Source organism: Coregonus clupeaformis, unplaced genomic scaffold (genome assembly GCF_020615455.1).
Source record: "Coregonus clupeaformis isolate EN_2021a unplaced genomic scaffold, ASM2061545v1 scaf0263, whole genome shotgun sequence".
In the NCBI taxonomy this organism is placed as follows: Eukaryota; Metazoa; Chordata; class Actinopteri; order Salmoniformes; family Salmonidae; genus Coregonus; species Coregonus clupeaformis.
Window position 1 is genome coordinate 408,485 of NW_025533718.1, and position 72,089 is coordinate 480,573.

Sequence of the window (72,089 nt, forward strand, 5' to 3'; positions counted from 1 at the left end):
TCAGTCATTTAGCAGGCGCTCTTATCCAGAGCGACTTATAGTTAGTGAGTGCATACATTTTTCATACTGGCCCCCCGTGGGAATCGAACCCACAACCCTGGCGTTGCAAGCGCCATGCTCTACCAACTGAGCTACAGGAGGGCCTACATAAGACAGATGGTTACTTAAGGCAAAAACCAAAAGGAGGGTGGTTGGTCGGGGTGGATGGGTGAACGTGAACGTCTAGCAACCCAAAGGTTGCGAGTTCGAATATCATTCAGGACAATTTTAGCTAATTAGCAACTTTTCAACTACTTACTACTTTTTTGCTACTTTTCAACAACATGGCATGTTAGCTAACCCTTCCCCTAAACCTAACCTTAGCCCTTCACCTAACCCTAACCGTTTTAGCTAACCCTAACCATTTAACCTAACTCCTAGCCTAGCTAATGTTAGCGAGCTAGCTAACGTTAGCCAACTACCTTCAAATCAAATCAAATCAAATTTTATTGGCCACATGCGCCGAATACAACAGGTGCAGACATTACAGTGAAATGCTTACTTACAGCCCTTAACCAACAGTGCATTTATTTTAAATAAAAAAAGTAAAATAAAACAACACCAAAAAAGTGTTGAGAAAAAAAGAGCAGAAGTAAAATAAAATAACAGTAGGGAGGCTATATGTACAGGGGGGTACAGGTGCAGAGTCAATGTGCGGGGGCACTGGCTAGTTGAGGTAGTTGAAGTAACATATCATACGTTTTTGAAACTTGGTAACCTATTGTAAGTTTTGCAAATTCGTAACATATAATACAAATTGTAATTTGTAACATATCATACTAAATAGAGTACCTCGGTTTTACATAAAGAGTAATACGAAGTGCTCTGAGACCAGGTTGAACAAAGACAAGACAGTCTTTTCTTTCACCGGGGAAAGATGTGTACAGCTACAGCAGACATTAGTAACCAAGTAACGGATGTAAAAAAGACTGGTGTCATTTCGTGTGTATCGTTCTTATTGGTAGATAAATGTATTTCCTGCTCCGAGAAAGTGAGAGAAGAAACGCAGGAGAAATAGCTTGATTTCTGCGCAAGAAAAGTTTTACAGAACAAGTGTCCTTTGCTAACATACTGGTAGAAAGGTAAGAGTAATCATTTGTCATCAAAGGCAACAGTATAATGTTGTGTTTGTTGTTTTGCGTGTAGGTTTGAGGTGTTTTGGTGGTAAATGGTCGGGTGATTGACGCAGCTGCAGAGATTTGGTCGTCTGAAGCGCGGTGACCGTCTATAGACGATGTCACACGCATTGATAACGATGAGGGAAAGCACCTGATATAAAAAAGCCTGCTGTAGGCCTATCTGGAAACGGTTTTTGTACTTTTGAAAGACATCAGATACAGAAAACTTTCCCCATTCGGTTTGTGTTCTCTACACAGCGAGCCCTTTTTAAATGTAGCTCTAAATGATAACAACAAACGCTCTCCCCCACTTATTGAGTGTACACTCGTTTCTCTATTGAGGGCATATTGAGGTCAGGTTTAGGTAGTGATTTAGGTGGAGGAACAAGTAGGGCCTGAACCAGAGACCCTTTCAGCAGACCCCTGCCTTTCTCTAATGGCAAGTGATGGGTCGTTCGCGAACGAACGGCTCTTTTTCAACGGATCTTTTTGGTGAACGTAGGGAACCGAATTGCATCGGTGAAAGAGCCGTTCATTTGGCACACTGCTACTATTGCTTTTTGAACTCATAACAATGTGTTTCTGCAGATAAATTACCAAATGATTCTCTAAAGAGGGTGAATCCCTCATAACAACGTGTTTATGCAGATAAATTACCAAATGATTCTCTAAAGAGGGTGAATCCCTCAACGTGTTTCTGCAGATAAATTACAAAATGATTCTCTAAAGAGGGTGAATCCTTCATAACAATATGTTTCTGTAGATAAATTGCAAAAGTATTCTCTAAAGAGGGTGAATCGCTCAAAACAACGAATCCTCACTGCAGAAACAATAAATCGTGGGGAGAGCGCGTCAACCTTGTCCAAGCGGATATTTTCAGTACAGGCCATCTAATAATTCGGCCAGCTAAATATATATTTGATCCCGCATTTCACGATCTGACATAATGGTAGCCTACCTTTTGGGCTTTACATTGGATATTTAAATTTTTTTAATGGTTCTAGATAGATTATTAAGCCTTTTGAACGAAAAGCCGTTTGGGAGCCATCCCTATACGTTTAAACAGCACCCTAGATTGGTCCCATCCCTATGTAGGTGTTTAAACAGCACCCTAGATATATCCCATCCCTAAGTAGGTGCTTAAACAGAACCCTAGATATATCCCATCCCTAAGTAGGTGTTTAAACAGCACCCTAGATATATCCCATCCCTACGTAGGTGTTTAAACAGCACCCTAGATATATCCCATCCCTACGTAGGTGTTTAAACAGCACCCTAGATATATCCCATCCCTACGTAGGTGTTTAAACAGCACCCTAGATTTATCCCATCCCTACGTAGGTGTTTAAACAGCACCCTAGTAGGCCTAGAGGGCCGTGACATGTGCTTTAGCCTCACTGACATCAGCACTCTGGCCGTATCCTAAATGGCACCCTACTAAGGTTGTCACCGTACCAGTATCGTGACACTCAGAGGTATCGTGGTAAGGAAGCGAAACATGAAGCACACTGGAATTTCCTGAGGAAAACAGTCCTAATGTTGGAAACAAACAGCTGTATTTTGTCACCCAGAATCACGTTTCTGTTCCAAACAGCCGTATGTTGTCACCCAGATTCACGTTTCTGTCCCAAACAGCTGTATGTTGTCACCCAGAATCACGTTTCTGTCCCGAGCTATAGACTATATGCTCCATAGGTTCCGAAGGACCAGAGAGTTTAGTCTGCTTTGGGTTTTCCTTTTTGCCAAGGAGTATCGTAGTATCGCCATACTGGTATCGTGAAAACCCTACACACTATTCCCTATGGGGGCCGTGGTCAAAAGTAGTGCACTATACAGGAAATAGGGAGCCATATAGGACACAGACTCTGACCACCTCCTGAGTATAGACACAGATATATGAAACAGATTGACTTTTAAAGAGAAGATTCACCATCATTAAATATTCATTTATAGGACTATTTATTATTAGTCTGAATAATCATACATTATTGATGTTAAACGCTGGTCAGAAATCAGGTCGAGGGTAGAAGGGGTTGTCAAGAGTGCGTTCCAAATGGCACTCAATTCTCTATATAGTGCACTTTTGACCAGAGCCCTAAATGGCACCCTATTCCCTATATATTGCACCTTTGACCAGAGCCCTAAATGGCACCCTATTCCCTATATAGTGTACTTTTGACCAGAGCCCTAAATGGCACCCTATTCCCTATATAGTGCACTTTTGACCAGAGCCCTAAATGGCACCCTATTCCCTATATAGATTATTAAGACTACCTTTGGCCAAGGCCTGTAGGATCCTGTGTCTGGTCAAAAGTAGTGTACTATATAGGGGAATAGCAGGGTCCCATTTGGGACGCAGTTCGTCGCTGGAAGTAGCTCCTAGAGACACTGATCTAAGGTCGGTTTTATGTTCTGCCCTCCAATGGTTAATGTTGGGGGAGGGGAAGCTGATCCAAGATCTGTAGTTCAGGTTAGTGTTGGGGGAGGGGGAAATGATCCTAGATCTGTTGTTCAGGTTGGTGTTGGGGGAGGGGAAGCTGATCCTAAATCTGTAGTTAAGGTTGGTGTTGTGGGAGGGGAAGCTGATCCAAGATCTGTAGTTCAGGTTAGTATTGTGGGAGGGGAAAATGATCCTAGATCTGTTGTTCAGGTTGGTGTTGGGGGAGGGGAAGCTGATCCTATATCTGTTGTTCAGGTTGGTGTTGGGGGAGGGGAAGCTGATCCTAGATTTGTAGTTCAGGTTAGTATTGGGGGGAGGGGAAAATGATCCTAGATCTGTTGTTCAGGTTAGTATTGTGGGAGGGGAAAATGATCCTAGATCTGTTGTTCAGGTTGGTGTTGGGGGAGGGGAAGCTGATCCTAAATCTGTAGTTCAGGTTGGTGTTGGGGGAGGGGAAGCTGATCCTAGATCTGTAGTTAAGGTTGGTGTTGGGGGAGGGGAAGCTGATCCTAGATCTGTAAGTTTAGGTTAGTGTTGGGGGAGGGGGAAATGATCCTAGATCTGTATCTGAAGACAGCTGAAGATCATGGTGGAGAGGAGAGAGGTCAGTTGAAATATTGTTAACACTGAGTCAGTCTGTGGAAAAATGGCTGCATAGAAAGACATAATGTGTTATGAGTTGATAATAAATGATTATAAGGGAATATTATATCTTACTATGATAAGTATATATAATAACTAAGTTATAACCAGTAATAATGTATTCAAGTCTTTTCTGTCAGCAGTTGGTATCAAACTACAAGTTAATATTGTTGATCAACCCACTGTTGAGAAATGTTGGTCTGGCTTCCTCTTTTGAGTCAGCGTGTGTGTGTGTGTGTGTGTGTGTGTGTGTGTGTGTGTGTGTGTGTGTCTTCCGCCCCTTTGAAAGTCTTTTTTTGGCATCTTAATTTCATTTCCTCCTGAACTGTAGCTAGCAGAAACACCAGTCAGACCAGCTTCTCACTCTCTCACCAGCCTCACTGAACACTGAACAGGCCTACAAACAAGCTCACAGTCCTGGAGAATTATTGTTCTTGATCCAATCGGTGTATGTGTCTTAATATCTCCTACCTCACATCTCTCTATACCAGCCCCTGAGACTCCTTTAACCTCTTCATCACGAGGTTCCCCATATCCGGGGTACTCCTCCCGCAATCTCAAACAATGGCATAGTACGGTTTTTAAACATGTGTGAATACCTGAATGTTATACACTACTGGAACGAGAAGCGTCTCAACTGTGAATCTAGCTAAACTGTTGTTGCCCAAATTAAATAATATTCAGACTCCAAGCAAATATATAAGCATATAGCAAAACCAGTACTGTATTTTGAAACCGTGCATGCCTGTATATTCGTAGACAGATAACGTATTTTTCTCAACCTATCTACACAAACGATACACCATTCAAAAGCTGCTACCTCACAGATTCCAACAGTGATAGCCGTGTTCCTCTATGACCAACACTCACTAAACTATTAATCAAAGAACGTCAATAACAAACTTCCATTTTTTAAATCACAACAAACTGCGTCTTACCTTTGTTGTTTCTGTTACCAAAAGTAGTGTCTGATCGAATAAAACCACTTGAAAAGATACTCTAGGGTCTCTCTCTCATTCCGAGTCGATTTCAATGAGTTTCCATCGTTTTACATGGCCAACAATGTGTTTGAAGATGAAGTCAGTAGTTTGGTTCAATCACAACAGGCACTGTTTTGTCACCATCTTCTGGATATATGATGCAATCCCGGTGGTTTGTCATTGTTCTCATTTATTTCTACAGATCCATTTCTTTCGATAGAGGGGTCACGTCAAAATCGACCAACCGGTTGTTGAAATATCCAGGTGCGCACCTCATTGTCTCATATTAGTTGACTTGCTGCATTACGCACGGTTACGCAGAGTGCACCACAACACTAGAATTTCGGAGGTAAAACGCAACGTTTATTCAAATATGGCAGGCTCTAGTAACAAATATACAGTTACAGAGGCGTTATTAATTGTAACAGATGAAAGTTGGACTCTATGTATCCCCATTGACTCTGAATCAGACGATGAGGACCTGCTTGACCGGACGAACCAGACCCCAACGACGAGAACGAAGGTTATCGTGTCCAGGGCCCTACTCAAGCATCAGAACAGTATGTAATCCCATTGTTATTTATTACTTCTAATACTACTATTACTAATTTATTGTATGAATACAAAACATACATTCTAAAATATCTATTTGAGTAACTGAAGCTCAACGTAAGTTAGCGCTAGCTTAGTTAGCTTAGAGGCCCACGCGCAAATTGACTTACAATAGAACGCTATGTGTATTATTTCTTGTCACTGAATTATCACTTTAGTCAACATTCTCATAGTTCTAACTATTTATTTTATATATCTGACTGTTTTGAGTCAGATTTGTCAATGAATGAATACAAGTGTGTTTTAGTCATGATTTTCTTTTCTCTTTTGTCTTGTTTGTACAGTGAAGATGATTATAGGGGTATGAGCCACAGCCAGAGCATCTGCCTCCTCAGCCACAGCTTCCCCTTCCTCAGGCAGAGCCTCCTCTTCCTCAGCCTGGCCACTTGTCTAGACAACGCACTTCTGCTCCCCTCCCTCGGCCACGGTCTTCATCGGACACAGAGTCCCCTGTAAAGAGCCCTCAACCCAAAAGAAAAGGAAAAGTTTTCTCAAAGTCAGCGCATCCAAGTCAGCGTGGTGGAGGTAGGCCTGCCACTCCAAGAGTCGGGGAGGAAGAAGAGGAAGAAGAAGATAGGTGGCATAATAGAGAAGAGAAAAAAGGGTCTACATTTTGTGTGACAACCCACCCAAGGACACCATATCATTGTTTATAGTTTTGGGATGTGTGTAATTTTTGATTTTAAATGTGTTGTTTATAGTTTCTAATAAATCTGCTCAGTTTGGAGTCAAACTTTCCCATTGTATGGTTTATTTTAATGGGAACACGTATAGAGGTCTGGGAGAACATGGGAAACAACATCAAAACAGTTGTATTTTGATGGAATGTACACATATAGTGATATGTTAGTGAAATTAAATGCCTTTTGCTGTCTGGTACTTGATAAAAGTCAAATGGCACTGATGGTGCCCAAATCTACCCAAATGTCTCAATTTGGTAATCCGCCTAAACATACTTCAACTAAAACCCCTACAACTTTGGTTTACTTTACTTTATTGGCATCTAACTTCACACAAGTACTCATCAGATATTGGGCTATGGTCCCATAGTGTTTAGGGGCTGCAGCTGCATAAGTCCAATAAATTATTCCCTATAAAACCTGAAGTTACTTTCAGGCGCAATCAAAACCTCCCAATTTAGGCTTTGTTCTAGCTTCATGTACTCTGACACAGTAATACCCACATTCATTATTTCACTTCAAGATACATCTCACATGTGTTACCTTTCTTTTGCTACCAATATTATGTTGATAGCCCTTGTCGTTTTTGAGATATACTCTATTCAATTTGGGCATGCATTTTCGAGGCAGGCACTTTAGCCAGGTGCCTAGTGATGAAGAGGTTAAACTAGTATATGAACCCCTATCTGACCAGCCCTCTATACCAGCCCCTGAGACTCCTTAAACTAGTATATTAACCCCTATCTGACCATCCCTCTATACCAGCCCCTGAGACTCCTTAAACCTCTTAAGGATCTGACCCTTTTTTTCAATTTTCGCCTAAAATGACATACCCAAATCTAACTGCCTGTAGCTCAGGACATGAAGCAAGGATATGCATATTCTTGATATCATTTGAAAGGAAACACTTTGAAGTTTGTGGAAATGTGAAATTAATGTAGGAGAATATAACATATTAGATCTGGTAAAAGATAATACAAACAAAAAAACATGCGTTTTCTATTATTCCTTTTGTTGCATCATCTTTGAAATGCAAGAGAAAGGCCAGACAGTGATGTAGGATTTGAGATGTAATTTAGATGTTGTCCACCAGATGGCAGCAGTGCACGTGCAACGTTTTAGACTGATCCAGTGAAGAACTGCCAGGAGTTTTCCCAAATGTGCTGAATTGGTTTTCAAGTACATAACAATAGAGAACATAAAAATATGCTATGGTAATACAAAATGTAAGTTTGCACACTCCCAGGAATGTCATAAATGATGGATCATTAGCTTCCCTACAGAAAAGACAATAACCTTCACACATCTAGATGGCCGGGTGGGGTGGGTGTGGAGTCAGAGGTCAAACTGTAGAACCCAGTTCCTACATTTGTATATAAACATTGATTTTTCAAACAAAACTACACTACATTTTATCTCTGGGACCCTCAGGATGACAAATCAGAGCAAGATTACTGAATATAAGTACATTATTTACCTTCAGAGCTGAATGTAACAAACCAGTTGTCCAAACTTTTGACTGGTACTGTACATTAAGTGTACAAAACATCAGGAACACCTGCTCTTTCCATGACGTAGACTGACCAGGTGAAAGCTATGATCCCTTATTGATGTCACTTGTTAAATCCACTTTAATCAGTGTAGATGAAGGGGAGGAGACAGGTTAAAGAAGGGTTTTTGAGCCTTGAGACATGGATTGTGTATGTGTGCCATTCAGAGGGTGAATGGGCAAGACAAAAGATTGAAGTGCCTTTGAACGGGTTATGGTAGTAGGTGCCAGGCGCACCGGTTTGTGTGTCAAGAACTGCAACGCTGCTGGGTTTTTCACGCTCAACTTTTTCCAGTGTATATCAAGAATGGTCCACCATCCAAATGACATTCAGCCAATTTGACACAACTGTGGGATCCATTGGAGTCAACATGGGCCAGCATCCCTGTGTAATGCTTTCGACATCTTGTAGAGTCCATGCCCCAACGAATTAAGGCAGTTCTGAGGGCAAAAGGGACTCAATATTAGTTATTGTTCAAGTTTGTACACAGTGTATAATGGTGTGTATAGACAGTATGGACAGTATATGAATAGAAAAGGTGTGTGCAGCAGTAGTTATATAGGATGAGCCTTGACTAGAATACAGTATATACATATGAAGTAGGTGAAACAGTATGTAAACATTATTAAAGTAACCGGTGTTCAATGACTCTATGAACATAGGGCAGCAGTCTCTAAGGTGCAGGGTAGAGTATCGGGTGGTAGTCGGCTAGTGACAGTGGTAGCGGGGTGAACAGGCCAGGGCTCGGGCGGCTGAGGTCCTTGAAAACTGATTACCAATATAATTAGAACAGTAAACAAGTAATTTTGTTTCATAAAAAAAAATTACTGTTCTAATTATTTTGGTAACCAGTTTATAATAGCAACAAGGCACCTCTGGGAGCAGGGTGAACAGGCTGTGGCTGAGGTCCTTGATTATCTTCTTGGCCTTCCTGTGACACCGGGTGCTGTAGATGTCCTGGAGGGCAGGCAGTGTGTCCCCGATGATGCTTTGCGCTGACCGCACCACCCTCTGGAGAGTCCTGCGGTTGCGGATGGTGCAATTGCCGTACCAAGTGGTGATACAGGTGACAGGATGCTCTCAATGGTGCATCTGTAGAAGTTCGTGAGGGTCTTAGGCACCAAGCAGAATTTCTTCAGCCTCCTGAGGTTGAAGAGGCACTGTTGCGCTTTCTTCACCACGCTGTCGGTGTGGGGAGACGCAGAGGAACTTGAGGCTTTTGACCCTCTCCACTGCGGCCCTGTCGATGTGGATGGGGGCGTGCTCTCTCTGCTGTCTCCTGTAGTCCACGATCAGCTCCTTCATTTTGTTGACGTTAAGGGAGAGGTTATCGTCCTGGTACCACTCTGCCAGGGCCCTCAGCTTGGAGGGCACTATGGTGTTGAAGGCTGAGCTGTAGTCAATAAAAAGCATTCTTACCAGGGGTTGGAACCGAAATTATTTTCCAATTGTTCAGAACCATTATTTTTTTTGTTCCATTCCACTGTTCCGACCAGCAAAATAAAGTTCTGAACCGGTTGGAACCCCCAAAAAGTAACGGTTCCTTTTTAAACCTCAGAGAAAAAAAACAAAAAACATTTAGCTCGACATGAAATTACTTCACCAAAGGATAGAGCAGTTTGCTATGGAGCGGGAAAGCTATGTACATGCATTGGACAGAGAAGTGTAGTGTAGGATACAAGATGCGACTGAAATATTGCAGGAGAGCGCTGGGCGTGAAGCGCTGGGCATGGTTGTTGTTATCTGAATTAGGCCAACAAAATTAGACCTATGGAGGAACGGCTTCTATGAAGGAACTTTGAATGTCTTGGAACTTCATGGAGTTGGCTTAACTAACGTTGGACCAGCGCTAACCCTTAATCAGGACTCTGTTCCATTCCATTACCCATAATGCCGCCTTGAGTTTTCGAGAGCTAGACCAGAGCTAGCTAGCTAGCTAACAAGCTTGTGTGCACAGCGGCACCAGAATTAAAATAAAAACACGTCTTACCTTTTTTATAGTAAATAAATCCAATGTAAAACGTGAAAACTATAGTATCCTTAACTAGCATTGAAAAAGTTAATCCATTCTTCTCTAATTATAAATCTCTCATTAATTAATGAATCATGTAACGTCAGTAGCTACAGTAGACTATGCATCAGAGGGGGGCAGAGGGAGGTAGCCAACACACACACACTGGCAAAGATGTTCAGCTGACATGCAGGTAGACACTGGAATACGTTTCTGAGTGACAGAGGGCTTGTTATTAACCGGTTAATAACGTTTCTGTTCCGGAACAGTATAGATCACTTTTGTTCTCAGTTCTTGTTCTGTTCCTCGAAAAATCTAGTTCTTATAAGGTTTTCAGTTCTGTTCCCTGGACCTGTTCCAACCCCTGATTCTTACATAGGTATTTATCTTGTCCAGGTGGGATAGGGCAGTGTGAAATGCAAAGGAGATTGTGTCGTCTGTGGATCAGTTAGGGCGGTATGCGAATTGTACTGGGTCTAGGTTGCCAGATAAGGTGGAGGTGATCCTTGACTATTCTCTCAAACCACTTCATGATGACAAAAGTGAGTGCTACGCGGCGATAGTAATTCAGTTCTGTTACCTTCGCTTTCTTGGGTACAGGAACAATAGTGGAAATCTTGAAGCAAGTGGGGACAACAGACTGGGATAGGGAGAGGTTGAATATGTCCGTAAACCCATAGCTTGGGTAAACGTGTAGGCTGACAGTGTTGGTGGCATATCTCTCTGTGATTGAAAGGGTAAGGCTGAACGATTTTGGAAAATAATCTAATTGCGATTTTTTGCCCCCAATATTGCGATTGCGATTTAATATGCGATTTAATTTATTTATCCTTTTTCCCCTACAAAACATAATGAATGATTTAAATATGACCAACACAATAGTATATACATTTAGTGTGAAATGTTCTTTCCCATAGGCTGGGTCTATTTGTTAGAATTAAATTCAAACATGTATGACTTGAAATAAATGACATTTTTATTGAACTGCTCATTACAGAAACATCTGTGGCTTTGCCACTGTGCATTTAAATAATTTAAACAAAGGCATGAACTTTGTAAACACTGTGTGCAAAAGGTACAGTCTTAAGAAAAAAATAATTTTAAATTGTATGTATCTTACTGCTCCCAAGTCAGTAACATTTCACACAACTGAAACAAGGAATTTGCTTTGAAAATATTTTGTAAAATCAAAGTAAATAAAGTTATAAATAAAAAATGAGAAATGCACTTTTAATTTAGACAAACTATTTTTTATAAACGATTTGAATATTATAATATAAAATAGATGAGCCTCACTTATCTCAAGTACACAACAATAACACACCACACAGACTAAAGTTCACTACGAGTATGGCACTGCCAGCCATACTTATCCAACAGTTCTGTTCTCAGTGGCTCACAGGTTTTTTGCTAAGAAAACCAGAATATTGACTTTTTCTGGCTTCAAGGATGAGCGAGTGCAAGTCACAATATTCCCTCCTGTGCTAAAAAGACGCTCTGAGGGAGCGCTTGTAGCAGGTACACAAAGATACTTGCGTGCCATGGTGCACAACTGTGGGTAGCTGATCTTGTGCACCCTCCACCAAGCCAATGGATCATCTTCTCCATCAATGGTAGGAGTCATCAGGTAATTGTTTATCTCTGCCTCTGCGACATCTTCAAGATTTACAGGCAAAGAAGGAGAGGCTGAACTGGTCTTGAAAAAAACTGCCAAGAGACCTCTTCGTCTTTTCCCCCAAGGACTGTGCACTTTGAGGCATCTGAACAGTTTCAGTACGAGACCTCTTCTCCTATTAGATGAAAACAACAGCCATTAGTTTTCCAGTTAGATTTTACAGAAAATTTTTGTTTTTGTGAAATACATAATTATTTACCCAATGATATGTACGTTGTGCCAAGTCTACTATCTCTGTCTTCAGACGAGTCTTGATAGCAGGGATGTTGTCTGTACTGATGTACTGTATTTTGAACCTAGGGTCCAGGAAACAGGCAACATCCAAAAGCTCCTGGATGTTTGGGTCTCCATATTTGTTATTGAGGTATGCTAGGACTTTGGTTTTTATTGATTTAGTCAGGTCAGTGTCCTCAGCATCTTCAGCCAGGACTGATGTGGCAAAAAGGTGGAGAACTGGCTTGAGGTAGGAGATGCTTACATACTCCTCTCCAGAAAGAGCATCAGTAAACTCCAGTAGAGGATGCAGTGCCTTGTGAATCGACTCCAACACGTCAATATCCTGCCAGGTTGGGATAAGGGAGCGTGCATATCGATCTCCAGACAATACCTGAGAAATGGCTTTGGCCTGTTCAAGCACTCTGGCAATCATCATTTCTTTAGAACCCCATCTTGTTGGGCACTCCGTTATGAGGTTGTGCTCAGGGAGTTTGAGCTCTCTCTGTGCCTCCGTCAGGGCTGCTTTCTTCTTCCAACTGTGGGAAAAGTGCCCCACCAGCTTCCTGCACAGTGCTGTTGCCCTTGACACTCTGTCATCTTTGAGTGCATTTTCTAAAAGAAATAAAAAGTAGTGTATTACACACAATTTGAGTTTTGATACAAGGCTCTCACTATTACACACTCAAATTAGCTGTAATTCTGAAATACACACATCCACAACACATCCTCTCTCTCTCTCTCAATTCAAAGGGTCTTTATTTGCATGTCAATTCTCTCTCTCTTTCTCTCTCTCTCTCTCTCATAAACACTAAAAAAACATGTAAAAAACAAAAACAAGAAAAGAAAAAAAATGCAGGTGGGCATTCCACCACAGACAGACATATGATATAAGCAAGTAAAATGAATTTACATATTAGAAAAGGAGTGGAAGTATGAATTTATTTAATCCCATCCGATTTATATAATATCATTTATATATATTTGTATATTCAGCTTTACTAATCGACGCATCTCTCTCTCTCGCACTCGCGCACACACACACACACACACACACACACACACACACACACACACACACACACACACACACACACACACACACACACACACACACACACACACACACACACACACGATAACTTACCAATGGCAAGATGTAATCTGTGGCCAAAACATTGGAGCCTCGTCCATTCATTAAGCCGCGCAGCAAGCACCATATTCGACGCGTTGTCCGTCGTGATGCAGACGTGATTCTCCTCGTGGAGATCCCAGCTGACAAGCCCTTCTCTCAGGCCGGCTGCAATATTTTCCCCTGTGTGATCGTCTGGGAAGTAGGTAGTTTGTAGGCAGCGAGCTCGGAGGTTGAAATCTTCATCAATAAAATGGACTGTAAGACTCTGGTACGGCTCAGCTGTGCGGCTTGACCACATATCAGTAGTGCTAGCAAAAAACTCCACCGTTTTAAGTTCCGCGGCGACTTTCTCTTTGCACTTTTGTACAGCTCCGGTATGGCAGTCTGACTGAAGTATGTGCGGGAGGGTATACTGTAACGTTTATCAAGCGTATGTATTAATGCCATGAACCCAGGCTTGGTCACCGTGCTGAGAGGCATCATATCTTTGGCTATGAACTCGGTTATTGTCCGAGTGATTTCTCCGTGCCGTTTTGAATTACGTTCATACGGAGTGACACTTTCGAACATTTCTGTCAGTGATCCCTGTCTTGAGGTATTTGGCTTGTCTGCGCGCACTGATGCTCGGCATTTTGGTCATACAACTGTCATGCATTGATTTGTGGTATTTTTTAAGTGCTGAAACAGGTTTGTAGTGTTACCCCGTGAAGTAGCAATCGGAGCACGGCATGCTCTGCACAACACCTGACGCTGCTCAGCATCTTCTTTTTTAAAACCAAAATAGTTCCACACCACCGACGTGCTGTTCCTCTTCGATATTAAAGTATCAGCTGTGTCAGTTTCTGACTGTTCCGTCGAGCAAGAGGCCATTGCGCTGGACAGCATGAAAAGTCGCGTCACGTGACCACCTCAAATCGCGCACGTTGCGATTAGAAAATCGCGTTCAGTCAAATCGCGATATTATCGCGAATGCAATTAATCGTTCAGCCCTACTTTGAGGCCTCTCGTACAAGACAGTATACCGTAAAATAGAAAGTGTAATTTTCCTGAAGAATTGTGTGCTTTCTTCAGCTGTTCAGAAGTATGTCATTTCAGAGGTCAACAAACTGACATTATAAAGCAAACATTCCCAGAAGTTATTTTCCCACCATAATAGTAGAACTAGAATGTAAACAAAGAATAGCAATACTAGTATGTATCAAATAACAGTGTAATCTGATCCTATGGGCCGGGATTCAACCCTTATTTAAAGGGGATTTCTGATTGAGTGGGCATCTGCAGCGTTTACTGTGAATGTGACCACGAACACCTTTTAATAGCTGCATTGTAGACAGCATCGGATTGAATACAGGCCTAAAACTATGGTTAGTTAGTGTTGAGTGTTAGCATCGGTTTGAATACAGGCCTAAAACTATGGTTAGTTAGTGTTGAGTGTTAGCATCGGATTGAATACAGGCCTAAAACTATGGTTAGTTAGTGTTGAGTGTTAGCATCGGATTGAATACAGGCCTAAAACTATGGTTAGTTAGTGTTGAGTGTTAGCATTGGATTGAATACATGCCTAAAACTATGGTTAGTTAGTGTTGAGTGTTAGCATCGGATTGAATACAGGCCTATTTTTATAAATTTGTATTTCACCTTTATTTAACGAGGTAAGCCAGTTGAGAACAAGTTCTCATTTACAACTGCGACCTGGCCAAGATAAAGCAAAGCAGTGCGATAAAAACAACAACAAACACAAAGTTACATATGGAATAAACAAAACGTACAGTCAATAACACAATAGAAAATCTATATACAGTGTGTGCAAATGTAGTAAGTTATGGAGGTAAGGCAATAAATAGGCCATAGTGCAAAATAATTACAATTTAGTATTAACACTGGAGTGATAGATGTGCAGAAGATGATGTGCAAATAGAGATACTGGGGTGCAAATTAGCAAAATAAATAACAATGTAAATAACAATATGGGGATGAGGTAGTTGGGTGGTCTAAAACTATGATTAGTTAGTGTTGAGTGTTAGCAGCATTGATCTGATCTGATCCTAGATCTATTTTGGATTGATCCTAGATCTGTGGTTAGTGTTGTGTTAGAATTGATCCTAGATCTGTGGTTAGTGTTGTGTTAGGATTGATCCTAGATCTGTGGTTAGTGTTATGTTAGGATTGATCCTAGATCTGTGGTTAGTGTTGTGTTAGGATTGATCCTAGATCTGTGGTTAGTGCTGTGTTAGGATTGATCCTAGATCTGTGGTTAGTGTTGTGTTAGGATTGATCCTAGATATGTGGTTAATCTGATCCTAGAGCTGTGGTTAATCTGATCCTAGATCTGGCTGTGGTTAGTGATGTGTGTTAGGATTGATCCTAGATCAGTGGTGAATCTCACCCTAGATCAGTGGTGAATCTGATCCTCGATCAGTGGTTTGTTAGTGTTGAGTGTTAGCATTACTCTGGCCTGATCCCATGTGACTGAGACAGAAGTTCAGAGGGTCACAGAGTTTTCTGAACCTTAGATGACACAATGTGTTCTGGTCTAAAGTAGTGTGTTATATAGGGAATAGATCTCTGGTCCAAAGTAGTTTGTTATATAGGGAATAGATCTCTGGTCCAAAGTAGTGTGTTATATAGGGAATAGAACTCTGGTCCAAAGTAGTGTGCTATATAGGGAATATATCTCTAGTCCAAAGTAGTGTGTTATATAGGGAATAGATCTCTGGTCCAAAGTAGTGTGCTATATAGGGAATAGAGCTCTGGTCCAAAGTAGTGTACTATAAAGGCAATAGATCTCTGGTCTAAAGTAGTGCACTATATAGGGAATAGATCTCTGGTCCAAAGTAGTGTGCTATATAGGGAATAGAGCTCTGGTCCAAAGTAGTGTGTTATATAGGGAATAGAGCTCTGGTCCAAAGTAGTGTGCTATATAGGGAATAGATCTCTGGTCCAAAGTAGTGTGCTATATAGGGAATAGAGCTCTGGTCCAAAGTAGTGTGCTATATAGGGAATAGATCTCTGGTCCAAAGTAGTGTGCTATATAGGGAATAGATCTCTGGTCCGAAGCAGTGTGCTATAAAGGGAATAGATATCTGGTCCAAAGTAGTGTGTTATATAGGGAATAGAGCTCTGGTCCAAAGTAGTGTGCTATATAGGGAATAGAGCTCTGGTCCAAAGTAGTGTGCTATATAGGGAATAGAGCTCTGGTCCAAAGTAGTGTACTATAAAGGGAATAGATCTCTGGTCTAAAGTAGTGCACTATATAGGGAATAGATCTCTGGTCCGAAGTAGTGAGCTATATAGGGAATAGATCTCTGGTCCAAAGTAGTGTGTTATATAGGGAATAGAGCTCTGGTCCAAAGTAGTGTGTTATATAGGGAATAGAGCTCTGGTCCAAAGTAGTGTGCTATATAGGGAATAGATCTCTGGTCCAAAGTAGTGTGCTATATAGGGAATAGATCTCTGGTCCAAAGTAGTGTGCTATATAGGGAATAGATCTCTGGTCCAAAGTAGTGTGCTATATAGGGAATAGAGCTCTGGTCCAAAGTAGTGTGTTATATAGGGAATAGATCTCTGGTCCAAAGTAGTGTACTATAAAGGGAATAGATCTCTGGTCTAAAGTAGTGCACTATATAGGGAATAGATCTCTGGTCCGAAGTAGTGAGCTATATAGGGAATAGATCTCTGGTCCAAAGTAGTGTGCTATATAGGGAATAGAGCTCTGGTCCAAAGTAGTGTACTATAAAGGGAATAGATCTCTGGTCTAAAGTAGTGCACTATATAGGGAATAGATCTCTGGTCCGAAGTAGTGAGCTATATAGGGAATAGATCTCTGGTCCAAAGTAGTGTGCTATATAGGGAATAGATCTCTGGTCCAAAGTAGTGTGCTATATAGGGAATAGATCTCTGGTCCAAAGTAGTGTACTATAAAGGGAATAGATCTCTGGTCTAAAGTAGTGCACTATATAGGGAATAGATCTCTGGTCCGAAGTAGTGAGCTATATAGGGAATAGATCTCTGGTCCAAAGTAGTGTGTTATATAGGGAATAGAGCTCTGGTCCAAAGTAGTGTGTTATATAGGGAATAGAGCTCTGGTCCAAAGTAGTGTGCTATATAGGGAATAGATCTCTGGTCCAAAGTAGTGTGCTATATAGGGAATAGAGCTCTGGTCCAAAGTAGTGTGTTATATATGGAATAGAGCTCTGGTCCAAAGTAGTGTGCTATATAGGGAATAGATATCTGGTCCAAAGTAGTGTGCTATATAGGGAATAGATATCTGGTCCAAAGTAGTGCACTATATAGGGAATATATCTCTGGTCCAAAGTAGTGTGCTATATAGGGAATAGATCTCTGGTCCAAAGTAGTGTACTATAAAGGGAATAGATCTCTGATCCAAAGTAGTGTGCTATATAGGGAATAGAGCTCTGATCCAAAGTAGTGTGTTATATATAGGGAATAGATCTCTGGTCCAAAGTAGTGTGCTATATAGGGAATAGAGCTCTGGTCCAAAGTAGTGTGCTATATAGGGAATAGATCTCTGGTCCAAAGTAGTGTGTTATATAGGGAATAGATCTCTGGTCCAAAGTAGTGTGCTATATAGGGAATAGAGCTCTGGTCCAAAGTAGTGTGCTATATAGGGAATAGATCTCTGGTCCAAAGTAGTGTGTTATATAGGGAATAGATCTCTGGTCCAAAGTAGTGTGCTATATAGGGAATAGAGCTCTGGTCCAAAGTAGTGTGCTATATAGGGAATAGATCTCTGGTCCAAAGTAGTGTGCTATATAGGGAATAGAGCTCTGGTCCAAATTAGTGTGTTATATAGGGAATAGATCTCTGGTCCAAAGTAGTGTGTTATATAGGGAATAGATCTCTGGTCCAAAGTAGTGTGCTATATAGGGAATAGAGCTCTGGTCCAAATTAGTGTGTTATATAGGGAATAGATCTCTGGTCCAAAGTAGTGTGTTATATAGGGAATAGATCTCTGGTCCAAAGTAGTGTGCTATATAGGGAATAGAGCTCTGGTCCAAATTAGTGTGTTATATAGGGAATAGATCTCTGGTCCAAAGTAGTGTGTTATATAGGGAATAGAGCTCTGGTCCAAAGTAGTGTGCTATATAGGGAATAGATATCTGGTCCAAAGTAGTGTGCTATATAGGGAATAGATATCTGGTCCAAAGTAGTGCACTATATAGGGAATAGATATCTGGTCCAAAGTAGTGTGCTATATAGGGAATAGATCTCTGGTCCAAAGTAGTGTACTATAAAGGGAATATATCTCTGATCCAAAGTAGTGTGCTATATAGGGAATAGAGCTCTGGTCCAAAGTAGTGTGTTATATAGGGAATAGATCTCTGGTCCAAAGTAGTGTGCTATATAGGGAATAGATCTCTGGTCCAAAGTAGTGTGTTATATAGGGAATAGATCTCTGGTCCAAAGTAGTGTGCTATATAGGGAATAGAGCTCTGGTCCAAAGTAGTGTGTTATATAGGGAATAGATCTCTGGTCCAAAGTGGTGTGCTATATAGGGAATAGATATCTGGTCCAAAGTAGTGTGCTATATAGGGAATAGAGCTCTGGTCCAAAGTAGTGTGTTATATAGGGAATAGAGCTCTGGTCCAAAGTAGTGTGTTATATATGGAATAGAGCTCTGGTCTAAAGTAGTGCACTATATAGGGAATAGATATCTGGTCCAAAGTAGTGTGCTATATAGGGAATAGATCTCTGGTCTAAAGTGGTGTGCTATATAGGGAATAGAGCTCTGGTCCAAAGTAGTGTGCTATATAGGGAATAGATCTCTGGTCCAAAGTAGTGTGCTATATAGGGAATAAGGTGCCATTTGGGACGCATCCTCATCTCAGTGACCACCATTTGCCTCATGCAGCACGACACATCTCCTTCGCATAGAGTTGATCAGGCTGTTGATTGTGATATCAATCAAAACTGCACATTTTAGAGTAGCCTTTTATTGTCCCCAGCACAAGGTGCACCTATGTAATGATCATGCTGTTTAATCAGCTTCTTGATATGCCACACCTGTCAGGTGGATGAATTATCTTGGCAAAGGAAGAATGCTCACCAACAGGGATGTTAACAAATTTGTGCACAAAACTCATCTCAGTGACCACCATTTGCCTCATGCAGCACGACACATCTCCTTCGCATAGAGTTGATCAGGCTGTTGATTGTGGTCTGTGGAATGTTGTCCCACTGCTATTCAATGTCTGTGCGAAGTTTGCCCGGGTATTGGCGGGAACTGGAAAACGCTGTCGTACACGTCGATCCAGAGCATCCCAAACATGGTCAGTGGGTGACATGTCTGGTGAGTATGCAGGCCATGGAAGAACTGGTTTTTTTTCAGTTTCCAGGAATTGTGTACAGATCCGTGCAACATGGGGCTGTGCATTATCATGCTGAAACATTAGTTGATGGCGGTGGATGATTGGCACGACAATGGGTCTCAGGATCTCGTCACGGTATCAATGTGCATTCAAATTGCCATCGATAAAATGCAATTGTGTTCATTGTCCGTAGCTTATGCCTGCCTAACCCATTTCCCCACCACCACCATGGAGCACTCTGTTCACAACGTTGAGATCAGCAAACCGCTCACCCACACGATACCATACACGTGGTCTGCGGTTGTGAGGCTGGTTGGATGTACTGCCAAATTCTCTAAAATGCCATTAGAGGTGGCTTATGGTAGAGAAATGAACATTAAATTCTCTGGCAACAGCTCAGGTGGACATTCCTAAAGTCAGCATGCAAATTGCACGCTCCCTCAAAACTTGAGACATCTGTGGCATTGTGTTGTGTGACAAAACTGCACATTTTAGAGTGGCCTTTTATTGTCCCCAGCGCAAGGTGCACCTGTGTAATGATCATGCTGTTTAATCAGCTTCTTGATATGCCACACCTGTCAGGTGGATGGATTATCTTGGCAAAGGAAAAATGATCACCAACAGGGATGTTAACAAATTTGTGCACAAAACTTCAGAAAATAAGCTTTTTGTGCGTATGGAACATTTCTGGGATATTTTATTTCAGCTCATGAAACATGGGACCAACAGTTACCATGTTGCGTTTATATTTAGGTTTAGTGTAGTTCTGTGAGAGATACAGGCACGCTTCTCTCTCTCACCACAGACACGGCCACGCGTTGGTCTATATACAGTAGGCTATAATGTTACACAAACCACAGGCTAAACCCGGGCCGGCCCAACATGAAGCAATTCTTAGAATATCAGGCACGTTTTCACATTACGTTTTTTACTTGGGCAGGAGAATTAGAGGAGGCAACTTGAATGAACTCTGCAGGCTTTTATTACAATTTTTACATTATAAACAGTGAAAATGATTTTTCATGCCAAGAGAGTAATCGTATCCTGGCAAATGGGTTCTGGAATGAACAGTCCAAAACTGAGAGGTGCCGGGTCCTGTTCCGGCATGATCCAGCTCAAAATAATCACTGTCTGGTCCTCGTTTAAGTCCCGTAGATCACTTCATTACTCCCTTCTTGTTTCCAAAGCTGTACAACACAAGCTTCCAACATACCTCACTTCATTGTTGAAGTATAAAAACATGAGTTACCAAACCCGTTCACAGGGTTGGTTAACTCTTCAGGTCCCTCTGGTCTCCACCAATTTATGTAAATCCTCCTTTAGTTTTAGTGCCCCCATTGTTGGAATAAACAATTCCTTGATTTCCCTGGTGCTGTCAGGGCAGTTTAGGACTCTGGTGTTGAATAAATTCATTGAGGATTGTAGTTGTTTCCATTTATTGTAATGGTTTATTTGTTGTAATTGAACAATTGTAATTGTACTATTGTAATTGTACCTTGTAGTTTTTATATTCTTGTTCTATTTGGAATGTTCATTTTCTTGATTGTGAAAATGTTTGTACTCAGGGCACCATTGTGAATGAGACCCTGGTTGAGCTCCCTGAATAAAGACAAGTTAAATAAAGACTAACACACATCAGGATATGAGATTGGTTTCTCTGTGTAGACTAAAGTATTACTCCCAGCAAGGAGGGACGGTCTCAGACAGCATTCATATCTCAGGTAGGTGTGTGTGTGTGTGTGTGTGTGTGTGTGTGTGTGTGTGTGTGTGTGTGTGTGTGTGCGCATGCCTGTCAGAGGAAATGGCCACTGTTATACTGTGATGACAATAGAAAACAGTAAACTAAAACAGAATGAATGGAAAGCTGCTGTATTAATCTTGTCTGGTTTCAACTATGACAACAACAACAAGTTATAGGGGAGAGAGAGAGAGCAGTGACACAGTGTGTGTGCGTACCTGTGTGTCTTCCACCCTTTTGAAAGTCTTTTTTTGGCATCTTCATTTCATTTCCTCCTAAACTGCAGCTAGCAGAAGAAGCAGTCAGACCAGCTTCTCACTGTCTCATCAGCCTCACTGAACTCTGAGTAGGTCTACAAATAGACTCTGTCTCTGTGAACTCTGAACTCTGAATTGGTCTACAAACAGACTCTATCTCTCTGAACTCTGAATAGGTCTACAAACAGACTCTGTCTCTCTGAACTCTGAACTCTGAATAGGTCTACAAACAGATACTGTCTCTGAAATGGAGCTTGACTTTGAGGAGACACAGAAGAAGAGAGATGGAGTTTGACTTCGAGAAGACACTGAAGAAGAGAGATGGAGCTTGACTTTCAGGAGACACAGAAGAAGAGAGCTGGAGCTTGACTTTGAGGACACACTGAAGAAGAGAGATGGAGCTTGACTTTGAGGAGACACTGAAGAAGAGAGATGGAGCTTGACTTTGAGGAGACACTGAAGAAGAGAGATGGAGCTTGACTTTGAGGAGACACTGAAGAAGAGAGATGGAGCTTGACTTTGAGGAGACACTGAAGAAGAGAGATGGAGCTTGACTTTAAGGACACACTGAAGAAGTGAGATGGAGCTTGACTGAGGACACACTGAAGAAGAGAGATGGAGCTTGATTTTGAGGAGACACTGAAGAAGAGAGATGGAGCTTGACTTTCAGGAGACACTGAAGAAGAGAGATGGAGCTTGACTTTGAGGACACACTGAAGAAGCGAGATGGAGCTTGACTTTGAGGAGACACTGAAGAAGAGAGATGGAGCTTGACTTTGAGGAGACACTGAAGAAGAGAGATGGAGGGAGAGAGAGAGAAAGGTGGAGAAACATTGTCAAAAAAAGGCTCTGTGGGAAGCAGGGAGGAGGATAGAGGACCACATTGAAAGGATGGAGGGAGTGAAAGACAGGAGTGTGTCAGGAAAATTAAATAGGTGACAGATGAAAGGACGATAGAGAGAAAGAGGGTAATGACTGAGAGAGAGATGGAGAAGAGATAGAGAGAGAGGGTAATGACTGAGAGAGAGATGGAGAAGAGAGAAAGAGGGTAATTACTGTGAGAGAGATGCAGAAGAGATAGAGAGAGGGTAATGACTGTGAGAGAGATGGAGAAGAGATAGAGAGAGAGGGTAATGACTGTGAGATAGTTGGAGAAGATATATAGAGAGGGTAATGACTGTGAGAGAGTTGGAGAAGAGATAGAGGGTAATGACTGTGAGAGATGGAGAAGAGATAGGGAAAGAGGGTAATGACTGTGAGAGAGATGGAGAAGAGATAGAGAGAGAGGGTAATGACTGAGAGAGATGGAGAAGAGATAGAGAAAGAGGGTAATGACTGTGAGAGAGATGGAGAAGAGATAAAGAGGGTAATGACTGTGAGAGAGATGGATAAGAGATAGAGAGAGGGTAATGTGTTCAACAAATTTACCAACTTTTTAGTTTTGTCCTCACTCATCTTTTTTCGTTAAACTTTTTCACCCCGGACGTTTTATCCCGAGACAGAAGAGTCATTTTCCTGTGCGTTTTAGCTGCCAACTTTACTTTATTTTCCTTTTTTCCATCGCAACTTTTTTCCCTTATTCAACTTTTTCACTCCGGACGCTTTATCTGGACATGGTTCGTCAACATCTTCAACAGCCGAAGCTAAGTAGTAACATTAACATGATGTCTTCTAATTGCAGTCGCTGTACTCATAATATACAGGAGAACGATCGCCTTACGGCGAGAATAAGCTGTGCTACAAGCCCAGCTTCAGACGCAATCGTTAGGCAAGGGTAATTTCAGTGTAGGAAAGGAAGAAACAGCGTCTGTGCCACCAGTAAGTACAGACAGTAACGTTAGTATAAATCCCCCGCACAGTCCCCGCGGCCGGACAACTTTCTCATTGCTTCTGGAGGGAAATACTGTTGGAATGCTCAACCGGTGTCGCTCATTCAGCCGACAGAAACCTTCAACCGGTTTTCCCCATTATGTAGCGAGTCGGAGTCTGAGTCTGAGTCTTCTCTTGTCTCTACTCCTCCCGTTACGGGGTCTGAGACGCCGAAGGCTCCCACCATTAGCTCTGACAAATTGAAAACCCTAGTCATTGGCGACTCCATTACCCGCAGTATTAGACTTAAAACGAATCACCCAGCGATCATACACTGTTTACCAGGGGGCAGGGCTACCGACGTTAAGGCTAATCTAAAGATGGTGCTGGCTAAAGCTAAAACTGGCGAGTGTAGAGAGTATAGAGATATTGTTATCCACGTCGGCACCAACGATGTTAGGATGAAACAGTCAGAGGTCACCAAGTGCAACATAGCTTCAGCGTGTAAATCGGCTAGAAAGATGTGTCGGCATTGAGTAATTGTCTCTGGCCCCCCTCCCAGTTAGGGGAAGTGACGAGCTCTACAGCAGAGTCTCAGCACTCAATCGCTGGTTGAAAACTGTTTTCTGCCCCTCCCAAAAGATAACATTTGTGGATAATTGGCCCTCTTTCTGGGACTCACCCACAAACAGGACCAAGCCTGACCTGCTGAGGAGTGACGGACTCCATCCTAGCTGGAGGGGTGCTCTCCTCTTATCTACCAACATAGATAGGGCTCTAACTCCTCTAGCCCCACAGTGAAATAGGGTGCAGGCCAGGCAGCAGGCTGTTAGCCAACCTGCCAGCTTAGTGGAGTCTGCCAATAGCATAGTCAGTGTAGTCAGCTCAGCCATACCCATTGAGACTGTGTCTGTGCCTCGACCTAGGTTGGGCAAAACTAAACATGGCGGTGTTCACCCTAGCAATCTTATTAGGATAAAGACCTCCTCCATTCCTGCCATTATTGAAAGAGATCGTGATACCTCACATCTCAAAATAGGGTTACTTAATGTTAGATCCCTCACTTCAAAGGCAGTCATAGTCAATGAACTAATCACTGATCATAATCTTGATGTGATTGGCCTGACTGAAACATGGCTTAAGCCTGATGAATTTGCTGTGTTAAATGAGGCCTCACCTCCTGGTTACACTAGTGACCATATTCCCGTGCATCCCGCAAAGGCGGAGGTGTTGCTAACATTTACGATAGCAAATTTCAATTTACAAAAAAAAAATGGCGTTTTCATCTTTTGAGCTTCTAGTCATGAAATCTATGCAGCCTACTCAATCACTTTTTATAGCTACTGTTTACAGGCCTCCTGGGCCATATACAGCGTTCCTCTCTGAGTTTCCTGAATTCCTATCAGACCTTGTAGTCATAGCAGATCATATTCTAATTTTTGGTGATTTTAATATTCACATGGAGAAGTCCACAGACCCACTCCAAAAGTCTTTCAGAGCCATCATCGACTCAGTGGGTTTTGTCCAACATGTCTCTGGACCTACTCACTGCCACAGTCATACTCTGGACCTAGTTTTGTCCCATGGAATAAATGTTGTAGATCTTAATGTTTTTCCACAAAATCCTGGACTATCGGACCACCATTTTATTACGTTTGCAATCGCAACAAATAATCTGCTCAGACCCCCAACCAAGGAGCATCAAAAGTCGTGCTATAAATTCTCAGACAACACAAAAATTCCTTGATGCCCTTCCAGACTCCTTCTGCCTACCCAAGGACGTCAGAGGACAAAAATCAGTTAACCACTTAACTGAGGAACTCAATTTAACCTTGCGCAATACCCTAGATGCAGTTGCACCCTAAAAACGAAAAACATTTGTCATAAGAAACTAGCTCCCTGGTATACAGAAAATACCCGAGCTTTGAAGCAAGCTTCCAGGAAATTGGAACGGAAATGGCGCCACACCAAACTGGAAGTCTTCCGACTAGCTTGGAAAGACAGTACCGTGCAGTACCGAAGAGCCCTCACTGCTGCTCGATCATCCTACTTTTCCAACTTAATCGAGGAAAATAAGAATAATCCAAAATTTCTTTTTGATACTGTTGCAAAGCTAACTAAAAAGCAGCATTCCCCAAGAGAGGATGGCTTTCACTTCAGCAGTAATAAATTCATGAACTTCTTTGAGGAAAAGATCATGACCATTAGAAAGCAAATTACGGACTCCTCTTTGAATCTGCGTATTCCTCCAGGGCTTAGCTGTCCTGGATCTGCACAGCTCTGCGAGGGCCTGGGATCGGGAGAGACACTTAAGTGTTTTAGTACTATATCTCCTGACACAATGATGAAAATAATCATGGCCTCTAAACCTTCAAGCTGCATACTGGATCCTATTCCTACTAAACTGCTGAAGGAGCTGCTTCCTGTGCTTGGCCCTCCTATGTTGAACATAATAAACAGCTCTCTATCCACCGGATGTGTACCAAACTCACTAAAAGTGGCAGTGATAAAGCCTCTCTTGAAAAAGCCAAACCTTGACCCGGAAAATATAAAAAACTATCGGCCTATATCGAATCTTCCATTCCTCTCAAAAATTTTTGAAAAAGCTGTTGCGCAGCAACTCACTGCCTTTCTGAAGACAAACAATGTATACGAAATGCTTCAGTCTGGTTTTAGACCCCATCATAGCACTGAGACTGCACTTGTGAAGGTGGGAAATGACCTTTTAATGGCGTCAGACCGAGGCTCTGCATCTGTCCTCGTGCTACTAGACCTTAGTGCTGCCTTTGACACCATCGATCACCACATTCTTTTGGAGAGACTGGAAACCCAAATTGGTCTACACGGACAAGTTCTGGCCTGGTTTAGATCTTACCTGTCGGAAAGATATCAGTTTGTCTCTGTAAATGGTCTGTCCTCCGACAAATCAACTGTACATTTCGGTGTTCCTCAAGGTTCCGTTTTAGGACCACTATTGTTTTCACTATATATTTTACCTCTTGGGGATGTTATTCGAAAACATAATGTTAACTTTCACTGCTATGCGGATGACACACAGCTGTACATTTCAATGAAACATGGTGAAGCCCCAAAATTGCCCTCGCTAGAAGCCTGTGTTTCAGACATAAGGAAGTGGATGGCTGAAAACTTTTTACTTTTAAACTCGGACAAAACAGAGATGCTTGTTCTAGGTCCCAAGAAACAAAGAGATCTTCTGTTAAATCTGACAATTCATCTTGATGGTTGTAAAGTCGTCTCAAATAAAACTGTGAAGGACCTCGGCGTTACTCTTGACCCTGATCTCTCTTTTGACGAACATATCAAGACTGTTTCAAGGACAGCTTTTTTCCATCTACGTAACATTGCAAAAATTAGAAATTTTCTGTCCAAAAATGATGCAGAAAAAATTAATCCATGCATTTGTTACTTCTAGGTTAGACTACTGCAATGCTCTATTTTCCGGCTACCCGGATAAAGCACTAAATAAACTTCAGTTAGTGCTAAATACGGCTGCTAGAATCCTGACTAGAACCAAGAAATTTGATCATATTACTCCAGTGCTAGCTTCCCTACACTGGCTTCCTGTTAAGGCAAGGGCTGATTTCAAGGTTTTACTGTTAACCTATAAAGCGTTACATGGGCTTGCTCCTACCTATCTTTCCGAGTTGGTCCTGCCGTACATACCAATACGTACGCTACGGTCGCAAGACGCAGGCCTCCCTAATTGTCCCTAGAATTTCTAAGCAAACAGCGGGAGGCAGGGCTTTCTCCTATAGATCTCCCATTTTTATGGAACAGTCTGCCTACCCATGTGAGAGACGCAGACTCGGTCTCAACCTTTAAGTCTTTACTGAAGACTTATCTCTTCAGTAGGTCATATGATTGAGTGTAGTCTGGCCCAGGAGTGTGAAGGTGAACGGAAAGGCTCTGGAGTAACGAACAGCCCTTGCTGTCTCTGCCGGGCCGTTCCCCTCTCCACTGGGGTTCTCTGCCTCTAACCCTGTTGCAGGGGCTGAGTCACTGGCTTGCTGGTGCTCTTTCATGCCGTCCCTGGGAGGGGTGCGTCACTTGAGTGGGTTGAGTTACTGACGTGATCTTCCTGTCTGGGTTGGCGCCCCCCCTTGGTTTGTGCTGTGGTGGAGACCTCTGTGGGCTATACTCGGCCTTGTCTCAGGATTGTAAGTTGGTGGTTGAGGATATCCCTCTAGTGGTGCGGGGCTGTGCTTTGGCAGAGTGGGTGGGGTTATATCCTTCCTGTTTGGCCCTGTCCGGGGTTTCTTCGGATGGGGCCACAGTGTCTCCCGGACCGCTCCTGTCTCAGCCTCCAGTATTTATGCTGCAGTAGTTTATGTGTCGGGGGGCTGGGGGTTAGTTGGTTATACCTGGAGTACTTCTCCTGTCTTATCTAGTGTCCTGTGTGAATTTAAGTATGCTCTCTCTAATTCTCTCGTTCTCTCTTTCTCTCTGAGAACCGGAGCCCTAGGACCATACGTCAGGACTACCGGGCATGATGACACCTTGCTGTCCCCAGTCCGCCTGGCCTTGCTGCTATTCCAGTTTCAACTGTTCTGCCTGCGGCTACGAAACCCCTACCTGTCCCAGACCTGCTGTTTTCAACTCTTAATGATCGGCTATGAAAAGCCAACTGAGAGACCTGAGCCCTAGGACCATACGTCGGGACTACCGGCCGTGGTGACTCCTTGCTGTCCCCAGTCCGCCTGGCCTTGCTGCTATTCCAGTTTCAACTGTTCTGCCTGCGGTTATGGAACCCCTACCTGTCCCAGACCTGCTGTTTTCAACTCTTAATGATCGGCTATGAAAAGCCAACTGAGATTTATTCCTGATTATTATTTGACCATGCTTGTCACTTATGAACATTTTTGAACATCTTGGCATGGTTCTGTTATAATCTTCACCCGGCACAGCCAGAAGAGGACTGGCCACCCCTCATAGCCTGGTTCCTCTCTAGGTTTCTTCCTAGGTTTTCGCCTTTCTAGGGAGTTTTTCCTAGCCACCGTGCTTTTACACCTGCATTACTAGCTGTTTGGGGTTTTAGGCTGGGTTTCTGTACAGCACTTCGAGATATTAGCTGATGTAAGAAGGGCTATATAAAATAAAATTGATTGATTGATTAATGACTGTGAGAGAGATGCAGAAGAGATGGAGAAAGAGGGTAATGACTGTGAGAGAGATGGATAAGAGATAGAGAGAGGGTAATGACTCTGAGAGATATGCAGAAGAGATATAGAGAGAGTGTAATGACTGTGAGGGAGATGGAGAAGAGATAGAGAAAGAGGGTAATGGCTGTGAGAGAGATGGAGAAGAGATAAAGAGGGTAATGACTGTGAGAGAGATGCAGAAGAGATAGAGAGAGGGTAATGACTGTGAGAGAGATGCAGAAGAGATAGAGAGAGAGGGTAATGCCTGTGAGATAGTTGGAGAAGATATATAGAGAGGGTAATGACTGTGAGATAGTTGGAGAAGATATATAGAGAGGGTAATGACTGTGAGAGAGTTGGAGAAGAGATAGAGGGTAATGACTGTGAGAGAGATGGAGAAGAGATAGGGAAAGAGGGTAATGACTGTGAGAGAGATGGAGAAGAGATAGAGAGAGGGTAATGACTGTGAGAGAGATGCAGAAGAGATAGAGAGAGGGTAATGACTGTGAGAGAGATGCAGAAGAGATAGAGAGAGGGTAATGACTGTGAGGGAGATGGAGAAGAGATAGAGAGAGAGGGTAATGACTGTGAGATAGTTGGAGGAGATATATAGAGAGGGTAATGACTGTGAGATAGTTGGAGAAGAGATAGAGGGTAATGACTGTGAGAGAGATGGAGAAGAGATAGGGAAAGAGGGTAATGACAGTGAGAGAGATGGAGAAGAAATAGAGAGAGAGGGTAATGACTGAGAGAGATGGAGAAGAGATAGAGAAAGAGGGTAATGACTGTGAGAGAGATGGAGAAGAGATAAAGAGGGTAATGACTGTGAGAGAGATGCAGAAGAGATAGAGAGAGGATAATGACTGTGAGAGAGATGCAGAAGAGATAGAGAGAGGGTAATGACTGTGAGAGAGATGGAGAAGAGATAGAGAGAGAGGGTAATGACTGTGAGATAGTTGGAGAAGATATATAGAGAGGGTAATGACTGTGAGATAGTTGGAGAAGAGATAGAGGGTAATGACTGTGAGAGAGATGGAGAAGAGATAGGGAAAGAGGGTAATGACTGTGAGAGAGATGGAGAAGAAATAGAGAGAGAGGGTAATGACTGAGAGAGATGGAGAAGAGATAGAGAAAGAGGGTAATGACTGTGAGAGAGATGGAGAAGAGATAAAGAGGGTAATGACTGTGAGAGAGATGCAGAAGAGATAGAGAGAGGTAATGACTGTGAGAGAGATGCAGAAGAGATAGAGAGAGGGTAATGACTGTGAGATAGTTGGAGAAGATATAGAGAGAGGGTAATGACTGTGAGAGAGATGCAGAAGAGATAGAGAGAGGGTAATGACTGTGAGAGAGATGGAGAAGAGATAGAGAGAGGGTAATGACTGTGAGAGAGATGGAGAAGAGATAGAGAGAAAGAAGAATGAATAAAGGTAGAGTGAGAGGGAGAACAGACATGGATTAAAAAGAGTAAAAGATGTATGAACAGATATCTGTTGAGATAGAGGGAGGAGATAGAGAGGGAGGGAGGGAGGGAGAGTGGATGGAGAGGGAGAGTGGATGGAGAGGGAGGAGATAGAGAGGGAGGGAGGTAGGGAGAGTGGATGGAGAGGGAGAGTGGATGGAGAGGGAGGGAGGGAGAGTGGATGGAGAGGGATAGTGGATGGAGAGGGAGGGAGGGAGAGGGAGGAGAGGAAGAGTGGATGGAGAGAGGAAGAGTGGAGGGGGAGGAGAGAGGATGGGAGGGAGAGTGGATGGTGAGGGAGAGTGGATGGAGAGGGAGGGAGGAGAGTGGATGAAGAGAGAGGGAGGAGAGGAAGAGTGGATGGAGAGAGGAAGAGTGGAGGGGGAGGAGGGAGGGAGGGAGAGTGGATGGTGAGGGAGAGTGGATGGAGAGGGAGGGAGGAGAGTGGATGAAGAGAGAGGGAGGAGAGGGAGAGTGGATGGAGGATGGGAGGGAGGGAGAGTGGATGGAGAGGGAGAGTGGATGGGGAGGGAGGGAGAGTGGATGGTGAGGGAGAGTGGATGGAGAGGGAGGGAGGATGGGAGGGAGGGAGGGAGGGAGAGTGGATGGGGAGGGAGAGTGGATGGAGAGGGAGGGAGGATGGGAGGGAGGGAGAGGGAGGAGAGGAAGAGTGGATGGAGAGAGGAAGAGTGGAGGGGGAGGAGAGAGGATGGGAGGGAGGGAGGGAGAGTGGATGGTGAGGGAGAGTGGAGGGAGAGGGAGGATATATAGAGAGGGTAATGACTGTGAGATAGTTGGAGAAGAGATAGAGGGTAATGACTGTGAGAGAGATGGAGAAGAGATAGGGAAAGAGGGTAATGACTGTGAGAGAGATGGAGAAGAAATAGAGAGAGAGGGTAATGACTGAGAGAGATGGAGAAGAGATAGAGAAAGAGGGTAATGACTGTGAGAGAGATGGAGAAGAGATAAAGAGGGTAATGACTGTGAGAGAGATGCAGAAGAGATAGAGAGAGGGTAATGACTGTGAGAGAGATGCAGAAGAGATAGAGAGAGGGTAATGACTGTGAGATAGTTGGAGAAGATATAGAGAGAGGGTAATGACTGTGAGAGAGATGGAGAAGAGATAAAAAGAGGGTAATGACTGTGAGAGAGTTGGAGAAGAGATGGAGGGTAATGACTGTGAGAGAGATGGAGAAGAGATAGGGAAAGAGGGTAATGACTGTGAGAGAGATGGAGAAGAGATAGAGAGAAAGAAATAATGAATATAGGTAGAGTGAGAGGGAGAACAGACATGGATGAAAAAGAGATAAAAAGAGTAAAAGATGTATGAACAGAAATATCTGTTGAGATAGAGGGAGGAGATAGAGAGGGAGGGAGGTAGGGAGAGTGGATGGAGAGGGAGAGTGGATGGAGAGGGAGGGAGGGAGGGAGGGAGAGTGGATGGAGAGGGATAGTGGATGGAGAGGGAGGGAGGGAGAGGGAGGGAGGGAGGGAGAGTGGATGGAGAGGGATAGTGGATGGAGAGGGAGGGAGGGAGAGTGGATGGAGAGGGAGGGAGGGAGAGGGAGGAGAGGAAGAGTGGATGGAGAGAGGAAGAGTGGAGGGGGAGGAGAGAGGATGGGAGGGAGAGTGGATGGTGAGGGAGAGTGGATGGAGAGGGAGGGAGGAGAGTGGATGAAGAGAGAGGGAGGAGAGGAAGAGTGGAGGGGGAGGAGAGAGGGAGGGAGGGAGAGTGGATGGTGAGGGAGAGTGGATGGAGAGGGAGGGAGGATGGGAGTGAGGGAGGGAGGGAGGGAGAGTGGATGGAGAGGGAGGGAGGATGGGAGGGAGGGAGAGGGAGGAGAGGAAGAGTGGATGGAGAGAGGAAGAGTGGAGGGGGAGGAGGGAGGGAGGGAGAGTGGAGGGAGAGGGAGGGAGGAGAGTGGATGAAGAGAGAGGGAGGAGAGGAAGAGTGGATGGAGAGAGGAAGAGTGGAGGGGGAGGAGAGGAAGAGTGGATGAGAGAGGAAGAGTGGATGGAGAGAGGGAGAGTGGATGGAGAGGGGGAGAGGGGGAGAGGATGGAGGGAGGGAGAGTGGTGTACCGTGGATGCAAAAAAAGAGAGCGTGAGAGAGAGTGAGTGGGAGAAAGGGAGTGAGGGAGGGAAAGCAAGGGAGGGAGGGAAAGGGGGAAAGATGAGCTCATTGCAGTCTCTGGGCTGGTGACTGAAGGAGGGCGGGAGGGAGGAGGGGGGGAGGGTAGGGGAGGAGAGGAGAGGAGAGGAGAGGTTTAGCTACTTCTGTCTGAGAATCGATAGCTATCGTCTGCATACCGGAATGGCATCTCCAGCACACAATACTGCAGACAGGGATAGCATCTCTCTTAGCATCTCTGTTAGCATCTCTAACTAAATACAAATAGGAATGAACATTTCTACTTAAGCTAACTGAGTAGGATTTTCAAAATGAGCCGTTAGCATTTCTAATATAATTGAATAGAGGACTTAGCATTTAGCTAATGACATCATCAGTCTTTCTGTGCTACCTTGCTAGCTTACACATGTTGTAGGGAGCCGGCACAGACGCTTCTCTCTCTCTCCCAATCTCTCTCTCTCTCTCTCTCTCTTTCTTTCTCTCTCCTCGCTCTGTCTCGCTCACTCTCTCACACACGCTCCATCCCTCTCTCATCCCCACCCACACCCAAGGATTCTCCCTCTCCTCTATCTCTCTCTCTCTCTCTGTCGATCTCCGTCTTTTTAGGAGAAGAAGGGATGCTTGTTTGATTCCTCTTATTGAACAGACTCTTTTTGATGCTGTAGACTTCAAACCCTTTGTGTGCTGGTTACTTTGCCCTACCTGTGGAGGATCCTGGTAGTCAGCCAGCCTCTGGAGCGTGTGTAGCCCCAGCCGCAGCCACCATGCTGGGCTTGGATGTGTGTGAGTTTGGGGGTCAGGTTCTGGAGCTTCTCTGGCTAACCATGTGCTACCAAGGTGACTGCCTTTTTATGTTGTTTTACCTCTGTGTGTGTGTGTGTGTGTGTGTGTGTGTGTGTGTGTGTGTGTGTGTGTGTGTGTGTGTGTGTGTGTGTGTGTGTGTGTGTGTGTGTGTGTGTTATCGGTCTCTAGGTGGGTGGAGATGGTTTTATGTTTGATATGATAAGACAAGCCAAAGGTGGTCCATATTGTATTGATCATGCATCCTTTGTAGTGTGTGTGTGTGTGTGTGTGGCGGCAGTTGTTGTAATTACATGTCTCAGGTCTTGTTGAATCAGGGCTTTTCGGTTCACACACTCCTGGTTGTCTGCCAATTGGGCGTATGTGTGTGTGTGTGTGTCTGTTAGCTGAATGATGTCACCACATTTACCATACCATTCTCCCCCCCCTGTCAAAGTGATGGATGAGAGTGTGTGCGTTCGTTCCTATGTTTACGTAGATGCCTGCGTTCGTTCCTATGTTTACGTAGATGCCTGCGTTCGTTCCTATGTTTATGTAGATGTCTGCGTTCGTTCCTATGTTTATGTAGATGTCTGCGTTCGTTCCTATGTTTATGTAGATGCCTGCGTTCATTCCTATGTTTACGTAGATGCCTGCGTTCGTTCCTATGTTTACGTAGATGCCTGCGTTCGTTCCTATGTTTACGTAGATGCCTGCGTTCGTTCCTATGTTTACGTAGATGCCTGCGTTCGTTCCTATGTTTACGTAGATGCCAGCGTTCGTTCCTATGTTTATGTAGATGTCTGCGTTCGTTCCTATGTTTATGTAGATGTCTGCGTTCGTTCCTATGTTTATGTAGATGCCTGCGTTCGTTCCTATGTTTACGTAGATGCCTGCGTTCGTTCCTATGTTTACGTAGATGTCTGCGTTCGTTCCTATGTTTATGTAGATTCCTGCGTTCGTTCCTATGTTTATGTAGATGCCTGCGTTCGTTCCTATGTTTATGTAGATGCCTGCGTTCGTTCCTATGTTTATGTAGATTCCTGCGTTCGTTCCTATGTTTATGTAGATGCCTACGTTCGTTCCTATGTTTATGTAGATGCCTGCGTTCGTTCCTATGTTTATGTAGATTCCTGCGTTCGTTCCTATGTTTATGTAGATGCCTGCGTTCATTCCTATGTTTATGTAGATGTCTGCGTTCATTCCTATGTTTATGTAGATGCCTGCGTTCGTTCCTATGTTTACGTAGATGCGTGCGTTCGTTCCTATGTTTATGTAGATTCCTGCGTTAGTTCCTATGTTTATGTAGATGCCTGCGTTCGTTCCTATGTTTATGTAGATGCCTGCGTTCGTTCCTATGTTTATGTAGATGCCTGCGTTCGTTCCTATGTTTATGTAGATGCCTGCGTTCGTTCCTATGTTTATGTAGATTCCTGCGTTCGTTCCTATGTTTATGTAGATGCCTGCGTTCGTTCCTATGTTTATGTATTCGTTCCTATGTTTACGTAGATGCCTGCGTTCGTTCCTATGTTTATGTAGATGCCTGCGTTCGTTCCTATGTTTATGTAGATGCCTGCGTTCGTTCCTATGTTTATGTAGATGCCTGCGTTCGTTCCTATGTTTATGTATTCGTTCCTATGTTTACGTAGATGCCTGCGTTCGTTCCTATGTTTACGTAGATGCCTGCGTTCGTTCCTATGTTTACGTAGATGCCTGTGTTCGTTCCTATGTTTACGTAGATGTCTGCGTTCGTTCCTATGTTTACGTAGATGCCTGCGTTCGTTCCTATGTTTATGTAGATTCCTGCGTTCGTTCCTATGTTTACGTAGATGCCTGCGTTCGTTCCTATGTTTATGTAGATGCCTGCGTTCATTCCTATGTATATGTATTCGTTCCTATGTTTACGTAGATGCCTGCGTTTGTTCCTATGTTTACGTAGATGCCTGCGTTCGTTTGTATGTTTACGTAGATGCCTGCGTTCGTTTGTATTTTTACGTAGATGCCTGCGTTCGTTCGTATGTTTATGTAGATGCGTGCGTTCGTTCGTGTGTGTGTGTGTCCTCCGCCCCGTTGCCTTCTGAGTGTATCCAGTAAAATCCCAGTAAAATGCACTGGCCCATGTAACAATCTCATAAAGGGACATGAGAGAGAGAGACTAACATCCTCCCTACGACAAACAGTATTCCAACCAACCTACTACTGTGTCAGTGTGTGTTTGTGTGTGCCTGCCAGTGTGTGTGTCTGAGGAGACTCCTAGGAATAAAGGGACCCCCTCCACCATCTCCTTATCTCTGTTTTAGGCCATCGTTGTAAATAAGAATTTGTTCTTAATTGACCCTTCGCTAAGCCCCGCCCCAGAACCAATTGCAACACTCCAATGGAGAGCAACTGCCGTCGAGTCCGACACTTCAGACAAGCTCATCGCATGAAAGGCAGTGAGGGCTGTGGCAAAACGATGAGTTTTCTTTTAAAAAATAATTAGTTTAAATGGCTAAATAGTTGAACAGTGCACCAGGGGTACTGTGATTCCTGAAATGCAGTCTGTTGATGGAGTATATTTTGTTACATTGTTGCTCAGCTGGTTAGCTAGATCACCTAATATAACTTGTTTTCTCGAAATGTACACATAACAAAAAAAATTACGCAACATTTAAAGTGTTGGTCCCATGTTTCATGAGCTGAAATAAAAGATGCCAGAAATGTTCCGTACGCACAAAAAGCTTACGACAGCGTGTTCCAGTTCCCGCCAATATCCAGCAACTTCACACAGCCATTGAAGAGGAGTGGGACAACATGCCACAGGCCACAATCAACAGCCGGATCAACTCTATGCAAAGCAGATGTGTTGCGCTGCATGAGGCAAATGGTGGTCACTCCAGATACTGACTGGTTTTCTGATCCACGGCCCTACTTCTTATTAAGGTACACTACATGGCCAAAAGTATGTGGACACCTGTTCGTCGAACATCTCATTCCAAAATCATGGCCTTTAATATGGAGTTGGTCCCCCTATTGCTGCTATAACAGCCTCCACTCTTCTGGGAAGGCTTTCCACTAGATGTTGCAACATTGCTGCGGGGACTTGCTTCCATTCAGCCACAAGAGCATTAGTGAGGTTGGGCACTGATGTTGTGCGATTAGGCCTGGCTCGCAGTCAGCGTTCCAATTCATCCCAAAGGTTTTCGATGGGGTTGAGGTCTGGGCTCTGTGCAGGCCAGTCAAGTTCTTCCACACCGATCTCGACAAACCATTTCTGTATGGACCTCGCTTTGTGCACGCGAGTATTGTAATGCTGAAACAGGAAAGTGCCTTCTCCAAACTGTTGCCACAAAGTTAGAAACAGAGAATCGTCTAGAATGTCATTGTATGCTATAGCGTTAAGATTTCCCTTCACTGGAACTAAGGGGCCTAGCCCGAACCATGAAAAACAGCCCCAGACCATTATTCCTCCTCCACCAAACTTTACAGTTGGCACTATGTATTCGGGCAGGTAGCGTTCTCCTGGCATCCGCCAAACCCAGATTAGTCCGTCGGACTGCCAGATGGTGAAGCGTGATTCATCACTCCAGAGAACACATTTCCACTACTCCAGAGTCCAATGGCAGCGAGCTTTACACCACTCCAGCCAACGCTTGGCATTGCGCATGGTGATCTTAGGCTTCTGTGCGGCTGCTCGGCCATGGAAACCCATTTCATGAAGCTGCCGACGAACAGTTATTGTGCTGATGTTGCTTCCAGAGGAAGTTTGGAACTCTGTAGTGAGTGTTGCAACAGAGGACAGACGCGCTTCAGCACTCGGCGGTCCCGTTCTGTGAGCTTGTGTGGCCTACCACTTTGCGGCTGAGCCGTTGTTGCTCCTAGACGTTTCCACTTCACAATAACAGCACTTAGTTGACCGGGGCAGTTCTAGCTGGGCAGAAATTTGACTAACTGACTTGTTGGAAAGGTGCCATCCAATGACGGTGCCATGTTGAAAGTCACTGAGCTTTTCAGTACGGGCCATTCGACTGCCAATGTTTGTCTATGGAGATTGCATGGCTGTGGGCTCGATTTTATACACCTGTCAGCAATGGGTGTGGCTAATTTGAAAGGGTGTCCACATACTTTTGGTCATGTATTGTATCTGTGACCAGATGCATATCTGGATTCGCAGTCATGTGAAATCCATAAATTAGGGCCTAATGAATTTATTTCAATTGACTGATTTCCTTTTATGAACTGTAACTCAGTAAAATCTTAGAAATTGTTGCATATTGCGTTTTATATTTTTGTTCAGTATATGTTAGCTAGCTAAGTTAGCAATGGTATCAATACAACTCCCATCAGGATACGATTTGAGAGCGCTAGTTAGCTCCAAAAGTGGTTATAGCTTTGACTGCATGCTGACAGTGACTTCAGAGCCATTCAGTGGCTAGCCATATTACAAACATCATTTTACCAGGTTTTACCTCGAAGCAGTCCACCACAACATACCCAATAGTCTTCTGATTAGCAAGAGGTTGTCTGTGTTTAATTTCATTGTGTATGAGAAACATTGTTTGAGATCATTGGGAGGGGATTTCGCCAGTGGTTGAATGAGGAATTGGTTGTCCGAGGTCTAAACAGCGAAGGGCAAATACTAACTTTAAGCAAGTTGTCAGAGCACCTTACCGATCACTGCACCTGTACACAGCCCATCTGAAATTAGCCCGCCCAACTACCTCATCCCTATATTGTTATTTATTTTGCTCATTTGTACCCCAGTATCTCTATTTGCACATCATCTCTTGCACATCTATCATTCCAGTGTTAATACTAATTGTAATTATTTTGCACTATAGCCTATTTATTGCCTTACCTCCATAACTTGCTACATTTGCACACACTGTATATATACTTATTTCTGTTGTATTTTTGACTTTGTTTTGTTTTACCCCATATGTAACTCTGTGTTGTTGTTTTTATCGCACTGCTTTGCTTTATCTTGGCCAGGTCGCAGTTGTAAATGAGAACTTGTTCTCAACTGGCTTACCTGGTTAAATAAAGGTGAAATAAAAAATAAATAAAAATTGACTTGCCTGGTTAAATACAGGTTGAAAAATAAATAATCCCCAGCTGCAGGCTGTTGGTTTTTCTGTAATTCAGTAGAGAGCCATTATTTCCCAGTCCTGACTCAAATGTTTATGTTTATGCAAAGCTCCATTGACGTCAATACTTTATTCACACCATTGTGTGAATTTTGTGAGGATGTGCCCCAAGTCTGTGGTATCCAGTGTGCATCTGACAAAACTACTGTACCCCTGCTGACCATACATGGTATTACCCCATCTGACAAAACTACTGTACCCCCACTGACCATATATGGTATTACCCCATCTGACAAAACTACTGTACCCCTGCTGACCATATATGGTATTACCCCATCTGACAAAACTACTGTACCCCTGCTGACCATATATGGTATTACCCCATCTGACAAAATGACTGTACCCCCGCTGACCATATATGGTATTACCCCATCTGACAAAACTACTGTACCCCTGCTGACCATATATGGTATTACCCCATCTGACAAAACTACTGTACCCCTGCCGACCATACATGGTATTACCCCATCTGACAAAACTACTGTTCCCCTGCTGACCATATATGGTATTACCCCATCTGACAAAACTACTGTACCCCTGCTGACCATACATGGTATTACCCCATCTGACAAAACTACTGTACCCCTGCTGACCATACATGGTATTACCCCATCTGACAAAACTACTGTACCCCTGCTGACCATACATGGTATTACCCCATCTGACAAAACTACTGTACCCCTGCTGACCATACATGGTATTACCCCATCTGACAAAACTACTGTACCCCTGCTGACCATACATGGTATTACCCCATCTGACAAAACTACTGTACCCCTGCTGACCATACATGGTATTACCCCATCTGACAAAACTACTGTACCCCCGCTGACCATATATGGTATTACCCCATCTGACAAAACTACTGTACCCCGGCTGACCATATATGGTATTACCCCATCTGACAAAACTACTGTACCCCCGCTGACCATATATGGTATTACCCCATCTGACAAAACTACTGTACCCCTGCTGACCATATATGGTATTACCCCATCTGACAAAACTACTGTACCCCTGCTGACCATATATGGTATTACCCCATCTGACAAAACTACTGTACCCCTGCTGACCATATATGGTATTACCCCATCTGACAAAACTACTGTACCCCCGCTGACCATACATGGTATTACCCCATCTGACAAAACTACTGTACCCCTGCTGACCATATATGGTATTACCCCATCTGACAAAACTACTGTACCCCTGCTGACCATACATGGTATTACCCCATCTGACAAAACTACTGTACCCCTGCTGACCATACATGGTATTACCCCAAAGTGTTCTCAGTTGGACTCAGTTACAGTATAGTGACTCAGTTGGATTCACTCGGTTGGACTCAGTCGGTTGGACTCAGTCAGTTGGACTCAGTCGGTTGGACTCAGTTTAGGTCAGTTAATATAATAACATAATAATGTATGCTATTTAGCAGACGCTTTTATCCAAAGCGACTTACAGTGATGCGTGCATACATTTCTCATATGGGTGGCCTCAGCAGAAATCGAACCCACAATATATATATATACTTTTATCCATTTTATTGAATTTTAAAACATACAATCTACCTGAAGTGAAGCCGCTCAACATTTACATTACATTCAGTCATCTAGCAGACACTCCCATCCAGCGCGACCCACAGAAGCAACCAGGGTCAAGTGCCCCGCCCAAGGGCACATCGACAGATCTCCCACCAAGTCGAATCGGGGACCCGAACCAGCGACCTCTCGGCCACCGGCCCAAGCTCTCAACTGCCAGGCCACCAACCATCCAAGGTCCCCCCACAGTTCCCCCATGAGAGCTGCCCCTCAACCCACAATCTTTAGTGTTGAAAGCTCCATGCTCTACAAACTGAGCCACACAGGACCACTGTTGGAGTCAGTTGTGGTCAGTTGGACTCGGTTAGTTGGACTCGGTTAGAGTCAGTTGGACTCAGTTGTAGTCAGTTGGACTCAGTTGTAGTCAGTTGGACTCAGATGTAGTCAGTAGGACTCAGTTGTAGTCAGTTGGACTCGGTCAGTTGTAGTCAGTTGTAGTCGGTTGTAGTCAGTAGGACTCGGTTGTAGTCAGTTGGTCTCAGTTGAGTCAGTTAGTTGTAGTCAGTAGGTTGTTTTAGTATTGTCACACTGTTGACCCTCTTATACTTCCTCATATTGTGTTGTGCCATGAGGCTTGAGCCATTATGTTTATTGGACAGGATAGAGATACAGAAATAGGAAATAGATCAGAGTTTGACCGCTCCAGCACCCCAGGCTGTTTTTGTAAAGGAGTGGGCCATTTAACCACTTTCACTTATACTGTCTTTCACTTATTCTGTGTACTGACTGAGTTAGTGGATACTTCCTCAAGTGAAACCGTTGAAATCAGATACCAAGTGATTCATAGAGTTAATAGAGTTCCAATGTGTTTATTTAAATTATTTATCTTCATGGTATGGACATTATCAGTATAGTGATGTCACGTTATAAGGACACTTTATTCATTATTTTATTTAAGGGGTTGCCATGGAGACGGAGAGAGAGCAGCTTATTCGGCACTGGTCGTCAAGGAGACGCTGTAAATAACAGACACTCAGGAGAGAACACACACACACCTATCTATCGTCCACGGGGGAGTTGACCCCGTCTAGACAGGTGGAAGGCATTGTCATCCTGTAGTGTGTGTGTGTCCGTGTGCGTGCACGTGTGTGTTTTGCAGAGCTGCTCTGTTCTAGATAATGAACCATACAAACAACTCTACATCCCATCACAAGCTGTTAAACAGCTAACCCGTTACAGTGCTCTGTTCACTGTAAGTAACCTGTAGCAACAACGGGGTGATTAAGCTGTTAAACAGCTAACCCGTTACAGTACTCTGTTCACTGTAAGTAACCTGTAGCAACAACAGGGTGATCAAATGAAGATCCTACACCTGTAACCTGTAGCAACAACGGGGTGATTAAGCTGTTAAACAGCTAACCCGTTACAGTGCTCTGTTCACTGTAAGTAACCTGTAGCAACAACATTGACACACTACTCGACCACTCAACCACTTATCGGTTTTCGGGTCACGGAGGAGAGAGGTCAGAGGAGAGAGGGTGGAGAACAAACTTTTGCACAAATGAGAAAAGGCCAGAGGGGGACAGAGAGAGACAGAGAGAGAGGGACAGAGAGAGAGGGACAGAGAGGGACAGACAGAGAGGGACAGACAGAGAGGGACAGACAGAGAGGGACAGACAGAGAGAGACAGAGAGAGACAGAGAGAGAGAGACAGAGAGAGACAGAGAGAGAGAGACAGAGAGAGACAGAGAGAGAGGGACAGAGAGAGACAGACAGAGAGGGACAGAGAGAGAGGGACAGAGAGGGACAGACAGAGAGAGAGGGACAGAGAGAGAGGGACAGAGAGAGAGGGACAGAGAGAGAGGGACAGAGAGAGGGACAGAGAGAGAGGGACAGAGAAAGAGGGACAGAGAGAGACAGACAGAGAGGGACAGAGAGAGATGGACAGAGAGAGAGAGAGACGGACAGAGAGAAAAAGAGTGAGAGAAAGAGAGTGTGAAAGTGACCGATATGCACGGCCCCTGATTGCGTTGTTACCCTGTGTTCCCATGCAGGTTTGATGGCGGATATGGAGGACAAGCCTGTGGGAGAGGAGGAGGACGAGACAGACCTGAACTACACTCCTCCGGCCCAGAAGACCCTGCAGGAGATACAGGAACTAGACAAGGATGATGAGAGTCTCAGGAAATACAAACAGACTCTACTAGGAGCTGGACCAGTTGTGGGAGGTCAGTGTGTGTTACTGTGTGTGTGTGTGTCTGTGTGTGCTTCCTAGCAATTGACATGGAATCGCTTCTCTTGCAAGACCACAGTAATACTAGTACTGCACCCTGCATCAAAGACCACAGTAATACTAGTACTGCACCCTGCATCAAAGACCACAGTAATACTAGTACTGGACCCTGCATCACATCAAAGACCACAGTAATATTAGTACTGGACCCTGCATCAAAGACCACATTCATACTAGTACTGGACCCTGCATCAAAGACCACAGTAATACTAGTACTGGACCCTGCATCAAAGACCACAGTAATACTAGTACTGGACCCTGCATCAAAGACCACAGTAATACTAGTACTGGACCCTGCATCAAAGACCACAGTAATACTAGTACTGGACCCTGCATCAAAGACCACAGTAATACTAGAACTGGACCCTGCATCAAAGACCACAGTAATACTAGTACTGCACCCTGCATCATGTCATCTAGTCATCTTGTGTGTATCATTTACCACTATCTAATAGAGTTGATTCACCCTGGTATCTAGTGTTATTGCTGCTTTAATAATAGCTCTCACTCAATATTATGACCAGAACCCCCCCCTTCTGAACCATCTCTCTGTGTGTGTTTTTCAGACCCGACCATTCCTAATCTCCAGGTCACCAGACTGACCCTGATGTGTGACCAAGCACCTGGTCCTATCACCATGGACCTCTCAGGTAAATACCACTCCTTTATCCCTGGTCCTATCACCATGGAGGTCTCAGGTAAATACCACTCCTTTATCCCTGGTCCTATCACCATGGACCTCTCAGGTAAATACCACTCCTTTATCCCTGGTCCTATCACCATGGACCTCTCAGGTAAATACCACTCCTTTATTTCTCTCTTTATCTCTATCTATCATTTTCTCTATCATATCTCTCCACCATCTCTCCATCCCTCCACCCCTCCAGTGTAGTGAGAGGTGGCTCCAATATGAATGAATTCAGTGCAGTGGGGTGTGGCTCCAATATGAATGCATTCAGTGCAGTGGGGTGTGGCTCCAATATGAATGAATTCAGTGTAGTGTGATGTGGCTCCAATATGAATGAATTCAGTGTAGTGGGATGTGGCTCCAATATGAATGAATTCAGTGTAGTGGGATATGGCTCCAATATGAATGAATTCAGTGTAGTGGGATGTGGCTCCAATATGAATGAATTCAGTGTAGTGGGATGTGGCTCCAATATGAATGAATTCAGTGTAGTGGGCTGTGGCTCCAATATGAATGAATTCAGTGTAGTGGTCCTCTGTAGCTCAACTGGTAGAGCACGGCGCTTGAAACGCCAAGGTAGTGGGTTCGAGCCCTGGGACCACCCATACACAAAAATGAATGCATGCATGACTGTAAGTCGCTTTGGATAAAAGCGTCTGCTAAATGGCATATTATTATATTATTATTATTAGTGGGCTGTGGCTCCAATATGAATGAATTCAGTGTAGTGGGATGTGGCTGCAATATGAATGAATTCAGTGTAGTGGGCTGTGGCTCCAATATGAATGAATTCAGTGTAGTGGGATGTGGCTGCAATATAAATGAATTCAGTGTAGTGGGATGTGGCTCCAATATGAATGAATTCAGTGTAGTGGGGTGTGGCTCCAATATGAATGAATTCAGTGTAATGGGATGTGGCGGCAATATGAATGAATTCAGTGTAGTGTGATGTGGCTCCAATATGAATGAATTCAGTGTAGTGGGATGTGGCTCCAATATTAATATATTCAGTGTAGTGGGATGTGGCTCCAATATGAATTAATTCAGTGTAGTGGGGTGTGGCTCCAATATGAATGAATTCAGTATAGTGGGATGTGACTCCAATATGAATGAATTCAGTGTAGTGGGAGGTGGCTCCAATATGAATGAATTCAGTGTAATGGGATGTGGCTCCAATATGAATGAATTCAGTGTAGTGGGATGTGGCTCCAATATGAATGAATTCAGTGTAGTGGGATGTGGCTCCAATATGAAGGAATTCAGTGTAGTGGGATGTGGTTCCAATTTGAAGGAATTCAGTGTAGTGGGATGTGGCTGCAAAATGAATTAATTCAGTGCAGTGGGGTGTGGCTCCAATATGAATGAATTCAGTGTAGTGGGAGGTGGCTCCAATATTAATTAATTCAGTGTAGTGGGATGTGGCTCCAATATGAATGAATTCAGTGCAGTGGGGTGTGGCTCCAATATGAATGAATTCAGTGCAGTGGGGTGTGGCTCCAATATGAATGAATTCAGTGTAGTGGGATGTGGCTGCAATATGAATGAATTCAGTGTAGTGGGATGTGGCTCCAATATGAATGAATTCAGTGTAGTGGGATGTGGCTCCAATATTAATATATTCAGTGTAGTGGGATGTGGCTCCAATATGAATGAATTCAGTGTAGTGGGGTGTGGCTCCAATATGAATGAATTCAGTATAGTGGGATGTGGCTCCAATATGAATGAATTCAGTGTAGTGGGAGGTGGCTCCAATATGAATGAATTCAGTGTAGTGGGATGTGGCTCCAATATGAATGAATTCAGTGTAGTGGGATGTGGCTCCAATATGAATGAATTCAGTGTAGTGGGATGTGGCTCCAATATGAATGAATTCAGTGTAGTGGGATGTGGCTCCAATATGAAGGAATTCAGTGTAGTGGGATGTGGTTCCAATTTGAAGGAATTCAGTGTAGTGGGATGTGGCTGCAAAATGAATGAATTCAGTGCAGTGGGGTGTGGCTCCAATATGAATGAATTCAGTGTAGTGGGAGGTGACTCCAATATTAAATAATTCAGTGTAGTGGGATGTGGCTCCAATATGAATGAATTCAGTGCAGTGGGGTGTGGCTCCAATATGAATGAATTCAGTGCAGTTGGGTGTGGCTCCAATATGAATGAATTCAGTGTAGTGGGATGTGGCTCCAATATGAATGAATTCAGTGTAGTGGGATGTGGCTCCAATATGAATGAATTCAGTGTAGTGGGATGTGGCTCCAATATGAATGAATTCAGTGTAGTGGGATGTGGCTCCAATATGAATGAATTCAGTGTAGTGGGATGTGGCTCCAATATGAATGAATTCAGTGTAGTGGGATGTAGCTCCAATATGAATGAATTCAGTGCAGTGGGGTGTGGCTCCAATATGAATGCATTTAGTGTAGTGGGATGTGGCTCCAATATGAATGAATTCAGTGTAGTGGGAGGTGGCTCCAATATGAATGAATTCAGTGTAGTGGGACGTGGCTCCAATATGAATGAATTCAGTGTAGTGGGATGTGGCTCCAATGTGAATGAATTCAGTGTAGTGGGAGGTGGCTCCAATATGAATGAATTCAGTGTAGTGGGATGTGGCTCCAATATGAATGAAAGTGTAGTGGGATGTGGCTCCAGTATGAATGAATTCAGTGTAGTGGGATGTGGCTCCAATATGAAGGAATTCAGTGTAGTGGGATGTGGCTGCAAAATGAATGAATTCAGTGCAGTGGGGTGTGGCTCCACTATGAATGAATTCAGTGTAGTGGGATGTGGCTCCAATATTCATATATTCAGTGTAGTGGGATGTGGCTCCAATATGAATGAATTCAGTGTAGTGGGATGTGGCTCCAATATGAATGAATTCAGTGCAGTGGGATGTGGCTGCAAAATGAATGAATTCAGTGCAGTGGGGTGTGGCTCCAATATGAATGAATTCAGTGTAGTGGGATGTGGCTCCAATATGAATGAATTCAGTGTAGTGGGCTGTGGCTCCAATATGAATGAATGCAGTGTAGTGGGATGTGGCTGCAATATGAATGAATTCAGTGTAGTGGGATGTGGCTCCAATATGAATGAATTCAGTGTAGTGGGATGTGGCTCCAATATGAATGAATTCAGTGCAGTGGGGTGTGGCTCCAATATGAATGAATTCAATGTAGTGGGATTTGGCTCCAATATGAAGGAATTCAGTGTAGTGGGATGTGGCTGCAAAATGAATGAATTCAGTGCAGTGGGGTGTGGCTCCAATATGAATGAATTCAGTGTAGTGGGATGTGGCTCCAATATGAATGAATTCAGTGTAGTGGGATGTGGCTCCAATATGAATGAATTCAATGTAGTGGGATTTGGCTCCAATATGAAGGAATTCAGTGTAGTGGGATGTGGCTGCAAAATGAATGAATTCAGTGCAGTGGGGTGTGGCTCCAATATGAATGAATTCAGTGTAGTGGGATGTGGCTCCAATATTAATATATTCAGTGTAGTGGGATGTGGCTCCAATATGAATGAATTCAGTGTAGTGGGATGTGGCTCCAATATGAATGAATTCAGTGTAGTGGGATGTGGCTCCAATATGAATGAATTCAGTGTAGTGGGATGTGGTTCCAATATGAAGGAATTCAGTGTAGTGGGATGTGGCTCCAATATGAATAAATTCAGTGTAGTGGGAGGTGGCTCCAATATGAATGAATTCAGTGTAGTGGGATGTGGCTCCAATATGAATTAATTCAGTGTAGTGGGAGGTGGCTCCAATATGAATGAATTCAGTTTAGTGGGATGTGGCTCCAATTTGAATGAATTCAGTGTAGTGGGATGTGGCTCCAATATGAAGGAATTCAGTGTAGTGGGATGTGGCTCCAATATGAAGGAATTCAGTGTAGTGGGATGTGGCTGCAAAATGAATGAATTCAGTGCAGTGGGGTGTGGCTCCAATATGAATGAATTCAGTGTAGTGGGATGTGGCTCCAATATTAATATATTCAGTGTAGTGGGATGTGGCTCCAATATGAATGAATTCAGTGTAGTGGGATGTGGCTCCAATATGAATGAATTCAGTGCAGTGGGGTTTGGCTCCAATATGAATTAATTCAGTGTAGTGGGGTGTGGCTCCAATATTAATATATTCAGTGTAGTGGGATGTGGCTGCAAAATGAATGAATTCAGTGCAGTGGGGTGTGGCTCCAATATGAATGAATTCAGTGTAGTGGGATGTGGCTCCAATATTAATATATTCAGTGTAGTGGGATGTGGCTCCAATATGAATGAATTCAGTGTAGTGGGATGTGGCTCCAATATGAATGAATTCAGTGCAGTGGAGTGTGGCTCCAATATGAATGAATTCAGTGTAGTGGGATGTGGCTCCAATATGAATGAATTCAGTGTAGTGGGCTGTGGCTCCAATATGAATGAATTCAGTGTAGTGGGATGTGGCTGCAATATGAATGAATTCAGTGTAGTGGGATGTGGCTCCAATATTAATGAATTCAGTGTAGTGGGATGTGGCTCCAATATGAATGAATTCAGTGCAGTGGGGTGTGGCTCCAATATGAATGCATTCAGTGCAGTGGGGTGTGGCTCCAATATGAATGAATTCAGTGTAGTGGGATGTGGCTCCAATATTAATATATTCAGTGTAGTGGGATGTGGCTCCAATATGAATGAATTCAGTGTAGTGGGATGTGGCTGCAAAATGAACGAATTCAGTGCAGTGGGGTGTGGCTCCAATATGAATGAATTCAGTGTAGTGGGATGTGGCTCCAATATTAATATATTCAGTGTAGTGGGATGTGGCTCCAATATGAATGAATTCAGTGTAGTGGGATGTGGCTCCAATATGAATGAATTCAGTGCAGTGGGGTGTGGCTCCAATATGAATGAATTCAGTGTAGTGGGATGTGGCTCCAATATGAATGAATTCAGTGTAGTGGGCTGTGGCTCCAATATGAATGAATTCAGTGTAGTGGGATGTGGCTGCAATATGAATGAATTCAGTGTAGTGGGATGTGGCTCCAATATTAATGAATTCAGTGTAGTGGGATGTGGCTCTAATATGAATGAATTCAGTGCAGTGGGGTGTGGCTCCAATATGAATGCATTCAGTGCAGTGGGGTGTGGCTCCAATATGAATGAATTCAGTGTAGTGGGAGGTGGCTCCAATATGAATGAATTCAGTGTAGTGGGATGTGGCTCCAATATGAATGAATTCAGTGTAGTGGGAGGTGGCTCCAATATGAATGAATTCAGTGTAGTGGGATGTGGCTCCAATATGAATTAATTCAATATAGTGGGATTTGGCTCCAATATGAAGGAATTCAGTTTAGTGGGATGTGGCTGCAAAATGAATGAATTCAGTGCAGTGGGGTGTGGCTCCAATATGAATGAATTCAGTGTAGTGGGATGTGGCTCCAGTATGAATGAATTCAATGTAGTGGGATGTGGCTCCAATATGAATGAATTCAGTGTAGTGGGATGTGGCTCCAATATGAAGGAATTCAGTGTAGTGGGATGTGGCTGCAAAATGAATGAATTCAGTGCAGTGCGGTGTGGCTCTAATATGAATGAATTCAGTGTAGTGGGATGTGACTCCAATATTAATATATTCAGTGTAGTGGGATGTGGCTCCAATATGAATGAATTCAGTGTAGTGGGATGTGGCTCCAATATGAATGAATTCAGTGCAGTGGGGTGTGACTCCAATATGAATTATTTCAGTGTAGTGGGATGTGGCTCCAATATGAATGAATTCAATGTAGTGGGATGTGGCTCCAATATTAATATATTCAGTGTAGTGGGATGTGGCTCCAATATTAATTAATTCAGTGTAGTGGGGTGTGGCTCCAATATGAATGAATTCAGTGTAGTGGGATGTGGCTCCAATATTAATATATTCAGTGTAGTGGGATGTGGCTCCAATATGAATGAATTCAGTGTAGTGGGGTGTGGCTCCAATATGAATGAATTCAGTGCAGTTGGGTGTGGCTCCAATATGAATGAATTCAGTGTAGTGGGGTGTGGCTCCAATATGAATGAATTCAGTGCAGTGGGGGTGTGGCTCCAATATGAATGAATTCAGTGTAGTGGGATGTGGCTCCAATATGAATGAATTCAGTGTAGTGGGCTACGGCTCCAATATGAATGAATTCAGTGTAGTGGGATGTGGCTGCAATATGAATGAATTCAGTGTAGTGGGATGTGGCTGCAATATGAATGAATTCAGTGTAGTGGGATGTGGCTGCAATATGAATGAATTCAGTGTAGTGGGATGTGGCTCCAATATGAATGAATTCAGTGTAGTGGGGTGTGGCTCCAATATGAATGAATTCAGTGTAATGGAATGTGGCTGCAATATGAATGAATTCAGTGTAGTGGGATGTGGCTCCAATATGAATGAATTCAGTGTAGTGGGATGTGGCTCCAATATTAATATATTCAGTGTAGTGGGATGTGGCTCCAATATGAATGAATTCAGTGTAGTGGGGTGTGGCTCCAATATGAATGAATTCAGTGCAGTGGGGGTGTGGCTCCAATATGAATGAATTCAGTGTAGTGGGATGTGGCTCCAATATGAATGAATTCAGTGTAGTGGGATGTGGCTCCAATATGAATGAATTCAGTGTAGTGGGCTGTGGCTCCAATATGAATGAATTCAGTGTAGTGGGCTGTGGCTCCAATATGAATGAATTCAGTGTAGTGGGATGTGGCTGCAATATGAATGAATTCAGTGTAGTGGGATGTGGCTCCAATATGAATGAATTCAGTGTAGTGGGATGTGGCTCCAGTATGAATGAATTCAGTGTAGTGGGATGTGGCTCCAATATTAATGAATTCAGTGTAGTGGGATGTGGCTCCAATATGAATGAATTCAGTGTAGTGGGATGTGGCTGCAAAATGAATGAATTCAGTGCAGTGGGGTGTGGCTCCAATATGAATGAATTCAGTGTAGTGGGATGTGGCTCCAATATTAATATATTCAGTGTAGTGGGATGTGGCTCCAATATGAATGAATTCAGTGTAGTGGGATGTGGCTCCAATATGAATGAATTCAGTGTAGTGGGATGTGGCTGCAATATGAATGAATTCAGTGTAGTGGGCTGTGGCTCCAATATGAATGAATTCAGTGTAGTGGGACATGGCTCCAATATGAATGAATTCAGTGTAGTGGGATGTGGCTCCAATATGAATGAATTCAGTGTAGTTGGAGGTGGCTCCAATATGAATGAATTCAGTGTAGTGGGATGTGGGATGTGGCTCCAATATGAATGAATTCAGTGTAGTGGGATGTGGCTCCAGTATGAATGAATTCAATGTAGTGGGATGTGGCTCCAATATGAATGAATTCAGTGTAGTGGGATGTGGCTCCAATATGAAGGAATTCAGTGTAGTGGGATGTGGCTCCAATATTAATATATTCAGTGTAGTGGGATGTGGCTCCAATATGAACGAATTCAGTGCAGTGGGGTGTGACTCCAATATGAATTATTTCAGTGTAGTGGGATGTGGCTCCAATATGAATGAATTAAGTGTAGTGGGATGTGGCTCCAATATTAATATATTCAGTGTAGTGGGATGTGGCTCCAATATGAATTAATTCAGTGTAGTGGGGTGTGGCTCCAATATGAATGAATTCAGTGTAGTGGGATGTGGCTCCAATATTAATATATTCAGTGTAGTGGGATGTGGCTCCAATATGAATTAATTCAGTGTAGTGGGGTGTGGCTCAATATGAATGAATTCAGTGCAGTTGGGTGTGGCTCAATATGAATGAATTCAGTGTAGTGGGGTGTGGCTCCAATATGAATGAATTCAGTGCAGTGGGGTGTGGCTCCAATATGAATGAATTCAGTGTAGTGGGATGTGGCTCCAATATGAATGAATTCAGTGTAGTGGGCTGTGGCTCCAATATGAATGAATTCAGTGTAGTGGGATGTGGCTGCAATATGAATGAATTCAGTGTAGTGGGATGTGGCTGCAATATGAATGAATTCAGTGTAGTGGGATGTGGCTGCAATATGAATGAATTCAGTGTAGTGGGATGTTGCTCCAATATGAATGAATTCAGTGTAGTGGGGTGTGGCTCCAATATGAATGAATTCAGTGTAATGGGATGTGGCTGCAATATGAATGAATTCAGTGTAGTGGGATGTGGCTCCAATATGAATGAATTCAGTGTAGTGGGATGTGGCTCCAATATTAATGTATTCAGTGTAGTGGGATGTGGCTCCAATATGAATGAATTCAGTGTAGTGGGGTGTGGCTCCAATATGAATGAATTCAGTGCAGTGGGGGTGTGGCTCCAATATGAATGAATTCAGTGTAGTGGGATGTGGCTGCAATATGAATGAATTCAGTGTAGTGGGATGTGGCTCCAATATGAATGAATTCAGTGTAGTGGGATGTGGCTGCAATATGAATGAATTCAGTGTAGTGGGCTGTGGCTCCAATATGAATGAATTCAGTGTAGTGGGACATGGCTCCAATATGAATGAATTCAGTGTAGTATGATGTGGCTCCAATATGAATGAATTCAGTGTAGTTGGAGGTGGCTCCAATATGAATGAATTCAGTGTAGTGGGATGTGGGATGTGGCTCCAATATGAATGAATTCAGTGTAGTGGGATGTGGCTCCAGTATGAATGAATTCAATGTAGTGGGATGTGGCTCCAATATGAATGAATTCAGTGTAGTGGGATGTGGCTCCAATATGAAGGAATTCAGTGTAGTGGGATGTGGCTCCAATATTAATATATTCAGTGTAGTGGGATGTGGCTCCAATATGAATTAATTCAGTGTAGTGGGGTGTGGCTCCAATATGAATTAATTCAGTGTAGTGGGATGTGGCTCCAATATTAATATATTCAGTGTAGTGGGATGTGGGATGTGGCTCCAATATGAATGAATTCAGTGTAGTGGGATGTGGCTCCAATATGAATGAGTTCAGTGTAGTGGGCTGTGGCTCCAATATGGATGAATTCAGTGTAGTGGGCTGTGGCTCCAATATGAATGAATTCAGTGTAGTGGGATGTGGCTGCAATACGAATGAATTCAGTGTAGTGGGATGTGGCTCCAATATTAATATATTCAGTGTAGTGGGATGTGGCTCCAATATGAATTAATTCAGTGTAGTGGGGTGTGGCTCCAATATGAATGAATTCAGTGTAGTGGGATGTGGCTCCAATATGAATGAATTCAGTGTAGTGGGCTGTGGCTCCAATATGAATGAATTCAGTGTAGTGGGATGTGGCTGCAATATGAATGAATTCAGTGTAGTGGGATGTGGCTGCAATATGAATGAATTCAGTGTAGTGGGATGTGGCTGCAATATGAATGAATTCAGTGTAGTGGGATGTGGCTCCAATATGAATGAATTCAGTGTAGTGGGGTGTGGCTCCAATATGAATGAATTCAGTGTAGTGGGATGTGGCTCCAATATGAATGAATTCAGTGCAGTGGGGTGTGACTCCAATATGAATTATTTCAGTGTAGTGGGATGTGGCTCCAATATGAATGAATTCAGTGTAGTGGGATGTGGCTCCAATATTAATATATTCAGTGTAGTGGGATGTGGCTCCAATATGAATTAATTCAGTGTAGTGGGGTGTGGCTCCAATATGAATGAATTCAGTGTAGTGGGATGTGGCTCCAATATTAATATATTCAGTGTAGTGGGATGTGGCTCCAATATGAATTAATTCAGTGTAGTGGGGTGTGGCTCCAATATGAATGAATTCAGTGCAGTTGGGTGTGGCTCCAATATGAATGAATTCAGTGTAGTGGGATGTGGCTCCAATATGAATGAATTCAGTGCAGTGGGGGTGTGGCTCCAATATGAATGAATTCAGTGTAGTGGGATGTGGCTCCAATATGAATGAATTCAGTGTAGTGGGCTGTGTCTCCAATATGAATGAATTCAGTGTAGTGGGATGTGGCTGCAATATGAATGAATTCAGTGTAGTGGGATGTGGCTGCAATATTAATGAATTCAGTGTAGTGGGATGTGGCTGCAATATGAATGAATTCAGTGTAGTGGGATGTGGCTCCAATATGAATGAATTCAGTGTAGTGGGATGTGGCTCCAATATGAATGAATTCAGTGTAGTGGGATGTGGCTCCAATATTAATATATTCAGTGTAGTGGGATGTGGCTCCAATATGAATGAATTCAGTGTAGTGGGATGTGGCTCCAGTATGAATGAATTCAGTGTAGTGGGATGTGGCTCCAATATGAATGAATTCAGTGCAGTGGGGGTGTGGCTCCAATATGAATGAATTCAGTGTAGTGGGATGTGTCTCCAATATGAAGAATTCAGTGTAGTGGGATGTGGCTCCAATATGAATGAATTCAGTGTAGTGGGCTGTGGCTCCAATATGAATGAATTCAGTGTAGTGGGATGTGGCTGCAATATGAATGAATTCAGTGTAGTGGGATGTGGCTCCAATATGAATGAATTCAGTGTAGTGGGATGTGGCTCCAGTATGAATGAATTCAGTGTAGTGGGATGTGGCTGCAATATGAATGAATTCAGTGTAGTGGGATGTGGCTCCAATATGAATGAATTCAGTGTAGTGGGATGTGGCTGCAAAATGAATGAATTCAGTACAGTGGGGTGTGGCTCCAATATGAATGAATTCAGTGTAGTGGGATGTGGCTACAATATTAATATATTCAGTGTAGTGGGATGTGGCTCCAATATGAATGAATTCAGTGTAGTGGGATGTGGCTCCAATATGAATGAATTCAGTGTAGTGGGGTGTGACTCCAATATGAATTAATTCAGTGTAGTGGGATGTGGCTCCAATATTAATATATTCAGTGTAGTGGGATGTGGGATGTGGCTCCAATATGAATGAATTCAGTGTAGTGGGATTTGGCTCCAATATGAATGAGTTCAGTGTAGTGGGCTGTGGCTCCAATATGGATGAATTCAGTGTAGTGGGCTGTGGCTCCAATATGAATGAATTCAGTGTAGTGGGATGTGGCTGCAATACGAATGAATTCAGTGTAGTGGGATGTGGCTCCAATATTAATATATTCAGTGTAGTGGGATGTGGCTCCAATATGAATTAATTCAGTGTAGTGGGGTGTGGCTCCAATATGAATGAATTCAGTGCAGTTGGGTGTGGCTCCAATATGAATGAATTCAGTGTAGTGGGGTGTGGCTCCAATATGAATGAATTCAGTGCAGTGGGGTGTGGCTCCAATATGAATGAATTCAGTGTAGTGGGATGTGGCTCCAATATGAATGAATTCAGTGTAGTGGGCTGTGGCTCCAATATGAATGAATTCAGTGTAGTGGGATGTGGCTGCAATATGAATGAATTCAGTGTAGTGGGATGTGGCTGCAATATGAATGAATTCAGTGTAGTGGGATGTGGCTGCAATATGAATGAATTCAGTGTAGTGGGATGTGGCTCCAATATGAATGAATTCAGTGTAGTGGGGTGTGGCTCCAATATGAATGAATTCAGTGTAATGGGATGTGGCTGCAATATGAATGAATTCAGTGTAGTGGGATGTGGCTCCAATATGAATGAATTCAGTGTAGTGGATGTGGCTCCAATATTAATATATTCAGTGTAGTGGGATGTGGCTCCAATATGAATGAATTCAGTGTAGTGGGGTGTGGCTCCAATATGAATGAATTCAATGCAGTGGGGTGTGGCTCCAATATGAATGAATTCAGTGTAGTGGGATGTGGCTCCAATATGAATGAATTCAGTGTAGTGGGATGTGGCTCCAATATGAATGAATTCAGTGTAGTGGGCTGTGGCTCCAATATGAATGAATTCAGTGTAGTGGGCTGTGGCTCCAATATGAATGAATTCAGTGTAGTGGGATGTGGCTCCAATATGAATGAATTCAGTGTAGTGGGATGTGGCTCCAGTATGAATGAATTCAGTGTAGTGGGATGTGGCTCCAATATGAATGAATTCAGTGTAGTGGGATGTGGCTCCAATATGAATGAATTCAGTGTAGTGGGATGTGGCTGCAAAATGAATGAATTCAGTGCAGTGGGGTGTGGCTCCAATATGAATGAATTCAGTGTAGTGGGATGTGGCTCCAATATTTATATATTCAGTGTAGTGGGATGTGGCTCCAATATGAATGAATTCAGTGTAGTGGGATGTGGCTCCAATATGAATGAATTCAGTGTAGTGGGATGTGGCTGCAATATGAATGAATTCAGTGTAGTGGGCTGTGGCTCCAATATGAATGAATTCAGTGTAGTGGGATGTGGCTCCAATATGAATGAATTCAGTGTAGTGGGATGTGGCTCCAATATGAATGAATTCAGTGTAGTTGGAGGTGGCTCCAATATGAATGAATTCAGTTAGTGGGATGTGGCTCCAATATGAATGAATTCAGTGTAGTGGGATGTGGCTCCAGTATGAATGAATTCAATGTAGTGGGATGTGGCTCCAATATGAATGAATTCAGTGTATTGGGATGTGGCTCCAATATGAAGGAATTCAGTGTAGTGGGATGTGGCTCCAATATTAATATATTCAGTATAGTGGGATGTGGCTCCAATATGAATTAATTCAGTGTAGTGGGGTGTGGCTCCAATATGAATGAATTCAGTGTAGTGGGATGTGGCTCCAATATTAATATATTCAGTGTAGTGGGATGTGGGATGTGGCTCCAATATGAATGAATTCAGTGTAGTGGGATGTGGCTCCAATATGAATGAGTTCAGTGTAGTGGGCTGTGGCTCCAATATGGATGAATTCAGTGTAGTGGGCTGTGGCTCCAATATGAATGAATTCAGTGTAGTGGGATGTGGCTGCAATACGAATGAATTCAGTGTAGTGGGCTGTGGCTCCAATATGAATGAATTCAGTGTAGTGGGATGTGGCTGCAATATGAATGAATTCAGTGTAGTGGGAAGTGGCTCCAATATGAATGAATTCAGTATAGTGGGGTGTGGCTCCAATATGAATGAATTCAGTGTAATGGGATGTGGCTGCAATATGAATGAATTCAGTGTAGTGGGATGTGGCTCCAATATGAATGAATTCAGTGTAGTGGGATGTGGCTCCAATATTAATATATTCAGTGTAGTGGGGATGTGGCTCCAATATGAATGAATTCAGTGTAGTGGGGTGTGGCTCCAATATGAATGAATTCAGTGCAGTGGGGGTGTGGCTCCAATATGAATGAATTCAGTGTAGTGGGATGTGGCTCCAATATGAATGAATTCAGTGTAGTGGATGTGGCTCCAATATGAATGAATTCAGTGTAGTGGGCTGTGGCTCCAATATGAATGAATTCAGTGTAGTGGGCTGTGGCTCCAATATGAATGAATTCAGTGTAGTGGGATGTGGCTGCAATATGAATGAATTCAGTGTAGTGGGATGTGGCTCCAATATGAATGAATTCAGTGTAGTGGGATGTGGCTCCAGTATGAATGAATTCAGTGTAGTGGGATGTGGCTCCAATATGAATGAATTCAGTGTAGTGGGATATGGCTCCAATATGAATGAATTCAGTGTAGTGGGATGTGGCTGCAAAATGAATGAATTCAGTGCAGTGGGGGTGTGGCTCCAATATGAATGAATTCAGTGTAGTGGGATGTGGCTCCAATATTAATATATTCAGTGTAGTGGGATGTGGCTCCAATATGAATGAATTCAGTGTAGTGGGATGTGGCTCCAATGTGAATGAATTCAGTGTAGTGGGATGTGGCTGCAATATGAATGAATTCAGTGTAGTGGGCTGTGGCTCCAATATGAATGAATTCAGTGTAGTGGGACGTGGCTCCAATATGAATGAATTCAGTGTAGTGGGATGTGGCTGCAATATGAATGAATTCAGTGTAGTGGGATGTGGCTCCAATATGAATGAATTCAGTGTAGTGGGGTGTGGCTCCAATATGAATGAATTCAGTGTAATGGGATGTGGCTGCAATATGAATGAATTCAGTGTAGTGGGATGTGGCTCCAATATGAATGAATTCAGTGTAGTGGGATATGGCTCCAATATTAATATATTCAGTGTAGTGGGATGTGGCTCCAATATGAATGAATTCTGTGTAGTGGGGTGTGGCTCCAATATGAATGAATTCAGTGTAATGGGATGTGGCTGCAATATGAATGAATTCAGTGTAGTGGGATGTGGCTCCAATATGAATGAATTCAGTGTAGTGGGATGTGGCTCCAATATTAATATATTCAGTGTAGTGGGATGTGGCTCCAATATGAATGAATTCAGTGTAGTGGGGTGTGGCTCCAATATGAATGAATTCAGTGCAGTGGGGGTGTGGCTCCAATATGAATGAATTCAGTGTAGTGGGATGTGGCTCCAATTTGAATGAATTCTGTGTAGTGGGAGGTGGCTCCAATATGAATGAATTCAGTGTAGTGGGATGTGGCTCCAATATGAATTAATTCAGTGTAGTGGGATGTGGCTCCAGTATGAATGAATTAAATGTATTGGGATGTGGCTCCAATATGAATGAATTCAGTGCAGTGGGATGTGGCTCCAATATGAAGGAATTCAGTGTAGTGGGATGTGGCTGCAAAATGAATGAATTCAGTGCAGTGGGGTGTGGCTCTAATATGAATGAATTCAGTGTAGTGGGATGTGGCTCCAATATTAATATATTCAGTGTAGTGGGATGTGGCTCCAATATGAAGGAATTCAGTGTAGTGGGGTGTGGCTCCAATATGAATGAATTCACTGTAGTGGGATGTGGCTGCAATATGAATGAATTCAGTGTAGTGGGATGTGGCTCCAATATGAATTAATTCAGTGTAGTGGGGTGTGGCTCCAATATGAATGAATTCAGTGTAATGGGACGTGGCTGCAATATGAATGAATTCAGTGTAGTGGGATGTGGCTCCAATATGAATGAATTCAGTGTAGTGGGATGTGGCTCCAATATTAATATATTCAGTGTAGTGGGATGTGGCTCCAATATGAATGAATTCAGTGTAGTGGGGTGTGGCTCCAATATGAATGAATTCAGTGCAGTGGGGGTGTGGCTCCAATATGAATGAATTCAATGTAGTGGGATGTGGCTCCAATATGAATGAATTCAGTGTAGTGGGATGTGGCTCCAATATGAATGAATTCAGTGTAGTGGGCTGTGGCTCCAATATGAGTCAATTCAGTGTAGTGGGCTTTGGCTCCAATATTAATGAATTCAGTGTAGTGGGATGTGGCTGCAATATGAATGAATTCAGTGTAGTGGGATGTGGCTCCAATATGAATGAATTCAGTGTAGTGGGATGTGGCTCCAGTATGAATGAATTCAGTGTAGTGGGATGTGGCTCCAATATGAATGAATTCAGTGTAGTGGGATGTGGCTCCAATATGAATGAATTCAGTGTAGTGGGATGTGGCTGCAAAATCAATGAATTCAGTGCAGTGGGGTGTGGCTCCAATATGAATGAATTCAGTGTAGTGGGATGTGGCTCCAATATTAATATATTCAGTGTAGGTGGATGTGGCTCCAATATGAATGAATTCAGTGTAGTGGGATGTGGCTCCAATATGAATGAATTCAGTGTAGTGGGATGTGGCTGCAATATGAATGAATTCAGTGTAGTGGGCTGTGGCTCCAATATGAATGAATTCAGTGTAGTGGGACGTGGCTCCAATATGAATGAATTCAGTGTAGTGGGATGTGGCTCCAATATGAATGAATTCAGTGTAGTGGGAGGTGGCTCCAATATTAATGAATTCAGTGTAGTGGGATGTGGCTCCAATATGAATGAATTCAGTGTAGTGGGATGTGGCTCCAGTATGAATGAATTCAATGTAGTGGGATGTGGCTCCAATATGAATGAATTCAGTGTAGTGGGATGTGGCTCCAATATGAAGCAATTCAGTGTAGTGGGATGTGGCTCCAATATTAATATATTCAGTGTAGTGGGATGTGGCTCCAATATGAATTAATTCAGTGTAGTGGGGTGTGGCTCCAATATGAATGAATTCAGTGCAGTGGGGTGTGGCTCCAATATGAATGAATTCAGTGTAGTGGGGTGTGGCTCCAACATGAATGAATTCAGTGTAGTGGGATGTGGCTCCAATATGAATGAATTCAGTGTAGTGGGCTGTGGCTCCAATATGAATGAATTCAGTGTAGTGGGCTGTGGCTCCAATATGAATGAATTCAGTGTAGTGGGATGTGGCTGCAATATGAATGAATTCAGTGTAGTGGGCTGTGGCTCCAATATGATTGAATTCAGTGTAGTGGGATGTGGCTGCAATATGAATGAATTCAGTGTAGTGGGCTGTGGCTCCAATATGAATGAATTCAGTGTAGTGGGATGTGGCTGCAATATGAATGAATTCAGTGTAGTGGGATGTGGCTCCAATATGAATGAATTCAGTGTAGTGGGGTGTGGCTCCAATATGAATGAATTCAGTGTAATGGGATGTGGCTGCAATATGATTTTTATTTTATTTATTTTTATTTATTTTTTCACCTTTATTTAACCAGGTAAACCAGTTGAGAACAAGTTCTCATTTACAACTGCGACCTGGCCAAGATAAAGCAAAGCAGTGCGATAAAAACAACAACACAGAGTTACATATGGGGTAAATCAAAACAAAGTCAAAAATACAACAGAAATACATATAATATACAGTGTGCAAATTTAGCAAGTTATGGAGGTAAGGCAATAAAATAGGCTATAGTGCAAAATAATTACAATTTAGTATTAACACTGGAATGATGTGCAAGAGATGATGTGCAAATAGAGATACTGGGGTACAAATGAGCAAAATAAATAACAATATAGGGATGAGGTAGTTGGGCGGGCTAATTTCAGATGGGCTGTGTACAGGTGCAGTGATCGGTAAGGTGCTCTGACAACTGATGCTTAAAGTTAGTGAGGGAGATAAGTGTCTCCAGCTTCAGAGATTTTTGCAATTTGTTCCAGTCATTGGCAGCAGAGAACTGGAAGGAATTGCGGCCAAAGGAGGTGTTGGCTTTGGGGATGACCAGTGAGATATACCCACTGGAGCGCAGACTACGGGTGGGTGTTGCTATGGTGACCAATGAGCTAAGATAAGGCGGGATTTGCCTAGCAGTGATTTATAGATGGCCTGGAGCCAGTGGGTTTGGCGACGAATATGTAGTGAGGACCAGCCAACAAGAGCGTACAGGTCACAGTGGTGGGTATTATATGGGGCTTTGGAGACAAAACGGATGGCACTGTGATAGACAACATCCAATTTGCTGAGTAGAGTGTTGGAGGCTATTTTGTAAATGACATCGCGAAGTCAAGGATCGGTAGGATAGTCAGTTTTACGAGGGCATGTTTGGCAGCATGAGTGAAGGAGGCTTTGTTGCGAAATAGGAAACCGATTCTAGATTTAACTTTGGATTGGAGATTCTTAATGTGAGTCTGGAAGGAGAGTTTACAGTCTAACCAGACACCTAGATATGACTTCAGTGTAGTGGGATGTGGCTGCAATATGAATGAATTCAGTGTAGTGGGATGTGGCTGCAATATTAATGAATTCAGTGTAGTGGGATGTGGCTCCAATATTAATGAATTCAGTGTAGTGGGATGTGGCTCCAATATGAATGAATTCAGTGCAGTGGGGGTGTGGCTCCAATATGAATGAATTCAGTGTAGTGGGAGGTGGCTCCAATATGAATGAATTCAGTGTAGTGGGATGTGGCTCCAATATGAATGTATTCAGTGTAGTGGGCTGTGGCTCCAATATGAATGAATTCAGTGTAGTGGGATGTGGCTCCAATATGAATGAATTCAGTGTAGTGGGCTGTGGCTCCAATATGAATGAATTCAGTGTAGTGGGATGTGGCTGCAATATGAATGAATTCAGTGTAGTGGGATGTGGCTCCAATATGAATGAATTCAGTTTAGTGGGGTGTGGCTCCAATATGAATGAATTCAGTGTAATGGGATGTGGCTGCAATATGAATGAATTCAGTGTAGTGGGATGTGGCTCCAATATTAATATATTCAGTGTAGTGGGATGTGGGATGTGGCTCCAATATGAATGAATTCAGTGTAGTGGGATGTGGCTCCAATATGAATGAGTTCAGTGTAGTGGGCTGTGGCTCCAATATGGATGAATTCAGTGTAGTGGGCTGTGGCTCCAATATGAATGAATTCAGTGTAGTGGGATGTGGCTGCAATACGAATGAATTCAGTGTAGTGGGCTGTGGCTCCAATATGAATGAATTCAGTGTAGTGGGATGTGGCTGCAATATGAATGAATTCAGTGTAGTGGGAAGTGGCTCAATATGAATGAATTCAGTATAGTGGGGTGTGGCTCCAATATGAATGAATTCAGTGTAATGGGATGTGGCTGCAATATGAATGAATTCAGTGTAGTGGGATGTGGCTCCAATATGAATGAATTCAGTGTAGTGGGATGTGGCTCCAATATTAATATATTCAGTGTAGTGGGGATGTGGCTCCAATATGAATGAATTCAGTGTAGTGGGGTGTGGCTCCAATATGAATGAATTCAGTGCAGTGGGGGGTGTGGCTCCAATATGAATGAATTCAGTGTAGTGGGATGTGGCTCCAACATGAATGAATTCAGTGTAGTGGGATGTGGCTCCAATATGAATGAATTCAGTGTAGTGGGCTGTGGCTCCAATATGAATGAATTCAGTGTAGTGGGCTGTGGCTCCAATATGAATGAATTCAGTGTAGTGGGATGTGGCTGCAATATGAATGAATTCAGTGTAGTGGGATGTGGCTCCATTATGAATGAATTCAGTGTAGTGTGATGTGGCTCCAGTATGAATGAATTCAGTGTAGTGGGATGTGGCTCCAATATGAATGAATTCAGTGTAGTGGGATATGGCTCCAATATGAATGAATTCAGTGTAGTGGGATGTGGCTGCAAAATGAATGAATTCAGTGCAGTGGGGTGTGGCTCCAATATGAATGAATTTAGTGTAGTGGGATGTGGCTCCAATATTAATATATTCAGTGTAGTGGGATGTGGCTCCAATATGAATGAATTCAGTGTAGTGGGATGTGGCTCCAATGTGAATGAATTCAGTGTAGTGGGATGTGGCTGCAATATGAATGAATTCAGTGTAGTGGGCTGTGGCTCCAATATGAATGAATTCAGTGTAGTGGGACGTGGCTCCAATATGAATGAATTCAGTGTAGTGGGATGTGGCTGCAATATGAATGAATTCAGTGTAGTGGGATGTGGCTCCAATATGAATGAATTCAGTGTAGTGGGGTGTGGCTCCAATATGAATGAATTCAGTGTAATGGGATGTGGCTGCAATATGAATGAATTCAGTGTAGTGGGATGTGGCTCCAATATGAATGAATTCAGTGTAGTGGGATATGGCTCCAATATTAATATATTCAGTGTAGTGGGATGTGGCTCCAATATGAATGAATTCTGTGTAGTGGGGTGTGGCTCCAATATGAATGAATTCAGTGTAATGGGATGTGGCTGCAATATGAATGAATTCAGTGTAGTGGGATGTGGCTCCAATATGAATGAATTCAGTGTAGTGGGATGTGGCTCCAATATTAATATATTCAGTGTAGTGGGATGTGGCTCCAATATGAATGAATTCAGTGCAGTGGGGGTGTGGCTCCAATATGAATGAATTCAGTGTAGTGGGATGTGGCTCCAATTTGAATGAATTCTGTGTAGTGGGAGGTGGCTCCAATATGAATGAATTCAGTGTAGTGGGATGTGGCTCCAATATGAATTAATTCAGTGTAGTGGGATGTGGCTCCAGTATGAATGAATTAAATGTATTGGGATGTGGCTCCAATATGAATGAATTCAGTGCAGTGGGATGTGGCTCCAATATGAAGGAATTCAGTGTAGTGGGATGTGGCTGCAAAACGAATGAATTCAGTGCAGTGGGGTGTGGCTCTAATATGAATGAATTCAGTGTAGTGGGATGTGGCTCCAATATTAATATATTCAGTGTAGTGGGATGTGGCTCCAATATGAAGGAATTCAGTGTAGTGGGGTGTGGCTCAATATGAATGAATTCACTGTAGTGGGATGTGGCTGCAATATGAATGAATTCAGTGTAGTGGGATGTGGCTCCAATATGAATTAATTCAGTGTAGTGGGGTGTGGCTCCAATATGAATGAATTCAGTGTAATGGGATGTGGCTGCAATATGAATGAATTCAGTGTAGTGGGATGTGGCTCCAATATGAATGAATTCAGTGTAGTGGGATGTGGCTCCAATATTAATATATTCAGTGTAGTGGGATTTGGCTCCAATATGAATGAATTCAGTGTAGTGGGGTGTGGCTCCAATATGAATGAATTCAGTGCAGTGGGGGTGTGGCTCCAATATGAATGAATTCAATGTAGTGGGATGTGGCTCCAATATGAATGAATTCAGTGTAGTGGGATGTGGCTCCAATATGAATGAATTCAGTGTAGTGGGCTGTGGCTCCAATATGAGTCAATTCAGTGTAGTGGGCTTTGGCTCCAATATTAATGAATTCAGTGTAGTGGGATGTGGCTGCAATATGAATGAATTCAGTGTAGTGGGATGTGGCTCCAATATGAATGAATTCAGTGTAGTGGGATGTGGCTCAGTATGAATGAATTCAGTGTAGTGGGATGTGGCTCCAATATGAATGAATTCAGTGTAGTGGGATGTGGCTCCAATATGAATGAATTCAGTGTAGTGGGATGTGGCTGCAAAATCAATGAATTCAGTGCAGTGGGGTGTGGCTCCAATATGAATGAATTCAGTGTAGTGGGATGTGGCTCCAATATGAATGAATTCAGTGTAGTGGGACGTGGCTCCAATATGAATGAATTCAGTGTAGTGGGATGTGGCTGCAATATGAATGAATTCAGTGTAGTGGGATGTGGCTCCAATATGAATGAATTCAGTGTAGTGGGGTGTGGCTCCAATATGAATGAATTCAGTGTAATGGGATGTGGCTGCAATATGAATGAATTCAGTGTAGTGGGATGTGGCTCCAATATGAATGAATTCAGTGTAGTGGGATATGGCTCCAATATTAATATATTCAGTGTAGTGGGATGTGGCTCCAATATGAATGAATTCTGTGTAGTGGGGTGTGGCTCCAATATGAATGAATTCAGTGTAATGGGATGTGGCTGCAATATGAATGAATCCAGTGTAGTGGGATGTGGCTCCAATATGAATGAATTCAGTGTAGTGGGATGTGGCTCCAATATTAATATATTCAGTGTAGTGGGATGTGGCTCCAATATGAATGAATTCAGTGTAGTGGGGTGTGGCTCAATATGAATGAATTCAGTGCAGTGGGGGTGTGGCTCCAATATGAATGAATTCAGTGTAGTGGGATGTGGCTCCAATTTGAATGAATTCTGTGTAGTGGGAGGTGGCTCCAATATGAATGAATTCAGTGTAGTGGGATGTGGCTCCAATATGAATTAATTCAGTGTAGTGGGATGTGGCTCCAGTATGAATGAATTAAATGTATTGGGATGTGGCTCCAATATGAATGAATTCAGTGCAGTGGGATGTGGCTCCAATATGAAGGAATTCAGTGTAGTGGGATGTGGCTGCAAAATGAATGAATTCAGTGCAGTGGGGTGTGGCTCTAATATGAATGAATTCAGTGTAGTGGGATGTGGCTCCAATATTAATATATTCAGTGTAGTGGGATGTGGCTCCAATATGAAGGAATTCAGTGTAGTGGGGTGTGGCTCCAATATGAATGAATTCACTGTAGTGGGATGTGGCTGCAATATGAATGAATTCAGTGTAGTGGGATGTGGCTCCAATATGAATTAATTCAGTGTAGTGGGGTGTGGCTCCAATATGAATGAATTCAGTGTAATGGGATGTGGCTGCAATATGAATGAATTCAGTGTAGTGGGATGTGGCTCCAATATGAATGAATTCAGTGTAGTGGGATGTGGCTCCAATATTAATATATTCAGTGTAGTGGGATGTGGCTCCAATATGAATGAATTCAGTGTAGTGGGGTGTGGCTCCAATATGAATGAATTCAGTGCAGTGGGGGTGTGGCTCCAATATGAATGAATTCAATGTAGTGGATGTGGCTCCAACATGAATGAATTCCAGTGTAGTGGGATGTGGCTCCAATATGAATGAATTCAGTGTAGTGGGCTGTGGCTCCAATATGAGTCAATTCAGTGTAGTGGGCTTTGGCTCCAATATTAATGAATTCAGTGTAGTGGGATGTGGCTGCAATATGAATGAATTCAGTGTAGTGGGATGTGGCTCCAATATGAATGAATTCAGTGTAGTGGATGTGGCTCCAGTATGAATGAATTCAGTGTAGTGGGATGTGGCTCCAATATGAATGAATTCAGTGTAGTGGGGATGTGGCTCCAATATGAATGAATTCAGTGTAGTGGGATGTGGCTGCAAAATCAATGAATTCAGTGCAGTGGGGTGTGGCTCCAATATGAATGAATTCAGTGTAGTGGGATGTGGCTCCAATATTAATATATTCAGTGTAGGTGGATGTGGCTCCAATATGAATGAATTCAGTGTAGTGGGATGTGGCTCCAATATGAATGAATTCAGTGTAGTGGGATGTGGCTGCAATATGAATGAATTCAGTGTAGTGGGCTGTGGCTCCAATATGAATGAATTCAGTGTAGTGGGACGTGGCTCCAATATGAATGAATTCAGTGTAGTGGGATGTGGCTCCAATATGAATGAATTCAGTGTAGTGGGAGGTGGCTCCAATATTAATGAATTCAGTGTAGTGGGATGTGGCTCCAATATGAATGAATTCAGTGTAGTGGGATGTGGCTCCAGTATGAATGAATTCAATGTAGTGGGATGTGGCTCCAATATGAATGAATTCAGTGTAGTGGGATGTGGCTCCAATATGAAGCAATTCAGTGTAGTGGGATATGGCTCCAATATTAATATATTCAGTGTAGTGGGATGTGGCTCCAATATGAATTAATTCAGTGTAGTGGGGTGTGGCTCCAATATGAATGAATTCAGTGCAGTGGGGTGTGGCTCCAATATGAATGAATTCAGTGTAGTGGGGTGTGGCTCCAATATGAATGAATTCAGTGTAGTGGGATGTGGCTCCAATATGAATGAATTCAGTGTAGTGGGCTGTGGCTCCAATATGAATGAATTCAGTGTAGTGGGCTGTGGCTCCAATATGAATGAATTCAGTGTAGTGGGATGTGGCTGCAATATGAATGAATTCAGTGTAGTGGGCTGTGGCTCCAATATGATTGAATTCAGTGTAGTGGGATGTGGCTGCAATATGAATGAATTCAGTGTAGTGGGCTGTGGCTCCAATATGAATGAATTCAGTGTAGTGGGATGTGGCTGCAATATGAATGAATTCAGTGTAGTGGGATGTGGCTCCAATATGAATGAATTCAGTGTAGTGGGGTGTGGCTCCAATATGAATGAATTCAGTGTAATGGGATGTGGCTGCAATATGATTTTTATTTTATTTATTTTTATTTATTTTTTCACCTTTATTTAACCAGGTAAACCAGTTGAGAACAAGTTCTCATTTACAACTGCGACCTGGCCAAGATAAAGCAAAGCAGTGCGATAAAAACAACAACACAGAGTTACATATGGGGTAAATCAAAACAAAGTCAAAAATACAACAGAAATACATATAATATACAGTGTGCAAATTTAGCAAGTTATGGAGGTAAGGCAATAAAATAGGCTATAGTGCAAAATAATTACAATTTAGTATTAACACTGGAATGATGTGCAAGAGATGATGTGCAAATAGAGATACTGGGGTACAAATGAGCAAAATAAATAACAATATAGGGATGAGGTAGTTGGGCGTGGCTAATTTCAGATGGGCTGTGTACAGGTGCAGTGATCGGTAAGGTGCTCTGACAACTGATGCTTAAAGTTAGTGAGGGAGATAAGTGTCTCCAGCTTCAGAGATTTTTGCAATTTGTTCCAGTCATTGGCAGCAGAGAACTGGAAGGAATTGCGGCCAAAGGAGGTGTTGGCTTTGGGGATGACCAGTGAGATATACCCGCTGGAGCGCAGACTACGGGTGGGTGTTGCTATGGTGACCAATGAGCTAAGATAAGGCGGGATTTGCCTAGCAGTGATTTATAGATGGCCTGGAGCCAGTGGGTTTGGCGGCGAATATGTAGTGAGGACCAGCCAACAAGAGCGTACAGGTCACAGTGGTGGGTATTATATGGGGCTTTGGAGACAAAACGGATGGCACTGTGATAGACAACATCCAATTTGCTGAGTAGAGTGTTGGAGGCTATTTTGTAAATGACATCGCCGAAGTCAAGGATCGGTAGGATAGTCAGTTTTACGAGGGCATGTTTGGCAGCATGAGTGAAGGAGGCTTTGTTGCGAAATAGGAAACCGATTCTAGATTTAACTTTGGATTGGAGATTCTTAATGTGAGTCTGGAAGGAGAGTTTACAGTCTAACCAGACACCTAGATATGACTTCAGTGTAGTGGGATGTGGCTGCAATATGAATGAATTCAGTGTAGTGGGATGTGGCTGCAATATTAATGAATTCAGTGTAGTGGGATGTGGCTCCAATATTAATGAATTCAGTGTAGTGGGATGTGGCTCCAATATGAATGAATTCAGTGCAGTGGGGGTGTGGCTCCAATATGAATGAATTCAGTGTAGTGGGAGGTGGCTCCAATATGAATGAATTCAGTGTAGTGGGATGTGGCTCCAATATGAATGTATTCAGTGTAGTGGGCTGTGGCTCCAATATGAATGAATTCAGTGTAGTGGGATGTGGCTCCAACATGAATGAATTCAGTGTAGTGGGCTGTGGCTCCAATATGAATGAATTCAGTGTAGTGGGATGTGGCTGCAATATGAATGAATTCAGTGTAGTGGGATGTGGCTCCAATATGAATGAATTCAGTTTAGTGGGGTGTGGCTCCAATATGAATGAATTCAGTGTAATGGGATGTGGCTGCAATATGAATGAATTCAGTGTAGTGGGATGTGGCTCCAATATTAATATTTTCAGTGTAGTGGGATGTGGCTCCAATATGAATGAATTCAGTGGGGTGTGGCTCCAATATGAATGAATTCAGTGCAGTGGGGGTGTGGCTCCAATATGAATGAATTCAGTGTAGTGGGATGTGGCTCCAATATGAATGAATTCAGTGTAGTGGGCTGTGGCTCCAATATGAATGAATTCAGTGTAGTGGGCTGTGGCTCCAATATGAATGAATTCAGTGTAGTGGGATGTGGCTGCAATATGAATGAATTCAGTGTAGTGGGCTGTGGCTCCAATATGAATGAATTCAGTGTAGTGGGATGTGGCTGCAATATGAATGAATTCAGTGTAGTGGGATGTGGCTCCAATATGAATGAATTCAGTGTAGTGGGATGTGGCTCCAATATGAAGGAATTCAGTGTAGTGGGATGTGGCTGCAAAATGAATAAATTCAGTGCAGTGGGGTGTGGCTCCAATATGAATGAATTCAGTGTAGTGGGATGTGGCTCCAATATTAATATTCCAGTGTAGTGGGATGTGGCTCCAATATGAATGAATTCAGTGTAGTGGGATGTGGCTCCAATATGAATGAATTCAGTGCAGTGGGCTGTGGCTCCAATATGAATGAATTCAGTGTAGTGGGCTGTGGCTCCAATATGAATTAATTCAGTGTAGTGGGATGTGGCTCCAATATGAATAAATTCAGTGTAGTGGGATGTGGCTCCAATATGAATGAATTCAGTGCAGTGGGGTGTGGCTCCAATATTAATATATTCAGTGTAGTGGGATGTGGCTTCAATATGAATTAATTCAATGTATTGGGGTGTGGCTCCAATATGAATGAATTCAGTGCAGTGGGGTGTGGCTCCAATATGAATGAAATCAGTGTAGTGGGATGTGGCTCCAATATGAATGAATTCAGTGCAGTGGGGTGTGGCTCCAATATGAATTAATTCAGTGTAGTGGGGTGTGGCTCCAATAATAATATATTCAGTGTAGTGGGATGTGGCTCCAATATGAATTAATTCAGTGTAATGGGGTATGGCTCCAATATGAATGAATTCAGTGCATTGGGGGTGTGGCTCCAATATGAATGAATTCAGTGTAGTGGGATGTGGCTCCAATATGAATGAATTCAGTGTAGTGGGCTGTGGCTCCAATATGAATGAATTCAGTGTAGTGGGATGTGGCTGCAATATGAATGAATTCAGTGTAGTGGGATGTGGCTCCAATATTAATGAATTCAGTGTAGTGGGATGTGGCTCCAATATGAATGAATTCAGTGCAGTGGGGTGTGGCTCCAATATGAATGCATTCAGTGCAGTGGGGTGTGGCTCCAATATGAATGAATTCAGTGTAGTGGGAGGTGGCTCCAATATTAATATTTTCAGTGTAGTGGGATGTGGCTCCAATATGAATGAATTCAGTGGGGTGTGGCTCCAATATGAATGAATTCAGTGCAGTGGGGGTGTGGCTCCAATATGAATGAATTCAGTGTAGTGGGATGTGGCTCCAATATGAATGAATTCAGTGTAGTGGGCTGTGGCTCCAATATGAATGAATTCAGTGTAGTGGGCTGTGGCTCCAATATGAATGAATTCAGTGTAGTGGGATGTGGCTGCAATATGAATGAATTCAGTGTAGTGGGCTGTGGCTCCAATATGAATGAATTCAGTGTAGTGGGATGTGGCTGCAATATGAATGAATTCAGTGTAGTGGGATGTGGCTCCAATATGAATGAATTCAGTGTAGTGGGATGTGGCTCCAATATGAAGGAATTCAGTGTAGTGGGATGTGGCTGCAAAATGAATAAATTCAGTGCAGTGGGGTGTGGCTCCAATATGAATGAATTCAGTGTAGTGGGATGTGGCTCCAATATTAATATATTCAGTGTAGTGGGATGTGGCTCCAATATGAATGAATTCAGTGTAGTGGGATGTGGCTCCAATATGAATGAATTCAGTGCAGTGGGCTGTGGCTCCAATATGAATGAATTCAGTGTAGTGGGCTGTGGCTCCAATATGAATTAATTCAGTGTAGTGGGATGTGGCTCCAATATGAATAAATTCAGTGTAGTGGGATGTGGCTCCAATATGAATGAATTCAGTGCAGTGGGGTGTGGCTCCAATATTAATGAATTCAGTGTAGTGGGATGTGGCTCCAATATGAATAAATTCAGTGTAGTGGGATGTGGCTCCAATATGAATGAATTCAGTGCAGTGGGGTGTGGCTCCAATATGAATGAAATCAGTGTAGTGGGATGTGGCTCCAATATGAATGAATTCAGTGCAGTGGGGTGTGGCTCCAATATGAATTAATTCAGTGTAGTGGGGTGTGGCTCCAATATTAATATATTCAGTGTAGTGGGATGTGGCTCCAATATGAATTAATTCAGTGTAGTGGGATGTGGCTCAATATGAATGAATTCAGTGCATTGGGGGTGTGGCTCCAATATGAATGAATTCAGTGTAGTGGGATGTGGCTCCAATATGAATGAATTCAGTGTAGTGGGCTGTGGCTCCAATATGAATGAATTCAGTGTAGTGGGATGTGGCTGCAATATGAATGAATTCAGTGTAGTGGGATGTGGCTCCAATATGAATGAATTCAGTGTAGTGGGATGTGGCTCCAATATGAATGAATTCAGTGCAGTGGGGTGTGGCTCCAATATGAATGCATTCAGTGCAGTGGGGTGTGGCTCCAATATGAATGAATTCAGTGTAGTGGGAGGTGGCTCCAATATGAATGAATTCAGTGTAGTGGGATGTGGCTCCAATATGAATGAATTCAGTGTAGTGGGATGTGGCTCCAATATGAATGAATTCAGTGTAGTGGGATGTGGCTCCAATATGAATTAATTCAATGTAGTGGGATTTGGCTCCAATATGAAGGAATTCAGTGTAGTGGGATGTGGCTGCAATATGAATGAATTCAGTGTAGTGGGATGTGGCTCCAATATGAATGAATTCAGTGTAGTGGGCTGTGGCTCCAATATGAATGAATTCAGTGTAGTGGGATGTGGCTCCAATATGAATGAATTCAGTGCAGTGGGGTGTGGCTCCAATATGAATGCATTCAGTGCAGTGGGGTGTGGCTCCAATATGAATGAATTCAGTGTAGTGGGAGGTGGCTCCAATATGAATGAATTCAGTGTAGTGGGATGTGGCTCCAATATGAATGAATTCAGTGTAGTGGGAGGTGGCTCCAATATGAATGAATTCAGTGTAGTGGGATGTGGCTCCAATATGAATTAATTCAATGTAGTGGGATTTGGCTCCAATATGAAGGAATTCAGTGTAGTGGGATGTGGCTGCAATATGAATGAATTCAGTGTAGTGGGATGTGGCTGCAATATGAATGAATTCAGTGTAGTGGGATGTGGCTGCAATATGAATGAATTCAGTGTAGTGGGATGTGGCTGCAATATTAATGAATTCAGTGTAGTGGGATGTGGCTCCAATATTAATGAATTCAGTGTAGTGGGATGTGGCTCCAATATTAATGAATTCAGTGTAGGGGGGAAATGGCTCCAATATGAATGAATTCAGTGTAGTGGGATGTGGCTCCAATATGAATGAATTCAGTGTAGTGGGATGTGGTTCCAATATGAAGGAATTCAGTGTAGTGGGATGTGGCTCCAATATGAATGAATTCAGTGTAGTGGGAGGTGGCTCCAATATGAATGAATTCAGTGTAGTGGGACGTGGCTCCAATATGAATGAATTCAGTGTAGTGGGATGTGGCTCCAATATGAATGAATTCAGTGTAGTGGGAGGTGGCTTCAATATGAATGAATTCAGTGTAGTGGGCTGTGGCTCCAATATGAATGAATTCAGTGTAGTGGGATGTGGCTCCAATATGAATGAATTCAGTGTAGTGGGATGTGGCTCCAATATGAATGAATTCAGTTTAGTGGGGTGTGGCTCCAATATGAATGAATTCAGTGTAATGGGATGTGGCTGCAATATGAATGAATTCAGTGTAGTGGGATGTGGCTCCAATATGAATGAATTCAGTGTAGTGGGATGTGGCTCCAATATTAATATTTTCAGTGTAGTGGGATGTGGCTCCAATATGAATGAATTCAGTGGGGTGTGGCTCCAATATGAATGAATTCAGTGCAGTGGGGGTGTGGCTCCAATATGAATGAATTCAGTGTAGTGGGATGTGGCTCCAATATGAATGAATTCAGTGTAGTGGGATGTGGCTCCAATATGAATGAATTCAGTGTAGTGGGCTGTAGCTCCAATATGAATGAATTCAGTGTAGTGGGATGTGGCTGCAATATGAATGAATTCAGTGTAGTGGGCTGTGGCTCCAATATGAATGAATTCAGTGTAGTGGGATGTGGCTCCAATATGAATGAATTCAGTGTAGTGGGATGTGGCTGCAAAATGAATGAATTCAGTGCAGTGGGATGTGGCTCCAATATGAATGAATTCAGTGGTAGTGGGATGTGGCTCCAATATTAATGTATTCAGTGTAGTGGGATGTGGCTCCAATATGAATGAATTCAGTGTAGTGGGATGTGGCTCCAACATGAATGAATTCAGTGCAGTAGGGCTGTGGCTCCAATATGAATGAATTCAGTGTAGTGGGCTGTGGCTCCAATATGAATTAATTCAGTGTAGTGGGATGTGGCTCCAATATGAATAAATTCAGTGTAGTGGGATGTGGCTCCAATATGAATGAATTCAGTGCAGTGGGGTGTGGCTCAATATGAATGAAATCAGTGCAGTGGGATTGTGGCTCCAACATGAATGAATT

At 43.1% G+C, this 72,089-nt stretch overlaps 2 protein-coding genes and 1 long non-coding RNA gene across 3 annotated transcripts; 2 read left to right on the forward strand and 1 right to left on the reverse strand.

The window, feature by feature from the left end:
• The first annotated feature begins 906 nt into the window (after window positions 1-906).
• LOC123484302 lies at window positions 907-6,527 on the forward strand. The gene is made up of 4 exons (XR_006658485.1): window positions 907-1,121; window positions 5,422-5,483; window positions 5,690-5,779; window positions 6,116-6,527. It is a non-coding gene; the product is annotated as an uncharacterized LOC123484302 (long non-coding RNA).
• A 4,804-nt stretch (window positions 6,528-11,331) lies between these two features.
• LOC121556140 (E3 SUMO-protein ligase ZBED1-like) lies at window positions 11,332-13,435 on the reverse strand. Its single transcript, XM_041870026.2, has 3 exons — window positions 13,108-13,435; window positions 11,947-12,575; window positions 11,332-11,862 (listed from the first exon to the last, which is right to left on the reverse strand). Exons 1-3 carry the CDS (start codon window positions 13,391-13,393, stop codon window positions 11,731-11,733), a joined length of 1,047 nt encoding a protein of 348 aa, XP_041725960.2. The 5' UTR covers window positions 13,394-13,435; the 3' UTR covers window positions 11,332-11,730.
• A 19,064-nt stretch (window positions 13,436-32,499) lies between these two features.
• Window positions 32,500-42,514, forward strand: LOC123484301 (rho GDP-dissociation inhibitor 3-like; the record flags this gene model as incomplete). The annotated part of the gene is made up of 3 exons (XM_045214476.1): window positions 32,500-32,817; window positions 41,482-41,655; window positions 42,287-42,514. Coding segments are annotated over exons 1-3 (475 nt in total), but the record flags the coding sequence as incomplete, so codon positions are not given.
• Window positions 42,515-72,089: the final 29,575 nt, after the last annotated feature.

Coding starts and splice junctions, on each gene's coding strand:
- LOC121556140 (XM_041870026.2), bottom strand. CDS start 13,393: ATGTGGTCAAGCCGCACAGCTGAGCCGTACCAGAGTCTTACAGTCCAT. Junction 12,576..13,107: donor CAGATTACATCTTGCCATTG/GTAAGTTATCGT, acceptor TATTTCTTTTAG/AAAATGCACTCAAAGATGAC. Junction 11,863..11,946: donor CACAACGTACATATCATTGG/GTAAATAATTAT, acceptor TTCATCTAATAG/GAGAAGAGGTCTCGTACTGA.